This window comes from Triticum urartu, chromosome 2, assembly GCF_003073215.2.
Source record: "Triticum urartu cultivar G1812 chromosome 2, Tu2.1, whole genome shotgun sequence".
Taxonomy (NCBI): domain Eukaryota; kingdom Viridiplantae; phylum Streptophyta; class Magnoliopsida; order Poales; family Poaceae; genus Triticum; species Triticum urartu.
Window position 1 is genome coordinate 98,813,507 of NC_053023.1, and position 72,089 is coordinate 98,885,595.

The window sequence follows — 72,089 nt, forward strand, 5'->3', positions numbered from 1 at the left end:
CTCACGAGGCATCCGCCTTCGTAACAGGATCATTTAGATGCGGGCAATCTTCTGGAATATCCGTGGGTTCGGACACGCGGGGCGCCGGACCCAGTTGAAGGAGTATATGCGTAGGGAGGCAATAGGCATTGTAGCTTTGCAGGAGACGATCAAGCTTGACTTTCGCCATCACGAGATGCTAGCTATCGATCCCCTGGAACGGTTCTCTTGGCATCATTTAGCAGTGTCGGGGCATTCAGGGGGTATGGTTCTAGGTTTTGATCAAGGTGTGTTCGAGGTGTTAGCTTGGGACGCGGTACTTTCTTCCTCGCTGGGCACATTCGCCACCCTCAGACTCAGAGGGAGCCGGTGGTGATTCAGGTCTATGGCCCAGCAGATCACGCTCGCTCAGCGGAGTTTTTAGGAGAGCTGCAATCGAAGGTGCACGCGGTTAGTTTTGCGTTGATCCCTTTCGTGGTTGGGGGGGTGGGGGGGTTAACCTCATATGCTCGGGTGCGGACAAAAACAATGGCAACATAAACTAGGCTCAGGTGTCTATGTTTAACAATGACATTGCATCCATGGCTATCAGGGAGTTGGCCAGGTCCGAGGCTCGTTACACGTGGACGAACAAGCAGTTAGACCCGGTGCGATCGGTGCTTGATAGAGTGTTCATATCACCTGATTGGGAGTTACTGTTCCCTTTAAGCACGCTCATCGCAGAAACCAGGATCGAGTCTGATCACGTGCCTCTGATCCTGGCCTCAGGGGAGGATAGGATCAGACGCAACCCTCGTTTCTTCTTTGAAACGGCGTGGCTCGAAAAACCCGATTTTGACTCCATCTTCAGGGCAAGGTGGAACGATTGTGTTAGTCAGGTGGGTCACCAGCGAGGCCCAATGGCCTTCTGGATCACGGTTGGTGGCCGCCTGCGGGCTAGTTTAAAAGGCTGGGGGGCAATTTGGGTCGTCAAGATAGATCGCTAAGGGAAGGTATTGTTGCCGAGATTGCGAGCCTCGATATTCAGGTGGATGCGCGGCCTTTTTCCGAACAAGAATGGGCTCGTTGATACGCTCTGGAGAATCAGGTGCAGTCGCTTCTCCGAGCGGAGGAGGAGTACTGGAGGCGCCAGGGAGGCCTCAAGTGGGTTCTTAAAGGTGACACAAACACCAAGTATTTCCACGCCTACGCCAACGGGAGACGGCGTAGGTGCGCGATCCTATACGTTTGCAGTCAGATCAGGGGCTTCTACTAACGCATGCGGAGATCGTGCGTCATGTCTACGACTTTGACATTCAGCTCATGGGGACGAGCGAGGAGCAGCGAGCTGGGGTGCGCGCTGACCTTTGGGACCCTTCCCAGCTGGTCACCGACCAGGAAAATGAGGTGTTGGGGCTCGCTTTCTTGCCCGAGGAGATTGATGACGCTCTGCGGGGCATGAAAACAGACACAGCGCCAGGACCGGACGGTTGGCCTATAGCCATGTTGAAACACTTCTGGTCGCTCCTTCAGGGGCCGTTGTTCGAGGTGTGCAACGGCTTCATGCGAGGGACGGTCGACATATCCCGGCTCAACTTCGGGATCCTGTCGCTGATTCCTAAGGTGGTAGGTGCGGATAACATCCGTCAGTTTAGGCCTATCACACTCATTAACGTTCCCTTCAATATATTCTCCAAAGCCACTACCTCGCGCCTAGTCCCGATCGCCCAACGCACTATCAGCCTTACTCAAACCGCTTTCATTCGCGGCCGGAACATTTTGGAGGGTTCTTTAGCGTTGCAGGAGATCATCCATGAACTTAAACGCACTAAGGAGCCGACCATTCTCCTTAAGTTAGACTTCGAGAAAGCGTACGACCGTGTTAACTGGAACTTTTTTGCGTCAGGTCCTACTTAGTAGAGGTTTCTCGGCCGTGTGGGTACACCGAGTCATGCAACTGGTCACGGGTGGCCAGACTGTGATCTCGGTGAACGGGGAGATAGGGAGTTTCTTCCGGAACAAGCGGGGATTGCGTCAGGCCGATCCCATGTCACCGCTCCTGTTCAATTTTGTGGTCAACGCCCTTGCGACAATGCTTAGGAGGGCGACCATGGCTGGCCACATCAAGGGAGTGGTTGGCCACCTCATCCCAGGGGGGATCTCGCACTTGAAGTACGCAGACGATACCATGCTACTGTTTCAGTCGGATGCCCATAGTATTGCCACTGTGAAAGCGTTGCTATTAAGCTTTGAACTCATGTCCGGGCTAAAAATCAACTTCCACAAGTGTGAATTGTTGTCTATGTGGATAGACAGCGAGGAGGGGCAGCGCATCGCTGACCTCCTCAATTATAAAGTGGGAAAGTTCCCCTTTACGTACTTAGGCCTGCCTCTAGCATTGCGCAGAGTGACGATAGATGAGTGGGCTCCGTTAACAGGGAAAGCAGGGAATAAAGTGAGCCCTTGGAGGGGCAAGTTCATGTCTTCTGCGGCGAGACTTGTCCTCACCAACTCAAGCCTCTCCTCCTTGAACATGTTTGCAATGGGCTTGTTCTTGCTGGCTGAAGGGGTTTACGTCAAGCTGGACACGCCACGGGCTCGGTTCTTTTGGGAAGGAACGGGCCTAAAACGCAAATACCACTTGGTCAAGTGGGCTGCGGTATGTAGACCCAAATCCTTGGGAGGATTAGGTATCATTAACACTAGGCTATAGAATATAGCGCTTATGTGTAAATGGATCTGGAAGCTATGCAAGGGGCGACTGGCTTATGGGCTGACATCCTTCGGGCCAAGTACTTCCCAAACGGGAATTTCTTTGAAGGAGAATCAAGCGGATCCCCCTTCTGGCAAGATCTGTAGGCCATTAGACCTGCTTTCGATCTAGGGGCCAAGTTCAATATCGGCGATGGTCGTTCTGCTCGTTTCTGGTTAGACTTCTGGGTAGGCACCCGACCACTCTAGGAAGAGTTCCCAGAGCTCTATGCCCTAGTGTTTCATCCCAACCATAAGGTGGCCGAGGCTCTGGCTGCTCCTCAGGCCGCAGCTTTCTGCCGAAACCTTAATGTGCAGGAATCAACGAGGTGGGACGCATTGCTAGAACTGACGACCTCGGTGACGCTAACTGACGTGCCGGACAGGGTGTCCTGGCACCTCAACGCCTCTGGGAGGTTTACCATTAAATCTTTATACCATAAACTGTGCCAGGGGTCGGCAAGCGAGAGGTTAAAGGTCTATGGCAAGCACGCGTTCCGCTTAAGATCAAAGTCTTTTTTTGGCAAATGTTCCGGGACCGTTTACCCACATCCGTCAACATAGCTAAACGGAATGGCCCGACTACGGGTACGTGTGCGCTGTGTGGTAACCCCGAAAACACGAATCACGCTTTTTTCCTCTGCCCTCTCGCTCGGTTTGCATGGAGTGCTGTTCGGGAGGCTGCGGGGATAGCCTGGGACCCACGATCCTCAACCGAACTCGTAGACCTTCTACATTCGGTGCAGGGCCAGGCCAAACGGGTGCTCTGGACTAGTATAGGAGCGATGCTTTGGTCTCTATGGCTTACACGCAACAAGTTTATCATTGAAGGATCGTTCCCGTAGCACCCGGCTAACATAATATGCAAATGATCTATCCTCTTGCAGCAATGGAGTCCGTTGGCGAAGCGGAAGGACACTGATTTTATGAAGCTAGCGCAACTCCGGGTGCACCAAGTGTTTGTGGCGGCTAGGGAGCCGGCGATGCCTCCTTGACGGTGGGGCATCCATTTTGTTTTCGCGAGGCTGCGTGCTTCTGCTCAGGGGCTTCGGCCTTGTAATCAGCTCGTAGCCCGGCTTTTGGACCCTTTCCTGGACTTTGGCTTTCTCGTTGGGCCGTGGCGTTTGTGTTTTGTTGTTGCTGAAACTCTGTCTGTTTGCTGTGGGCTTTATTAATTTAAAGCCGGACGCTTCTAGCGTCTTCGATCTAAAAAAAGCAGAAGTAACGACCTCTTTGATTAAAAAAATCCACAGGAATTTTGAAGATTTCTAATCCCTGTTTTTTTACTTCTACATGGTTATTTGATTACAAGATTAGAATGCTTAGGAAGTTTTACTAATTTTTACTGATTTTCGTAGGAAAATTCCAATCCAACCACATACTCCATTTCTATGTTTTTCTTGTTCTAAAAATCCTGTGAAGACGCGTCTCACACGCTAGTATATATGGATTTCGAAATCTGGCGAGAGCACTTTACCCTGACCAGAGACAGAGATCATGCATCCTCGTGTTCTGCAGCACTAGCGGAGCCTAAGGCCACCTCCACCGCACGATCTCAAACGGACGTTTAATTTGACCGAATTTTGTTCCTTTGAGATGTCGATGGATTCGCCCACGTCCGTGTTTGTCCGATAAGGTATGGGCGCCTAACGCGTGGCCGCATCCTAAAACCTGTCCTGTGTGGACGTAAATAAAAAAATTAAAAAACTTAAATGAAATGACCAAAAAAGTAAATAAACGCAGTTAAAAAACATAAAACATTTATATAGGGGTTACGGCCATAAAACGGCCCAGTTTATCAGTCCACTTAAACGGCCCAGTTCATAATTAACATAAAACCAAAAAAAACGCCTCCCGCGCGCTCCTGCCGCGCTTGTCGATGCCGTGGCCGTCGCTGTCTTCACTGGCCGCTGGTGTCATCGTCGTCGCTGACGAGGTCGACGTATTCCGGCAGCGTCCACAGATGGGCCGGCGGTCCGTGGTGCACGGGGGCGGCGGGCTGCAAGGTGGCCGGTGGTGCCTGCACCACTTCCTCCCGAGGCGAGGCCTCCCGCTCCGGCGACCGCCGCGGCGTGGGGCACCAGTTCACGTCCCCCAGAGCGGCCGCCATCTGCTCAGCGGAGCACGACCAGCTCCACCCCTGACCCACCAGGTCAGGGTGGAACGCGGCCACCGGCGGCTCCTCCACCATCAGCGGCTCCTCCAGCTCGGGGATGGCGACGTCGCGGGCCGCGAAGAGGGCCATCGTCGCCTCGAGGTCCACCCATTGGCGCTCGTTGTGCGTGTGCATGGAGTCCTCCAGCACACGCGTCATGAGCCGGGCCTCCTCCTCCGTCGTCATGCGAGGAGGTGGGGGTGGCGATGGAGATGGCGACGGCGACGGCGTGGGCGTCAGGCCGCGGACCCGCGTACACCCGCGCGCCTGGGGAGCCGCTCGGGGCTCATGTGGCCGCCGCGGCCCTGTCGACGTGCCGGCGAAGAACGACGCCCGCCGCACGTCGTGCTCATCGCAGAACCACGTGTCCCACAATGTCGAGTCGGGGACATACCTCTCGTCGTGGTAGAGGTCGTCCGGAAGGAGGCGGCGGCGGCGCTCGATCTCCTGGCGGCGCGCAAGGCCGCTCTGCGGGACGGGCGGGATCGGCACGCGTTCGACCGACAGATGCGAGTTATTGGGAAGGTGAACGTCGCTCCAGGGCAGCGGCGTCCTCGTCTCTCAATAACGGCGGCAGACGGCCGCCTCGATGTAGTGCCGGTCGCGCGAGCCGGCGGCCGTGGGCGCGATGGAGAAGGCGGGCGGCGGCAGGGCCCGACGTGGTGGTGATGGCGACGCGGGCTCCTCTTTCTTCACCGAGCCGCGGCGGCATCCCGGCGAGGAACCAGCCTCGCGGTCGTGCTTGCCTTTGCGGCCGTAGTTCCAGAGGCCCATGGCCGCGGGCGGCCGGGCGGCGAGTTCTTGGCTAGGGTTTGGGTTCGGCGTTGTCGGGTTTCGAGGAGGCCGCGGGATGGTGTAGGGTAGTGTGGACGACGATCCGTCCACGCTTCCCACTTGAAAAAAGACGGCGAGCGTTCGACGTGCGGATGACAGGTGGGGCCGCCCGCTCGTGCGCATTGATGTGGGGCGAGTGGGAGGTAGGTGGCCGCCTGCCACGCGGCCCCGATGCGGACGAGGCGCGCGTCCATTTGGTGTCCGTCGCGACCCAAACCCGACGCAAGTTTGCGCTCGAAATGGGTCGGCCCGGACACAAAACGGACAAGATGGGTCCGGGCCGTCGCGCGCTGAGCCGCTTCCTTTGTCCGTTTTACTCCAAACAAACAGGGCTGGATAGGATAGAGTCGCGCGGTCGCGAGTTGGCCTAATTCACAGCGGTTCTACAATACAATGGCACTAGCTAGTACTACTGCTGACACTGATAATGTCTCATGCTTGCTACTGTAATTTGCTATAGACAATAGAATGGCATGCATGCACCGATGCACGGGCGCATTTTGGCTGTCCGTGGGCGCGCGTCCCCACGGCGGACGTGCACGTCCCATCTGCCCCGGCCCCGGACGCCGTGGGAACCCGGACCGTGCAGGCACAAAAAGGAACGTCGCCGTCCGGCCGGGTCGCCATCGCGCCGCGTACAGTCCAGCTCGTGCCGTGGGGCGCGCGCGCGAGGCCACCATCGATCCGTTGCTGTCGAGCAGCTGTGGCGTGAATGCGTCCCGGCCCCCTGGCCGGCCGGCCGGCCAGCGCGGGCGTGGCCCGGGAAGCCGTAAAGGGTGTGTGCCCCGCCGCCGGGAGGCACGTACGTACATACCGACGGTCCTTCTCGCGCGCTAGGCCTAGCCAATCTATCGGTCGATCGGCTGGGATGGGGATGCGCGCGCGGGGGCGTCGCCGTCCCGCGTGCGTTGTCTGCTTGTCCTCCGTATTCAAATGGCGGGCGGCCGGGCGGGGACGAGGAGGATCCGATACGTCGCTGGGTGGGATGACGCCGGACGTTTGACGTCGCTGGTTGGGATAACGCCGGGCTGGGACGAGGAGTTGTATCTATTTCCTTTATTCTAAATTATTCGTCACAGAAATGAATGTATTTAGAATTAAAATACATCTAGATACATTCATATCTGCGACAAGTAATTCGGAACGAAGAGAGTACGTATAAGTGTACTCCTACCTCGAGTCGAGTGATCGACGTCGCCGACCGGTTCCTGCGTATTGGGGTGCTTATACATGCATTTGCTCGTCGTTTTCTAGCCGGGGGCCGGGGGGGCGAGATGTACAAGTGCGCCAGTGAGTTAATACGGCCGACGGGGACGTGGGCGATGCTATGCACCACGGCCTATGGACGTCTAGCGACCGACACTGTAGTGAACTATTCTTGGGGATTTTTAGAATTTTGTAGATTATAGCTGAGAGAAAGATGACTTCTTTGCTTTTCCTTTTTATAGCACACTGGCCGATTGCGATTCTTCCTCTCGGCATTTTGAAAAATTGGTCATCTACTAGTCGAGTGAGAGGAATGTATTAACTCCAATTCAAATGAGAATCTATTTCCCGCAAAGGAAATAAATGGATTCCGCAAAAAAAAATCGTTTTGTACTAGTCGGTCTGCGTCCAGTTGTCTTTTCAGTATACTACCTATTGTTTCCTTGATAAATATCATATATAAGATGCTTTGAGGGTGTCTTCTAAAAAAGTATCTATTAAATCTTGATTAGCCCAAGTAAGTTGGCGGGTTGTAGTAATAATAGTAGAGAGGCACGAGTTTTGGTCGGAATTGCTCGGTCGATATTTTCATGGAGTGAAGACAAAAGCAATTCTCGTCAAGGTAGGTTTACAGTTTTTTTAAGGAACTACGATGGAAGAAGTTGACCTGAACTGATTTAATATAAAAGAGTTGTACATAAGGCGGGAAAACCATACATGAACAACGGGAGGGCCAAATATAATCCCTTAAGCTTGAAGGAGGCAAGTGTAAGAGGCATCAGAACATCATTTGAACCAAAGAATCAAGCTTGCGCAGCTGTAAAAGACAGAGGTGATAGCTAGCTTTAATCTCATTTCTAAAAGTCTTGGCATTGTGACACTTCCGTAAATGCCAAAGGGCGGGGATGAGAACCGCCGACCGGACCTTGCAAGGAGGCATACCGTTCCGAAGATCATGCTACATGCTTGGTTGTTTCCGGTAAGTTGCGGAAAGGGTAAGTATCTGAGAAAGAGAGGGCCCTTCTGTTGGGGAAGGCAGTAATTTTAAAAAAAATCTACGCACACGTAAGTTCTATCATGGTGATGCATAGCAACAAGAGAGGAAGAGTGTTGTTCACGTATCCTGGTAGACCATAAATGGAACCGTTATGACAACGCGATTGATGTAGTCGTAGTCTTCATGATCTGACCGATCCTAGTACCGAAAGTATGGCACCTCCGCGATATGCACACATTCAACTCGGTGAAGTCCCATGAACTCTCGATCCAGCTGAGTGTCAAGGAAGAGCTTTGTCAGCACGACGGCGTGATGACGATGATGATGCTACCGGAACAGGGCTTTGCCTAAGCACCGCTACGATATGACCGAGGTGGATTATGGTAGAAGGGGGCACCGCACACGGCTAAGGGATCAATGCTCAACTTGTGTGTCTATGGGATGCCCCCTGGCCACGTATATAAAGGATTGAGAGAGGAGGAGGCCGACCCTCATAGGGCGTGCCCAAAGTGTAGAGTCCTACTAGGACTCCCTAGTCCTAGTAGGATTCCACCTCCCACATGGAATAGGAAAAGGGGAAGGAAGAAGGAGAAGGAAAGAAGGAAGGGGGCGTCCCCTTTCCCTAGTCCAATTCAGACCAGTCCATGGGGAAGGGGCGCGACCACCCTTGAGACCTTTCTCTCCTTTCCCGTATGGCCCATTAAGGCCCAATACGAATTCCCATAACTCTTCGGTACTCCCAAAAATACCCGAATCACTCGGAACCTTCCCGATGTCCGAACATAGCCTTCCAATATATCGATCTTTATATCTCGACCATTTCGAGACTCCTCGTCATGTCCCCGAACTCATCCGGGACTCCAAACAAACTTCGGTCATCAAATCACATAACTCAGAATACAAATCGTCACAGAACGTTAAGCGTGCGGACCCTACGGGTTTGAGAACTATGTAGACATGACCGAGACTCATCTCCGGTCAATAACCAATAGCAGAAAATGTATGCTCATATTGGTTCCTACATATTCTACGAAGATCTTTATCGGTCAAACCACATAACAACATACGTTGTTTGCTTTGTCATCGGTATGTTACTTGCCCGAGATTCGATCATCGGTATCTCAATACCTAGTTCAATCTCGTTACCGGCAAGTCTCTTTACTCGCTCCGTAATGCATCATCCTGCAACTAACTCATTAGTCACATTGCTTGCAAGGTTTATAGTGATGTGCATTACCGAGAGGGCCCAGAGATACCTCTCCGATAGACGGAGTGACAAATCCTAATCTCGATCTATGCCAACTCAACAAACACCATTGGAGACACCCGTAGAGCATCTTTATAATCAACCAGTTACGTTGTGACATTTGATAGCACACAAGGTGTTCCTCCGGTATTCGGGAGTTGCATAATCCCATAGTCAGAGGAACATGTATAAGTCATGAAGAAAGTAGTAGCAATAAAACTGAACGACCATTATGCTAAGCTAACAGATGGGTCTTGTCGATCACATCATTCTCTAATGATGTGATCCCGTTCATCAAATGACAACACACGTCCATGGCTTGGAAACTTAACCATCTTTGATTAACGAGCTAGTCAAGTAGAGGCATACTAGGGACACTCTATTTGTCTATGTATTCACACATGTACTAAGTTTTCGGTTAATACAATTCTAGCATGAATAATAAACATTTATCATGATATAAGGAAATATAAATAATAACTTTATTATTGTCTCTAGGGCATATTTCCTTCAGTCTCCCACTTGCACTAGAGTCAATAATCTAGTTCACATCGTCATGTGATTTAACACCAATAGTTCACATCTTTATGTGATTAGTTCACATCTTTATGTGATTAGTTCACATCTCCATGTGACTAACACCTAAAGAGTGATCATGTTTTTCTTGTGAGAGAAATTTAGTCAACGGGTCTGCCACATTCAGAGCCGTATGTATTTTGTAAATTTTCTGTGTCTACAATGCTTTGCACGGAGCTACTCTAGCTAATTGCTCCCACTTTCAATATGTATCTAGAACGAGACTTAGAGTCATCCAGATCGGTGTCAAAACTTGCATCGACGTAACTCTTTACGACGAACTCTTTGTCACCTCCATAACCGAGAAACATTTTCTTATTCCACTAAGGATATTTTTGACCGTTGTCCAGTGATCCACTCCTGGATCACTATTGTACCCTCTTGCCAAACTTATGGTGAGGTACACAATAGGTCTGGTACACAACATAGCATACTTTGTAGAACCTATGACTGAGGCATAGGGAATGACTTTTCATTCTTTTTCTATTTTCTACCGTGGTCGGGTTTTGAGTCTTTACTCAACTTCACACCTTGCAACAAAGGCAAGAACTCCTTCTTTGACTGTTCCATTTTGAACTACTTCAGAATCTTATCAAGGTATGTACTCATTGAAAATATATCAAGTGTCTTGATCTATCTCTATAGATCTTGATGCTCAATATGTAAGTAGCTTCACCAAGGTCTTTCTTTGAAAAACTCCTTTCAAACATTCCTTTATGCTTTCCAGAAAATTCTATATTATTTTCGATCAACAATATGTCATTCACATATACTTATCAGAAATGTTGTAGTGCTCCCACTCACTTTCATGTAAATACAGGCTTCGCCGCAAGTCTGTATAAAACCATATGTTTGATCACTTTATCAAAGCATATATTCCAACTCCGAGATGCTTGCACCAGTCCATAGATGGATCGCTGCAGCTTACTCACTTTGTTAGCACCTTTAGGATCGACAAAACCTTCTGGTTGCATCATATACAACTCTTCTTTAAGAAATCCAATAAGGAATGCAGTTTTGACATCCATTTGCCAGATTTCATAAAATGCGGCAACTGCTAACATGATTCAGACAGACTTTTAAGCATCGATACGAGTGAGAAAATCTCATCATAGTCAACACCTTGAACTTTTCGAAAACATTTTTGCAACAATTCAATCTTTGTAGATATTAACACTACTATCAGCGTCCGTCTTCCTCTTGAAGATCCATTTATTCTCAATGACTAACCGATCATCGAGTAAGTAAATCAAAGTCCATACTTTGTTCTTGTACATGGATCCCATCTCAGATTTAATGGCCTCAAGCCATTTTGCGGAATCTGGGCTCATCATCGCTTCCTCATAGTTCGTACGTTCATCATGGTCTAGTGACATGACTTCCAGAACAGGATTACCATACCACTCTTGTGCGGACCGTACTCTGGTTGACCTACGAGGTTCGGTAGTAACTTGATCTGAAGTTTCATAATCATCATCATTAGCTTCCTCACTAATTGATGGAGTCACTGGAACTGATTTCTGTGATAAACTACTTTCCAATTTTGGAGAAGGTACAATTACCTCATCAAGTTCTACTTTCCTCCCACTCACTTCTTTCGAGAGAAACTTCTTCTCAAAAAAGGATCCATTCTTAGCAACAAAATATCTTGCCTTCGGACCTGTGATAGAAGGTGTACCCAACAGTTTCTTTTGGGTATCCTATGAAGACGCACTACTCCGATTTGGGTTCGAGCTTATCAGTTTGAAACTTTTTCACATAAGCATCGCAACCCCAAACTTTAAGAAACAACAGCTTTGGTTTCTTGCCAAACCATAGTTCATATGGTGTCATCTCAACGGATTTAGATGGTGCCCTATTTAACGTGAATGCAGTTGTCTCTAATGCATAACCCCTTAACGACAGTGGTAAATCTGAAGAGACATCATAGATCGCACCATATCCAATAAAGTATGATTACAACGTTCGGACACACCATTATGCCGTGGTGTTCCAGGTGGCGTGAGTTGCGAAACTATTCCACATTGTTTCAAATTAAGATCAAACTCGTAACTCAAATATTCGCCTCCGCGATCCGATCGTAGAAACTTTATTTTCTTTGTTACGATGATTTTCCACTTCACTCTGAAATTCTTTGAACTTTTCAAATGTTTCAGACTTATGTTTCATTAAGTAGATATACCCATATTTGCTCAAATCATCTGTGAAGATCAGAAAATAATGATACCCACTGCGAGCCTCAACACTTATCGGATTGCATACATCAGTATATATTATTTCCAATAAGTCAGTTGCTTGCTCCATTGTTCCGGAGAACGGAGTCTTAATCATCTTGCTCATGAGGCATGGTTCGCAAGCATCAAGTAATTCATAATCAAGTGATTCCAAAAGTCCATCAGCATAGAGTTTCTTCATGCGCTTCACACCAATATGACCTAAACGGCAGTCCCACATATAAGTTGCACTATCATTATTAACTTTGCATCTTTTGGCTTCAATATTATGAATATGTGTATTACTACGATCGAGATTCAATAAACCATTTATATTAAGTGTATGACCATAGAAGGTTTTATTCATGTAAATAGAACAACAATTATTCTTTGACTTAAATGAATAACCGTATTGCAATAAACATGATCCAATCATATTTATGCTCAACGCAAACACCAAATAACATTTATTTTAGGTTCAACACTAATCCCAAAGGTAAAGGGAGTGTGCGATGGTGATCTTATCAACCTTGGAATCACTTCCAACTCTCATCATCACCTCGCCCTTAACTAGTCTCTCTTTATTTTGCAACTCCCGTTTCGAGTTACTACTCTTAGCAACTAAACCAGTATAAAACACTGATGGGCTGCTATAAACACTAGTAAAGTACACATCAATAACATGTATATCAAATATACCTTTGTTCACTTTGCCACCCTTCTTATCCGCCAGGTATCTAAGGCAGTTCCACTTCCAGTGACCATTTTCTTTGTAGTAGAAGCACTCAGTTTCATGCTTGGGTCTATCTTTGGGCTTCTTCATGGGAGTGGCAACTTTCTTGCCATTCTTCTTGAAGTTCCCTTTCTTTCCCTTGCCCTTTTACCTGAAACTAGTGGTTTTGTCAACCATAAACATTTGATACTTTTCTTGATTTCTACCTTCGTCGATTTCAGCATCACGAAGAGCTCGGGAATCATTTTCGTCATCCCTTGCATATTATAGTTCATCACTAAGTTCTAGTAACTTGGTGATAGTGACTAGAGAACTTTATCAACTAGATGATACCCCGCACGTTGTCGCGGGAATATTTTGCAACATATTTCAATGTGACTCGTTGTATGAAACATGAATATTTGAAGTAATAATATAAAAAGCTAACAATAAAAATACATATAATTTATTGTGCTTGATTACTATATAGTTGTAAAATGTTTATTAAATGTATATAGCAAAATAGAATGAAAACCCTCATGTATGTTACATGTTGAGACAAGTCTTTTTTTCATGCATGTCATGATGAAGTGGCATGCTTGCATGTTGAGAGACATATGATAGTGGGGGTGGGCCTTTTCTCATGCATGTTGTGCAATGATGTGGCATGCTTGCATGTTGAGAGAAATAGTTAGTGGGAGCTAGCTATTTAGATATAGAAGATTACTATCTTATCTGGAAGATTAACTCCCACTTGATTCAAGTAATTGTAGTACCCAAACTATCTGAGCACATACTCACTGGTTGAGCTATTCTCCTCCATCTTATAGGCAACGTACTGTCAGAGGTCTCATACCTCTGGACACGGGCATGAGTATGAAATACCAATTTCAACTCTTAGAACATCTTATATGTTCCGTGGCATTCAAAACATTTTTGAAGTCCCGGTTCTAAGCCGTAAAGCATGGTGCACTAAACTATTAAGTAGTCATCATACCAAGCTTTGTCAAACGTTCATAACGTGTGCATCTGCTCCTGCAATAGGTCTGTCACCTAGCGGTGCATCAAGGACATAATTCTTTTGTGCAACAATGAGGATAATCCTTAGATCACGAACCAAGTCCGCGTCATTGCTGCTATCATCTTTCAACTTCTTTTTCTCTAGGAACATATCAAAATTAAACGGGAAGCTACATCGCAAGCTATTGATCTACAACATAGATATGAAATTACTATCAGGACTAAGTTCATGATAAATTAAAGTTTAATTAATCATATTAATTAATAACTCACACTTAGATAGAGATCTCTCTAATCATCTAAGTGATCACGTGATCCATATCAACTAAACCATGTCCGATCATCACGTGTGATGGAGTAGTTTTCAATGGTGAACATCTCTATGTTGATCATATCTTCTATATGATTCACGCTCGACCTTTCGATCTCCGGTGTTCCGAGGCCATATCTGCATATTCTAGGCTCGTCAAGTTTAACCCGAGTATTCTGCATGTGCAAAACTGGCTTGCACCCGTTGTATGTGAACGTAGAGCTTATCACACCCGATCATAACGTGGTGTCTCAGCACGAAGAACTGTCACAACGGTGCATACTCAGGGAGAACACTTATCCCTTGAAATTTAGTGATGGATCATATTATAATGCTACTGACGTACTAAGGAAAATAAGATGCATAAAAGATAAACATCACATGCAATCAAAATATGTGACATGATACGGCCATCATCATCTTGTGCCTTTGATCTCCATCTCCAAAGTACCGTCATGATCTCCATCGTCACCGGCATGACACCATGATCTCCATCATCTTGATCTTTATCAATGCGTCATCACATGGTCATCTCGCCAACTATTGCTTTTGCAACTATTGCTATCGCATAGCGATAAAGTAAAGCAATTACATGGTGCTTGCATCTGATGCAATAATGAGACAACCATAAGGCTCCTGCCAGTCACCGATAACTTCAACAAAACACGATCATCTCATACAAAAATTTATATCTCATCACGTCTTGACCATATCACATCACAACATGCCCTGCAAAAACAAGTTAGACGTCCTCTACTTTGTTGTTGCAAGTTTTACGTGGCTTCTACGGGCTGAGCAAGAACCGTTCTTACCTACGCATCAAAAACCACAACGCGGTGTAGTGATTGCTTTTTCATCTTCAGAAATGAAAGTGCAACTATCCTTGGGTGGTTTAGTAATTCCTAACAACATATAGCTCATTGAGCTAATGCTACTTGAAGATAAATATTTCAGGATAAGCTTAATGGTTGGCATGGCATGGATTAGAAAGTGGACCCCTCAAAATGCTAAGGACAAAAGATTGGCTCAAAGCTCAAAGCACAAGACTCTACATTTTACTTTTAGTGATCCAAGATCACATTGAGTCCATAGGAAAAGACAATACTATTAAAAGGGGTGAGGTGTTGCTTAATGAGTTGCTTGCTCAAAGTGCTTAGTGATATGCTCCAAATACCCTCAACTACTTTCTCATATCCACATATGTCCCAAACCAAAAGTCAAACTCCGCCCCACCGAAATCTTCTATCCGGCGCCACCGAGTTCACTTGACATAGATACTGCTAGAAACCCTGGTCACTTCAATCTCACCGATAGGGATCTCGGTCTCACCAAGATGGGATTGCAAACTCTCTGTTTTCCTTCATAATGTTTCGGTCCAACCGAGATGAGCGATTGGTCCCACCGAGATTGCAATGCAAACTCTCTGTTTCCCCTCCATAACGTTTCGGTCTAACCGAGATGAGCGAATCGGTCCCACCGAGTTTGCCTGACCAACTCTCTGTTTGCCTATTACTAAAATCGGTCCTACCGAGTTTGTGTAATCGGTCTCACCGAGACTACGTTATGCCCTAACCCTAATGGAATCGGTTGCATCGAGTTGACATATCGGTCCCACCGAAAATCCTAACGTTCACATTTTGAACTAAATCGGTCTGACCGAGTGATATGATTCGGTCCCACCGAGTTTGGTGATTTGTGTGTAACGGTTAGATTCTGTGTGGAGGCTATATATACCCCTCCACTCACTCTTCATTCATGGAGAGAGCCATCAGAATATGCCTACACTTCCAACATACATTTTCTGAGAGAGAACCACCTACACTTGTGTTGAGGTCAAGATATTCCAATCCAACCACATACATCGTGAAGATCTACCCTAGTGAGGCAAGTTCTTCGTGGGCGATGGCCATGGTGGGATAGACAAGGTTGCTTCTTCGTGGACCCTTTGTGGGTGGAGCCCTCCGTGGACTCATGCAACCGTTACCCTTCGTGGGTTGAAGTCTCCATCGACGTGGATGTACGATAGCACCACCTATCGGAACCACACCAAAAATCTCCGTGTCTACTTTGCGTTTGCTCCCTCCAAACTCCTCCTTTTAACTTCATATGCAATTGTTTTACATTCTGCTGCTATACTCTTAGAATTGCATGTGTAGGTTGATTACTTGTTTGTGCTAAGTTGCTAAAATCTGCCAAGACTTAAAATTGGGAAAATGCTAGATTTTTATTTGGTCAAGTAGTCTAATCACCCCCCTCTAGACATACTTTCGATCCTACAAAAAATAACCCTGTTCATTGAATCCGATTCAACTAAAGTTGGAGAAACTGACACCCAGCAGCCACCTGTGTGCAAAGCACGCCCGTAGAACCAGTCTCGCGTAAGCGTACGCGTAATGTCAGTCTGAGCCGCTTCATCCAACAATATCGCTGAATCAAGAATCAACTAGTGACGGCAAGAAATATGTATATACCCACCACAACTTCTTTGTGTTCTACTCGTGCATATAACATCTACGCATAGACCTGGCTCGGATGCCATTGTTGGGGAACGCGGTAATTTCAAAAAAATTCCTACGCACACGCAAGATCTATCATGGTGATGCATAGCAACGAGAGGGGAAGAGTGTTGTCCACGTACACTCGTAGACCGTAAGTGGAAGCGTTATGAGAACGCGATTGATGTAGTCGTACGTCTTCATGATCTAACCGATCCTAGTACCGAAAGTACGGCACCTCCGCGATCGGCACACGTTCTGCTCGGTGACGTCCCATGAACTCTCGATCCAGCTGAGTGTCGAGGGAGAGCTTTGTCAGCACGACAGCGTGATGGCGGTGATGATGATGCTACCAGAACAGGGCTTCGCCTAAGCACACTTACGATATGACCGAGGTGGATTATGGTGGAAGGGGGCACCACACACGGCTAAGGGATCAATGATCAACTTGTGTGTCTATGGGGTGCCCCCTCGCCGCGTATATAAAGGATTGAGGGAGGAGGAGGCCGGCCCTCATAGGGCGCACCCAAAGTGTGGAGTCCTACTAGGACTCCCTAGTCCTAGTAGGATTCCACCTCCCACATGGAATAGGAAAAAGAGAAGGGAGAAGGAGAAGGAAGGAAGGGGGCGTCCCCTTTCCCTGGTCCAATTCAGACCAGTCCATGGGGAAGGGGCGCATCCACCCTTGAGGCCTTTCTCTCCTTTCTCGTATGGCCCATTAAGGCCCAATACGAATTCCCGTAACTCTCCGGTACTCCAAAAAATATTCGAATCATTCGGAACCTTCCCGATATCCGAATATAGCCTTCCAATATATCGATCTTTATGTCTCGACCATTTCAATACTCCTCGTCATGTCCTAGATCTCATCCGGGACTCCAAACGAACCTTGGTCATCAAATCACATAACTCAGAATACAAATCATCACAGAACGTTAAGCGTGCGGACCCTACGGGTTCGAGAACTATGTAGACATGACCGAGACTCATCTCCGGTCAATAACCAATAGCGGAACCTGGATGCTCATATTGGTTCCTACATATTCTACGAAGATCTTTATCGATCAAACCGCATAACATCATACGTTGTTCTCTTTGTCATTGGTATGTTACTTGCCCGAGATTCGATCGTCGGTATCTCAATACCTAGTTCAATCTCGCTACCGGCAAGTCTCTTTACTTGTTCCGTAATGCATCATCCTGCAACTAACTCATTAGTCACATTGCTTGCAAGGCTTATAGTGATGTGCATTACCGAGAGGGCCCAGATATACCTCTCCGATAGACGGAGTGACAAATCCTAATCTCGGTATATGCCAACTCAACAAAAACCATTGAACACACCTGTAGCGCATCTTTATAATCAACCAATTACGTTGTAACGTTTGATAGCACACAAGGTGTTCCTCCGATATTTGGGAGTTGCATAATCCCATAGTCAGAAGAACATGTATAAGTCATGAAGAAAGCAGTAGCAATAAAACTGAACGATCATTATGCTAAGCTAACGGATGGGTCTTGTCCATCACATCGTTCTCTAATGATGTGATCCCGTTCATCAAATGACAACACATGTCCATGGCTAGGAAACTTAACCATCTTTGATTAATGAGCTAGTCAAGTAGAGGCATAGTAGGGACACTCTGTTTGTCTATGTATTCGCACATGTACTAAGTTTCCGGTTAATAGAATTCTAGCATGAATAATAAATATTTATCTTGATAAAAGGAAATATAAACAATAATTTTATTATTGTGATACGTCTCCAACGTATCTATAATTTTTTATTGCTCCATGTTATTATACCCTGCAAACATCCAGGAGCATCCGAAAACCCTATTTCCACTGCCGCAACCTTCTGTACCCAAGAGATCCCATCTTGGGGCCTTTTCTGGAGCTCCGCTGGAGGGGGCATTGATCACGGAGGGCCTCTACATCAACTCCATGGCCCCTCCGATGATGTGTGAGTAGTTTACTTCAGACCTTCGGGTCCATAGCTAGTAGCTAGATGGCCTCTTCTCTCTCTTTGGATCTCAATACAAAGTTCTCCTCGATTCTCTTGGATATGTATTCGATGTAATCTTCTTTTGCGGTGTGTTTGTCGAGATTCGATGAATCGTGGGTTTATGATCAAGTCTATCTATGAACAATATTTGAATCTTCTCTGAATTCTTTTATGTATGATTGGTTTATCATTGCAAGTCTCTTCGAAATATCAGTTTGGTTTTGCCTAGTAGATTGATCTTTCTTGCAATGAGAGAAGTGCTTAGCTTTGGGTTCAATCTTGAGGTGCTCGATCCCAGTGACAGAAAGGGAAACGACACGTATTGTATTGTTGCCATCGAGGATAAAAAGATGGGGTTTACATCATATTGCATGAGTTTATCCCTCTACATCATGTCATCTTGCTTAAGGCGTTACTCTGTTCTTATGAACTTAATACTCTAGATGCATGCTGGACAGCGGTCGATGTGTGGAGTAATAGTAGTAGATGCAGGCAGGAGTCGGTCTACTTGTCACGGACGTGATGCCTATATACATGATCATACCTAGATATTCTCACAATTATTCGCTTTTCTATCAATTGCTCGACAGTAATTTGTTCACCCACCGTAATATTTATGCTATCTTGAGAGAAGCCACTAGTGAAACCTATGGCCCCCGGTCTATTCTCCATCATACAAGTTTCCAATCTACTTTATTTTGCAATCTTTACTTTCAATCTATATCATAAAAATACAAAAATATTTATCTTATTATTATCATCTCTATCAGATCTCCTTTTGCAAGTGGCCGTGAAGGGATTGATGACCCCTTCATTGCGTTGGTTGCGAGGTTCTTATTTGTTTGTGTAGGTACGAGGTGACTTGCGCGTGGTCTCCTACTGGATTGATATCTTGGTTCTCAAAAACTGAGGGAAATACTTACGCTGCTTTACTGCATCACCCTTTCCTCTTCAAGGGAAAGCCAACGCAGTGCTCAAGAGGTAGCATATTGCCTCTAGGGCATATTTCCTTCACCTTCCGAAACGACGCTGGTTATAAAGAGCCTTCCACAGCCAACCAGCCTGGTGAACATGTGACAACGGTTTGTGGAGTAATTGAGTTGTGAAAGGCACATCCTACAAAAGTTCAAAGGCCGCCAAGTATACTTATTTGGTAGTTAAGGTCTTACCATCACGAAACATGATCGTCCAAACATGGCATTTTTAGTGAAATTAGAGCTAATGTAAGGTGCAAAAAAACTAGATCGGGAAATGCGGCACTTGAAAAACGAGCTTGCATGGAAAGAAAAGGTTGTAGGAAAGAACAAACTAGGCTCAGCGAAGTGGCAAAAAAAGCGGGAAAACGAGACACTAAGGTAGAATCTGCGAACTATACCTATCTAAAGTGGATTTAAGTGTGAGTCATTTTCAAGGCTAGGCCACTATCCTTGTAGGACGAAACATTGTTCGACACGAGCACACTTGCGCAAGTCTCTTATGTGGTCTAATTTTTTTCCACTACGGGCAGTTTACGTGGTTTTTGTAACTTAACTCCTGAGGGCAGAGGTGTAGGCAGGGCTGAGCCACACCCCGGTCTAACAACCAATGCTACAGTAGCTGCAATAGCTACCCAGCTACAGTCATCAAAGGATTTCAGCTACACGCCCCATGCCATGGCCCCTCTTTCCAGGGGCCTAGCTACACCACTGGCTAAGAGTACTCGTTGATACTTTACTATATTGGAGTGTCCATCATAGGTACGAATTATCAGCATGCTAAAAATGCGATTGTTAGTTGAAGAGCCTTCAGCGGTCATGCAACCAACAGAACATGCGCCAATGATAATTGAGTAATTTCTCCAAGTTGGAGTTCTAAATGTAACATCCTGTAAAAGTTCATGGACAAACGACTATGTGGATTTAGTGGTTAATATACCATCGATTCATGAAACACGAACATCCCTATATTGCATATTTGTGAAAATCTAAGGAAACAAGGCGCTAAACTAGCGCAAAAAAAGCAGTGTTTGAAATATGGGGTTGCATAGGGGACGAAAAGCTTCGAGGAAGAGCAAACTAACACAGCTCTACTATTAGACTTAGTGAAGTGAGACAAACAAGAAAGAAAAGAAGAGGGTGAGGTAGAATTTTCGAACAAAACCTACTTGAGGTAGGTTTAAGTATGAAGCATTCTTTCTTTCTGAAACAAGAAAAAATAAAGTGTATGTCGAGAGTTTGCGTTACCGCTTGGGAATGAAAAATATTTTTTACTGTTTCTATGCTAGGAAAAGGAGGTGGTTTAGCAGTCTATTGGGATGAAATTTACACCTTGGAGTTGAACAAATACGAAGAACATTTTATTGACATGTACATTTCTGATAGTGGTGGTACGAAATGGAGATGCACTTTTATCTATGGGGAACCAAAGGCGAGCCAAAGGTATGTTATGTGGGAAATGTTAAGGCGAATAAAATCACTTGGGTCTGGTTCGTGGTTTATGGTTGGAGATTTTAATGAGGCAATGTGGTAAAATGAGCATTTCTCTCGGATCAAGCATTCACCAAAGCTTATGGCAAATTTTCGTGAGATCATGTCTGAATGTAATTTGTTTTATTTGGGTTTTCATGGAGTTCCTTAGACTTATAACAACTAGTAAATGCACACATGCAATGCTCATGTAATCTTAATCCGGCTTGAAGATATACCTGAATTTTCTTTACAAAAGTAGCATAAAAATAGTTTGTGTAAGCACCACCAGCGACATGTTAATCTCTTCCTTCAAATGGGTTGAAAAATGTGCTAATCAAATGTAGTTGATGGTATATGCAAGTGACCAGGGGAGGGGGGCACATACCCTGTCCTCACGCTGCCAAAAGAGAAATCCAAAAATCTAAGCACAATCCATTGAAATCAGCAAAACTGATCCACTACCCAGCTGCTACCAAAAGTACCATATCACTGTGTAACCTAGTTATTTCATAGCGCCCATTGGTAATGAAGGTTAATAACTGCTGAATGTGTGCACACAAGGCTGCTTTTGGTTCAGTTTTACGAACCCTGATTTGGGTTCAGTTTTTAGTGCATGCAGACTGCTCCTCTGTTCAGTGAAACATGAATCAATCTTCTTTAAAAGAAATGAAGAAAGCAGGGATGAAGGACCTCTGGCCCGGCAGCTTCCTGTTTGACAGCGGCGTGTCCCCTGTTGGCGGCGCTGACGACCTAGGCCCGACAGAGAGGGACGGGCAGGCGGTCCAGGTAGTGTCCATGATGGTCCGACGGCCCGACGGCAACAGACGGCCATGCGGCATCCCTGACAGGTTCGACGGTGATGGGCGGTCCATGCGGAGCCTCTGACGCGCCCCGGCTGGTCGGCCAGGCGATCTAGGAGGTGTCCCCGATAGCCGATGTCCTTGAAGTTGCAGCGGCGTCGCTACGGTCGAGGCCACGCAAAGGCGATGGGTAGAGGCGGCACGGAGATGTGAGGGGCTGCATCCTTGAAGCTGCCGCAGGTCGAGCTGATGGGGGCGGCGTGCATCGCTGAAGCGAGGTGATGGGGCGACACTGTGGGGTGGTTCGCTGTGGCAGTTTCCTTTCATGTGAAAGGGTACGTAAGGAAGGGTATCGCACGACGGTTCGCTGTGGCAATTTCCTTTTGTGTGAAAGGGTATTTGAGGAAGGGGATCGCATGACAGTTCGTTGAGTTTCCTTTCATATGAAAGGGTACATAAGGAAGGGGATCAGGGAGAGAAAAGATTGATTAGCAGTAAACGCATTTAGCACTAAATGTGTTTAGTTGCTCACCATTAGGACAATAAGGACTGTCAGATTAACACTAATGGATGGCCGAGATCTGTTGGATCTGCCCCACTGGGTCTTTTTATATTGGTATAGATAAGCAGGAAGGTAATAGAAATGTGAAGGTGCTTCTGGACCGGGCAGTGGCGTGCCCTCAATGGTCCTCTATCTTCCCTAACTGCAAGCTATCTCATATTATCAGCTCTAGGTCAGATCATTGCCCTCTCCTTATTGAACTGATGGGTGCTCCTCATCCTAGTACATTTATTAAACATTTGAAATATGAAGCGTACTGGGAGAGGGAAGATGCGGAGTTGAAACATCAGATTGATTCGTGTTGGACTAAAAGTATTAGAGTAAATGGTCTGGGAGAAGTTGCAAATAATTTGGGAAAGTTGATGAAGTCTCTTATGGGTGGAGTAAGGTCCACATTGGATATTTGCCAAAAAATCTTGAAACTGCCCATAAAAGATTAAATGTGTTGTCGAAAAGAAATGATCATCAGGCAATAGTGAGGAAGAAAATTTTAAAGGAAATGGATGAGCTTCTGATTAAGGAAGAAATCATGTGGAAGCAGAGATCATGTTTAGATAAAATGAAATGGAGAGACAGGAACACAAAAAAAATCATAGGAAGGCCACTTGGAGAGCGAAGAAGAATAAGATTTCTGCAATCAGAAGAAATGATGGGTCTCTTTCTCATGTTATGGAAGAAATTAAAGGTATCACAAATTCTTTCTTCAAGGATCTTTATTCCTGCGACTCTGTGGTAAATCCATCTCGTATTATTTCTCTTGTGAAACCATTGGTTACTGATCAAATGAATGAGGATCTTTGTAAACCTTTTTCTAAGCAAGAAATCAGCGATACCCTCTTCCAAATAGGGCCGTTGAAGGCTCCGGGACCCGATGTGTTTCCTGCCAGGTTTTTTCAAAGAAATTGGGGTTTGCTTAAAGAAGATATTGTTCGTGCTGTCCAGCAATTCTTTATATCTAGAAGTATGCCTGATGGGATAAATGATAGAACTATTGTACTTATTCCTAAGGTGAAGAATCCTGAGTCGATAAAGGACTTTCGCCCAATCAGCCTTTGTAATGTGATTTATAAAATTATATCCAAGTGTCTTGTCAACAGACTGAGACCTCTACTGGATGGTATGATTTCTCCTACACAAAGTGCTTTTATCCCTAGAATATTAATATCTCATATATAATGCCCTCATCGCTTTTAAATGTATTGATCAATTGTAAGTACAGTACGGTTTTTACGCCCAAATCTGCGAGTGTCGTGTTCCCCACAGGGACTAGGCAACGGCGACTTTGCTCGGCTAAATCTAGGTGACACAATTTTAAGAGACGAGTGCAGGAAATAAAACCTAACACTAACAAGAACTAAGCAAAGTTGACGACAAAGAAAATGAAAATAAGCAAAAGGGAGATTCAGATTATCTTCTCTATATGTTTGGTGTTTTTTTATTACTAGAGACAACAAAAACTAACACAAAAGGGAAGTAGCATGACAAAACATGTACAGAGGGAAGTAAAAAGTTTATATGACAGAAGATAGATGTTTCACATAAAAAAACACACATATTTATATATCACAGGGCATCACACACATATATGAATATTACTATTTCACTAAGCAAGGTATGACAGATCAAGTACTTCACATCATAAACATATATATTCACATGTACATAGCTAACACAGGAACTAAGAATTAAAGAGGTTCAAACTTCTCACTTGACAGAGAACACAAACAGCACAAAAATTGTCAGGTAATCTTGGTTTATACAAACCACAAACTGACAGTCACATATAAATCTAGCGCAAAACAATTTACAATTGAACAAGTCTCAACACAAAGTGTTCACTGAACACACACACACACACCACACACACACACACATACACACACACACAAGGAGCAACATAAGGAGGAGGTTCAGAGCAGAGCTTCAACAGTTTCAAGCAGAGGAGGAGCAGTAGAGAGATGAGCAGCAGCGTGGGGTTGATAGGATGAGTAGCAGCAAGAGGAGGAGGAGCGAGGTGAAAGAGAAGAAAGAACAGGAGGTAGCAGCATCAGGTTCAGGAAAGAAGAAGGGTGGCGGGGATGCGGGAAGAAGAAGTAGAAGAGCAGCAGCAGGGTTAGGAGAAGAAGAAAGGTGAGGAGCAGCAGGGAGATGCATGGGCGGCGGCGCGAGGTGATGAGGCGGCGCTGTGGATGGTGGTCGATGGAGGCGCAGGGTGATGGTGGAGGTGTTGGTGGCGCGCTGGGGTGAGGTGGTGCTGGTGATCGATGGCGCGGAGGTGCACCACCACGCCAGCCTGGTCGTGGCGGCGGTTGGAGGTGAAGGAGGGGTGAGGGAGAGAGATGTGATGCCAGACCCGATTGCAATGGAGATGCGGCTAGGGATTTTGATCCCCTCTCGATCAGATATGTACGTTTTCACTTTGGCCCTCCTCCTTCCTTCTTTCTTCCCAAGTTGGTCCTCCCATCTTTAGTTTGGCCCCTCGGTTACTTCTTTCCTTCACACTCAATTCCTTGACTCCATCACTTGATCATTTGTAGTACAAGAGTTTTGTGCCTTGTTGCACTTTTCTGCAAAATAAACAAGTGACTAGTCAACAATCCTTTTATATGATTTTCATGCAATATTCAATAATTCTTAGCAAGGATAGATGGGCACATCTCAAGAAATGGTGAATTTGTGTGTCAAAATTATATATATGAAATGTGCTTATCAAGTTCCCGCACACTTAAATCTTTGCTTGTCCTCAAGCAAAGGAATATGACAAGAGCAAGATAGTGAATATTGAGCTGACTAAAGAATGTCCAAGTGAAGTAGATCTCTATACAGTGCATGCTTTGAACTTTGCTAGTGAAAATTAATGGTTAGGAGTGCTTCAAAGCAATATGATACTAGTAGACTTGGCCATTTTAAACTTTTACAATGATAAAAGAATATCAACTAGTTCAAATGATGATTGTGCCAAAAGGGTTCCTAAAGAGGGCATGATCCCAAAAAAAACTTATTACCTGGAACATAACATTATGGTTGAAGCACTTATTGAATTTGAAGGAAGTAATGATAATATTTTATCGGTCTCACCAAAGGAACATACCACTGATCCCGAGAACATGGTATACACCTGGCTCAACCAATTATTAGTTTTTTTGTTTGTCTCCCCAAAGGAACATACCACCGATCCAGAGAACATGGTATACACCTGGTTCGACAATTACATTTTTTATTATTAATTACTGCCCAAGCTAACCCGATTTCACATGCCACCGATCCAGGGAACATGACATGCTACTGTAGGTAGTCAGACTTATTTATTCTTTATTACTTATCTTAAATGAACAACACATAAGCACAAAAACAGGAATCATCACTTCTCCATGTCTGGTTCACATGCTACCGATCTAGGGAACATAGCATACTAGTCCATAGTGGTAAAGTGATTGCTCTCAATGGGAACACAATAGGCACAAACTCAGCATCTAACACTTAATAATCTAAGTGTATCAAGGTAAAAGCAGAAAATGATTAAGTTTACTAGTGCACTAGGGATTTGTGCACTCAAAACTAATAGCTTTCACTACTTTCAGCAAAGCAAATAGGGTGTAGATCACTAGTTTACAAGGAATTCAACAATCAGTTCACCTATTCTCATCAAGCACCATATGACAAAGGTGAAATTCAATGGGACGGCATTTAAGAAATGGCACAAGCAACCCAAATAGCAATTTAATCCAGCAAGCATCAATGAATGATGATTTCAAAATGGGTCATGAAACAGTTCACTGGGCTTTGATGATGTAGCACTCGCTCGATCATCTCACCAACGGCAGCTCTTCTCCTTTGCTTCCTCGTGCATGCTCCAGCTTCACTCTTCTTCATGTGTGATCCATGCTTCTCCTCATCACCATGCTCCGAGTCCACCAGGGTCCCAAGGAATGTCACCTCGAACCTGGTCAGCATGAAGTGAACGGTGCAGAAGCAAAAACCTGAAAGAACACTCCACAAAAGAGACAATGCAAGCGGTACGGATAATACCCTCCAAGTCATCAATTGAGTATCCAATTACATAAGGATAGCTATAAAGCACATGTTTAGGATGGTAGAAATCAGCAAGGTCTGTTGGGGAACGTAGGAGAAATTCAAAATTTTCTACGCATCACCAAGATCAATCTATGGAGTAATCTAGCAACGAGGGGAAGGAGAGTGCATCTACATACCCTTGTAGATCGCTAAGCGGAAGCGTTCAAGTGAACGGGGTTGATGGAGTCGTACTCGTCGTGATCCAAATCACCGATGATCCTAGTGCCGAACGGACGGCACCTCCGTGTTCAACACACGTACAGCCCGGTGACGTCTCCTACGCCTTGATCCAGCAAGGGGAGAAGGACAGGTTGGGGAAGACTCCATCCAGCAGCAGCACGACGGCGTGGTGGTGGTGGAGGAGCGCGGGACTCCAGCAGGGCTTCGTCAAGCACTACGAGAGACGAGGAGGGAGAGGGGTAGGGCTGCGCCAACAGGGAGAGCAAATCACATGTGTTGGGCAGCCCCAAACCTCAAGTATATATAGGGGGAGGGGAGGGGCTGCGCCCCCACCTAGGGTTCCCTCCCTAGGGGTGGCGGCCAGCCCTAGATACCATCTAGGGGGCGGCCAAGGGGGGAGAGAAGGGGGCGCACCACTAGGTGGGCCTTAGGCCCATTTGAGCCTAGGGTTTGCCCCCTTCCCCTCTTGGAGGCGCCTTGGGCCATGGTGGGAGGCGCCCCAGCCCACCTAGGGGCTGGTCCCTTCCCACTATTGGCCCATGTAGGCCTCCGGGGCTGGTGGCCCTACCTGGTGGACCTCCGGACCCCTCCGGTGGTCCCGGTACACTACCGGTGATGCCCGGAACACTTCCAGTGGCCAAAACCATACTTCCTATATATCAATCTTTACCTCCGGACCATTCCGGAACTCCTTGTGACGTTCGGGATCTCATCCGGGACTCTGAACAACATTCGGTAACCACGTATATACTTTCCCTATAACCCTAGCGTCATCGAACCTTAAGTGTGTAGACCCTACGGGTTCGGAAGTCATGCAGACATGGCCGAGACAACTCTCCGGTCAATAACCAACAGCGGGATCTGGATACCCATGTTGGCTCCCACATGATCCACGATGATCTCATTGGATGAACCAGGATGTCAAGGACTTAATCAATCCCGTATACAATTCCCTTTGTCTAGCGGTACGATACTTGCCCGAGATTCGATCGTCGGTATCCCGATACCTTGTTCAATCTTGTTACCAGCAAGTCTCTTTACTCGTTTCGTAACACATCATCCCGTGATCAACTCCTTGATCACATTATGCACATTATGATGATGTCCTACCGAGTGGGCCCAGAGATACCTCTCCGTTTACACGGAGTGACAAATCCCAGTCTCGATTCGTGCCAACCCAACAGACACTTTCGGAGATACCCGTAGTGTACCTTTATAGCCACCCAGTTACGTTGTGACGTTTGGCACACCCAAAGCACTCCTACGGTATTCGGGAGTTGCACAATCTCATGATCTAAGGAAATGATACTTGACATTAGAAAAGCTTTAGCATACGAACTACATGATCTTGTGCTAGGCTTAGGATTGGGTCTTGTCCATCACATCATTCTCCTAATGATGTGATCCCGTTATCAACGACATCCAATGTCCATGGTTAGGAAACAGTAACCATTTATTGATCAATGAGCTAGTCAACTAGAGGCTTACTAGGGACATGGTGTTGTCTATGTATCCACACATGTATCTGAGTTTCCTATCAATACAATTCTAGCATGGATAATAAACGATTATCATGAACAAGGAAATATAAAAATAACCAATTTATTATTGCCTCTAGGGCGTATTTCCAACAGTCTCCCACTTGCACTAGAGTCAGTAATCCAGTTCACATCGATATGTGATTAACACTCAAGGTCACATCCCCATGTGACTAACACCCAAAGAGTTCTGGGTTTGATCATGTTATGCTTGTGAGAGAGGTTGTAGTCAACGGGTCTGCAACATTCAGATCCGTATGTACTTCGCAAATTTCTATGTCATCTTGTAGATGCAACTACTACGCTACATTTGGTGCCATTTCAAATAACTGTTCTACTTGGAGCTATTCTAAATTGTTGCTCCATTATACGTATCCGGTATCTCTACTCAGAGCTATCTAGATAGGTGTTAAGCTTGCATCGACGTAACTCTTTACGTCGAACTCTTTATCACCTCCATAACCGAGAAACATATCCTTATTCCTCTAAGGATAATTTAGACCGATATCTGGTGATCTACTCCTAGATCACCTTTGTACCCTCTTGCCAAATATATGGCAAGGCACACATCAGGTGTGGTACTCAGCATGGCATACCGTATGGAGCCTATGACAAAAGCATAGGGGACGACCTTCGTCCTTCCTCTTTCTTCTGCCGTGGTCGTGCTTTAAGTCTTAACTTCATACCTTACAACTCAGGCAAGAACTCCTTCTTTGACTGATCCATCTTGAACACCTTCAAGACCATGTCAAGGTATGTGCTCATTTTAAAGTACCATTAAGCGTTTTGATCTTATCCTTATAGATCTTGATGCTCAATGTTCAAGTAGATTAATCCAGGCTTTCCATTGAAAAACACTTTCCAAATAACCCTATATGTTTTCCAGAAATTCTACGTCATTTCTGATCAACAGTATGTCAACAACATATATTCATCAGAAATTCTATAGTGCTCCCACTCACTTCTTTGGAAATACAAGTTTCTCATAAACTTTGCATACACCCAAAATCTTTGATCATCTCATCAAAGCATACATTCCAACTCCGAGATGCTTACTCCAGTCCTTAGAAGGAGCGCTGGAGCTTTGCATACTTGTTAGCATCTTTCAGGATTGACAAAACCTTCTTTCGTATCACATACAACTTTTCTTACAAAAACTTGGTAAGAAAACTTGTTTTGACATCCATCTGTAAGATTTCATAAATAATGCAGTAATCGCTAATATAATTCCAACAGACTCTTAGCATTGCTACGAGTGAGAAAGTCTCATCGTAGTCAACTCCTTGAACTTGTCGGAAAACATCTTAATGACAAGTCGAGCTTTCTTAATGGTGATACTTACCATCATTGTCCGTCTTCCTTTTAAAATCCATATGTACCTAACAGCCTTACGACCATCAAGTAGTTCTTCCAAAGTCTACACTTTGTTTTCATATATGGATCCTCTCTCAGATTATATGGCCTCAAGCCATTTTGGAATCCAGGCCCACCATCGCTTCTCCATAGCTCGTAGGTTCATTGTTGTCTAGCAACATGACTTCCAAGACAAGATTACGTACCACTCTAAAGTAGTACGCATCCTTGTCATCCCACGAGGTTTGGTAGTGACTTGATCTGAAGTTTCATGATCACTATCATAAGCTTCCACTTCAATTGGTGTAGGTGCCACAGGAACAGCTCCCTGTGCCCTGCCACACACTAGTTGAAGAGACGGTTCAATAACCTCATCAAGTCTCCACCATCCTCCCACTCAATTCTTTCGAGAGAAACTTTTCCTCGAGAAAGGACCCGATTCTAGAAACAATCCCTTATTGCTTTCGGATCTGAGACAGGAGGTATACACAACTATTTTGGGTGCCCTATGAAGATGCATTTATCAGCCTGAAACTTTTTCACATAAGTGTCGCAGCCCCAAACTTTTAAGAAATGACAGCTTAGGTTTCTCTAAACCATAGTTCATACGGTGTCATATCATCGGAATTACGTGGTGCCCTATTTAAAGTGAATGTGGTTGTCTCTAATGCCTAACCCATAAACTACCGTGGTAATTCGATAAGAGACATCATGGTATGCATCATACCCAATAGGGTGCAGTTATGATGTTCGGACACACCATCACACTATGGTGTTCCAGGCTGTATTAGTTGTGAAACAATTTCCACAATGTCTTAATTCTGTGCCAAACTCGTAATTCAGATATTCATCTCTATGATCATATCATAGATATTTTATCCTCTTGTCACGACGATCTTTCAACTTCACCCTGAAATTACTTGAACCTTTCAATAATTCAGACTCGTGATTCATCAAGTAAATATACTCAACATCTACTCAAATCATCTGTGAAGTAAGAACATAACGATATCCACTACACACCTCAACACTCATTGGACTGCACACATCAACATGTATTACTTTCAACAAGTTGCTTTCTAGTTCCATTTTACTGAAAACGAGGCTTTCAGTCATCTTGCCCATGTGGTATGATTTGCATGTCTCAAGTGATTCGAAATCAAGTGAGTCCAAACGGTCCATTTGCATGGAGTTTCTTCATGCATATACACCAATAGACATGGTTCGCATGTCTCAAACTTTTCAAAAACGAGTGAGCCCAAAGATCCATCAACATGGAGCTTCTTCATGTGTTTTATACCGATATGACTTACGTGGCAGTGCCACAAGTAGGTGGTACTATCATTACTATCTTATATCTTTTGGCATGAACATGTGTATCACTACGATCGAGATTCAATAAACCATTCATTTTAGGTGCAAGACCATTGAAGGTATTATTCAAATAAACAGAGTAACCATTATTCTCCTTAAGTGAATAACCGTATTGCGATAGACATAATCCAATCATGTCTATGCTCAACGCAAACACCAATCTCGATGGTAGAGGGAGCGTGCGATGCTTGATCACATCAAGCTTGGGAAAAACTTCCAACACATATCGCCAGCTCACCTTTAGCTAGTCTCCGTTTACTCCGCAGCCTTTTATTTTGAGTTTACTAACACTTAGCAACCGAACCGGTATCTAATACCATGGTGCTACTAGGAGTACTAGTAAAGTACACATTAACACAATGTATATCCAATATATTTCTATCGACCTTGCCAGCCTTCTCATCTACCAAGTATCTAGGGTAATTCTGCTCCAGTGGCAGTTCCCCTTATTACAGAAGCACTTAGTCTCGGGTTTGGGTTCAACCTTGGGTTTCTTCACTAGAGCAGCAGCTGATTTGCCGTTTCATGAAGTATCCCTTCTTACCCTTGCCCTTATTGAAACTAGTGGTTTCACCAACCATCAACAATTGATGCTCCTTCTTGATTTATACTTTTGTGGTGTCAAACATCGCGAATATCTCAAGGATCATCATATATGTCCCTGATATATTATAGTTCATCACGAAGCTCTAGCAGCTTGGTGGTAATGAGTTCGGAGAAACATCACTATCTCATCTGGAAGATCAACTCCCACTCGATTCGAATGATTGTTGTACTCAGACAATTTGAGCACAAGCTCAACAATTGAGCTTTTGTCCCTTAGTTTGCAGGCTAAGAAAATCGTCGGAGGTCTTATACCTCTTGACGTGGGCACGAGCCTGAAATCCCAATTTCAGCCCTCGAAACATCTCATATGTTTCGCGACGTTTCAAAACGTATTCGGTGCCTCAACTCTAAACCGTTTAACTGAACTATCACGTAGTTATCAAAATGTGTATGTCAGATGTTCGCAACATCCACAGACGACATTCGAGGTTCAGCACACTGAGTGGTGCATTAAGGACACAAGCCTTCTATGAAGCAATGAGGACACTCCTCAGTTTACGGACCTAGTCCGCATAATTGCTACTATCAACTTTGAACTAAATTTTCTCCAGGAACATATCTAAACAGTAGAACTGAAGCGCGAGCCACGACATAATTTGCGAAGACCTTTTGACTATGTTCAGGATAATTAAGTTCATCTTATGAACTCCCACTCAGATAGACATCCCTCTAGTCATCTAAGTGATTACATGATCCGAGTCAACTAGGCCGTGTCCGATCATCACGTGATACGGACTAGTCATCATCGGTGAACATCTTCATGTTGATCGTATCTACCATACGACTCATGCTCGACCTTTCGGTCTCTTGTGTTCCGAGGCCATGTCTGTACATGCTAGGCTCGTCAAGTCAACCTAAGTGTTTCGCATGTGTCCCGAGGCCATGTCTGTACATGCTAGGCTCGTCAACACCCATTGTATTTGAACGTTAGAATCTATCACACCCGATCATCACGTGGTGCTTCGAAACAAGGAACCTTCGCAGCGGTGCACAGTTAGGGGGAACACTTTCTTGAAATTATTATGAGGGATCATCTTATTTACTACCGTCGTTCTAAGTAAACAAGATGCAAAAACATGATAAACATCACATGCAATCAAATAATAGTGACATGATATGGCCAATATCATATAGCTCCTTTGATCTCCATCTTGGGGCTCCATGATCATCTTGTCACCGGCATGACACCATGATCTCCATCAGCGTGTCTCCATGAAGTTGCTCGCCAACTACTACTTCTACTACTATGGCTAACACGTTTAGCAATAAAGTAAAGTAATTTACATGGCGTTTCTCAATGACACGCAGGTCATACAAAAAAATAAAGACAACCCCTATGGCTCCTGCCGGTTGTCATACTCATTGACATGCAAGTCGTGATTCCTATTACAAGAACATGATCTCATACATCACATATATATCATTCATCACATCCTTTGGCCATATCACATCACAAAACACTTGCTGCAAAAACAAGTTAGACGTCCTCTAATTGTTGTTGCAAGTTTTTACGTGGCTGCTATAGGTTTCTAGCAAGAACGTTTCTTACCTACGCCAAAACCACAACGTGAATTGCCAATTTCTATTTACCCTTCATAAGGACCCTGTTCATCGAATCCGATCCGACTAAAGTGGGAGAGACAGACACCCGCCAGCCACCTTATGCAACTAGTGCATGTCAGTCGGTGGAACCGGTCTCATGTAAGCGTACGTGTAAGGTTGGTCCGGGCCGCTTCATCCCACATGCCGCCGAATCAAGATAAGACTAGTAACGGCAAGCATAATTGAACAAAATCAACGCCCACAACTACTTTGTGTTCTACTCGTGCATAGAAACTACGCATAGACCTAGCTCATGATGCCACTGTTAGGGAACGTAGCAGAAATTCAAAATTTTCTACGCATCACCAAGATCAATCTATGGAGTATCTAGCAACGAGGGAAGGAGATGCATCTACATACCCTTGTAGATCGCTAAGCGGAAGCGTTCAAGTAACGGGGTTGATGGAGTCGTACTCGTCGTGATCCAAATCACCGATGATCCTAGTGCCGAACGGACGGCACCTCCGCGTTCAACACACGTACAGCCCGGAGGTCTCCTCACCTTGATCCAGCAAGGAGAGGGAGAGGTTGAGGAAGATTCCACAGAGCACGACGCGTGGTGGATGCAGGGCGACGTCAGCAGGGCTTCGCAAGCACTACGAGAACGAGGAGGAGAGGGGTAGAGCCCCCAACACGGAGAGCAATCACATGTGTGGGCACCCCAAACCTCAAGAATATATAGAGGAGTGCTCCGCCCCCACCTAGGGTTCCCTCCCTAGGGGTGGCGGCCAGCCCTAGATCCCATCTAGGGGGCGGCCAAGGGGGGAGAGAGGGGGCGCACCACTAGGTGGGCCTTAGGCCCATCTGAGCCTAGGGTTTGCCTCTTCCCCTCTTGGAGGCACCTTGGGCCTTGGTGGGAGGCGCCCCAGCCCACCTAGGGGCTGGTCCCTTCCCACTATTGGCCCATGTAGGCCTCCGGGGCTGGTGGCCCTACCTGGTGGACCCCCGGACCCCTCCGGTGGTCCCGGTACACTACCGGTGATGCCCAGAACACTTCCGGTGGCCAAAACCATACTTCCTATATATCAATCTTTACCTCCGGACCATTCCAGAACTCCTCGTGACGTCCGGGATCTCATCCGGGACTCCGAACAACATTCGGTAACCACGTATATACTTTCCCTATAACCTTAGCGTCATCGAACCTTAAGTGTGTAGACCCTACGGGTTCGGAAGTCATGCAGACATGGCCGAGACAACTCTCCGGTCAATAACCAACAGCGGGATCTGGATACCCATGTTGGCTCCCACATGCTCCACGATGATCTCATCGGATGAACCACGATGTCAAGGACTTAATCAATCCCGTATACAATTCCCTTTGTCTAGCGGCACGATACTTGCCCGAGATTCGATCGTCGGTATCCCGATACCTTGTTCAATCTCGTTACGGGCAAGTCTCTTTACTCGTTCCATAACACATCATCCCATGATCAACTCCTTGATCACATTGTGCACATTATGATGATGTCCTACCGAGTGGGCCCAGAGATACCTCTCCGTTTACACGGAGTGACAAATCCCAGTCTCGATTCGTGCCAACCCAACAGACACTTTCGGAGATACCTGTAGTGTACCTTTATAGCCACCCAGTTACGTTGTGACGTTTGGCACACCCAAAGCACTCCTATGCTATCCGGGAGTTGCACAATCTCATGGTCTAAGGAAATGATACTTGACATTAGAAAAGCTTTAGCATACGAACTACATGATCTTGTGCTAGGCTTAGGATTGGGTCTTGTCCATCACATCATTCTCCTAATGATGTGATCCCGTTATCAACGACATCCAATGTCCATGGTCAGGAAACCGTAACCATCTATTGATCAACGAGCTAGTCAACTAGAGGCTTACTAGGGACATGGTGTTGTCTATGTATCCACACATGTATCTGAGTTTCCTATCAATACAATTCTAGCATGGATAATAAACGATTATCATGAACAAGGAAATATAATAATAACCAATTTATTATTGCCTCTAGGGCATATTTCCAACAAGGTATACACTAACATGAGGATGATACTTATCATTAAGCTCAAGACTAGCATAAGAATGATATGTTTCATTAAGCATAGGTCTAGCACGAGGAAAGTAACTGTGATCATCACTAATGTGAGTAATGCCACTAACAGGGTATATATGATCATATCCAATCAAATACTTTTTCAAATCTACTTTAATAGATGGCATCATGCAATGCATGGTAGAAGCAAAAGAATCATAAGGACGCATGTCATCGAGAGGATTAGATAAACCTGCTAGATCAAGCTCTTGTACGACGATAGGAAAATGAATTTCTAGTTCTTCAAGTTCAACTACAACAGCTTCTTGTACTTCTTCAGGAGAGATAGAGATTGTGTCTTCGACTTGATCACTTGGGTAGTCGATTTCTTGGTCATCTTGTTCCTTGTCTTCTAGTCCATCTTCAATCTGAGGTATCTCTTCCTCTGCGCTCTTGCTATCTTGCTCAGCTGGATGTGACGGTGATGGAACCTCACACACCTCAAGGGATATCCCAGAAACACTCAGCTCAAGGAGGGATGAGCTACTGCACCCGACATTGATATTCTTCTCAATTTTCCTTACTTCTTCCACTAGCTCTTTTCCACTCTTGATCTTCTTCATTTCCTCTAGTATCACCGGCCTAATTGGATCATCTTCAGCACTCCAAGTGAACTCGAGACTAAGCAATGTGATCTTGTCTATATCATCAAAGTCATCTTGTGTGGGCACTTGTGCATGAGATCGCTCAACAGGTGCTGGAGTTGTTGGTTGACCAAGTGGAGGACCATTTAACTCCATTGGCAACATCTCCTGGTGTTGAGGTATATGAGTAGGAGGTGAATAAAATTGTTGTGGTTCATAGTTGTTGTTGTCCTCTTCATACCTAAATCCCTGCATATGATTACTAGAAGCAAATGGTGAGATCTCAGGGTTGTTGCTCCTATATGACATATTCTGGTTTCAGGCCACCCATGTGAGTAATTGTTTTGGTATGAGCTATGCTCTTGAGCGAAGCTCATGCCAAAACAATCTGGAGGGTGAGAGTAACCACGCAGACATTCGGCGGGCGAATGGCCCTGAAATCCACAAATATGGCAGGTAGGAGCAACATAAGGATGACCTCTAGAATAAGGATCATAAGAGCTAGGCCTATCCTCAAAAACTACTTCTCGCTGCCGAGCTAAATCATCTAATCGATGGGAAATCTTACTTATCAGTTCTTGAATACTTTCTGTGCTGTTTGTAGTGTTGCTCGCATAAGCATGATGATCTCAGTAGTAATCCATAACCGAGAAGATAGTTCTAACCTGCAAAAAGGAAAAGAAAACGAAGAAGAAATCAACTGTAACAAGGGTTAGGAGTTAGAAATATATCGCATATATATGGCACAAACTAGAAAAAGAATAAAAACCTAGTCTATAGCCTAACACGTTCACTCGACGCTAGTCCCCAGCAACGGCGCTAAAATGATCAATTATAAGTACAGTAGGGTTTTTACGCCCAAATCTGCGAGTGTCTTGTTCCCCATAGGTACTAGGCAACGACGACTATGCTCGGCTAAATCTAGGTAACACAATTTTAAGAGACGAATGCAGGAAATAAAACCTAACACTAACAAGAACTAACCAAAGTTGACGACAAAGAAAATGAAAATAAGCAAAAGGGAGATTCAGATTATCTTCACTATATTTTTGGTGTTTTCTTATTACTAGAGACAACAGAAACTAACACAAAAGGAAGTAGCATGACAAAACATATACAGAGGGAAGTTACAAGTTTATATGACAGAAGATAGATGTTTCACATCAAAAACACACACATATTTATATATCACAGGGCACCACACACATATATGAAGATTACTATTTCACTAAGCAAGGTATGACAGATCAAGTACTTCACATCACAAACATATATATTCACATGTACATAGCTAACACGGGAACTAAGAATTAAAGAGGTTCAAACTTCTCACTTGACAGAGAACACAAACAACACAAAAATTGACAAGTAATCTTGGTTTATATAAACCACAAACTGGCAGTCACATATAAATCTAGCGCAAAACAGTTTACAATTGAACAAGTCTCAACACAAAGTGTTCACTGAACACACACACACATACACACACACACACACAAAAGGAGCAACATAAGGAGGAGGTTTAGAGCAGAGCTTCAACAGTTTCAAGCAGAGGAGGAGCAGCAGAGAGATGAGCAGCAGCGTGGGGGTGAGGGGATGAGCAACAGCAAGAGGAGGAGCAGCGAGGTGAATGGGAAGAAAGAAGAGGAGGTAGCAGCAGCAGGTTCTGGAAAGAAGAAGGGCTGCGGGGATGCGGGAAGAAGAAGTAGAAGGGCAGCAGCAGGGTTAGGAGAAGAAGGAAGGTGAGGAGCAGCAGGGAGATGCATGGGCGGTGGCATGAGGTGATGAGGCGGCGCTATGGATGATGGTGGATGGAGGCGTGGGGTTATGGTGGAGGTGTTGGCGGCGCGCTAGGGTGCAGTTGTGCTGGTGATGGATGGCGCAGAGGCGCACCACCATGCCAGCCTAGCCGTGGCGGCGGCCGGAGGTGAAGAAGGAGGGGTGAGGGAGAGAGATGTGATGCCAGGCCTGATTGCAATGGAGATGCGGCTAGGGATTTTGATCCCCTCCCAATCAGATCTGAACGTTTTCACTTTGGCCCTCCTTCTTCCTTCTTTCTTCCCAAGTTAGTCCTCCCATCTTTAGTTTGGCCCCTCGGTTACTTATTTCCTTCACACTCAGCTCCTTGACTCCATCACTTGATCATTTGTAGTAGAAGAGTTTTGTGCCTTATCGCACTTTTCTGCAAAATAAACAAGTGACTAGTCAACAATCCTTTTATATGATTTTCATGCAATATTCGATAATTCTTAGCAAGAATAGAGGGGCACACCTCAAGAAATGGTGAATTTGTGTGTCAAAATTATATATATGAAATGTGCTTATCATGTATGCACTCTTTGAATACGTTAAAAGATAGTTGTGGTGAATATTGTGCATATAAGTTGGATCTTGCAAAAGTGTATGACCGTGTCGATTGAAATTTCCTGGAAAGTAAGCTCCAAGCATATGGCTTTGCTCCAACATGGATTAACTGGATTATGACTTATGTTACCACTATGAAATTTGCTGTGCGTTTGAACAACCAACTGCTAGAGTCCTTTCAACCTTCACGTGGTCTTAGGCAAGGGGATCCACTATCACCATACTTATTCCTCTGTGTGGACGAAGCTTTGTCCTTGTTACTTAATGATGCTTTGGCAAAAGGGGTTATCCAAGATGTCCGACTAAACAGACACGCTCCAGGTATATCTCACCTTCTTTTTGCTGATGATAGTCTCCTATTTTTCAAGGGTAACTTGGATCAAGCTCTAAATATTGAAGGTATTTTGTTGGCTTATGAGGAGGGAACTGGCCAACTATTAAGTCCGGATAAATGCTCCATCTTATTTGGCAAAAAATGCTCTATGGAAGACCAAGTGTCCATCTTGGTTATCCTTAAAATCATGATCAATGGATTTGAGGATAAATATCTGGGCTTGCCTGTACCAGAAGGTTGTATGAAGGCGGGTAAGTTTCAATCCACCAAAGATAAAGCTCTCAAGCAGATTTCAGACTGGATTGAAAAATATGCTTCGGGCGGGGTGAAAGAAATGCAAATCAAGTCGGTCATTCAGGCTCTACCGGTTTATGCAATGGGTATTTTTAAATTCCCTACTTCACTATGTGAGGAGTTATCTCAGATTATCAGGAACTTTTGGTGGGGCGATGAAGAGAATAGGAAAAGAACACATTGGCTGGCTTGGGATAAGATGACAAGACCAAAAAGTGAAGGAGGTATGGGCTTTCGGGATCTTCGGCTGTTTAATCAAGCACTTTTGGCGAAACAAGCTTGGCGTCTATTGGTTTTTTCGAACTCTCTGTGCGCAAAGGTGATGAAAGCTAAATATTATCCTCATGGGCATCTTATTGACACGGTTTTCCCTCAAGCCACATCACTTTCTTGGCAAGGTATTATCCATGGCCTCAAACTGCTAAAAAAGGCATCATTTGGAGAGTGGTCGATGGGACTAGTATAAATATTTGGAGGGATAACTGGATACCTAGGGATTCTGGCCTACAAATTCCACTAAGAAGAATAGAACTAGGATCAAATGGGTGTCCGAGTTATTCTTGAGTGGGTCTAGGACATGGGATGAGTGAAGGAAATATGCCCTAGAGGCAATTATAAAGTTGTGAAGGAATGCAAGTGATAATTAATGAAGCCTTTGCAGCCATGCCAAGCTCCAAGGACCACATTCCTTGTGAAGGAATTGCTCTATGTGCCAAGGACTATATACATAATATTGATCAAAACCCTCAGTCCAATCAAGGGACACAACTCTGATGATGACGAACTTGTTGGCATAATGAAGAATCTGCTATTCAATATCATACATGGTATTCCTATCAACTACCACGATTTCTTCATGAGGACTTTGGCCAATGTAGCTCTGTCACCGTTTGAGTTGACGCCTTACGCTCCCTGGATTATGAGATTCATCCGATCAAGGTCTTCAATCAACTATAAGGCTGACTATCAAAATCATCTCAGCTACTTGCCGCCGATTGAAGTCCTCAAAAGGACTATTTCCTCAGCCGATGAGAAGGGCAAGGCTGCTGTCATTGATGAAGGCACTCGTTCATTAGATGGACAGTTTTGCAAGGCTGCATCATATTCCAACAATGACGACTCTGCCACACATGATACTGCCTCAAATGCTTCAAAGCAATATCCTCAAGCCACTGCTCCATGTGTGATGGCTGATCGTGCGCTTCTCCTTAGTCTTCATCAGAAGGTTGATTGCAACCACAAGTGGGTCAAGCGTTAGTTTGGTTCAATTCTTCAGAATATGACAATCACGCTGAACACTGTGAAGAAGAACCATTACTACCTGCATGAAGTTTTTGATCGCACTTGGGCCGTATTGCCTCACCTCTACGGTGAGGAAGATCTCAAGCAGATGGGCTTCAAACAGGACTTTGACTAGTCACAACCACCTTCGAAGAAATTCAAGAAGGTCAAAGTTCCTCATTTAGTCGCCAGCTCATATTCTTCATCACGCGAGACAGATGAAGCTGAAGATTTGAATGACACCGTCGCAGGCCCTACTCCAATGGACGACCCCAACAATGCTGGCGCTCCTCCATCGACGTCATGATGATATTCTTCAAGGGCGTTAGTCCTCATTTTTCGTCCCTTTTGGTCATTCGATGACAGGGGGAATTTGAGTTAGTCTTCAAGCGGGTCTCTATATATGGGCGTTTTTTGTTAAGTTACAACTCTCGCTCTTCTGAAGTGTTTGTTGGTCGAGTTGTAAACTTAAGTCCTATGGTGGTCTGATACTTTTGCTCTGTTTTCCGCATGCTATTTCCTCAAGTTCGTTAACGCACGCATGTTGATTTACATCAGTCACCATATTTCATCATGCATTTCAAATTCTTCATATCATATGTTAAATGCGTGTATGAATTACAAGATATAGGGGGAATCTCCATGATTCTACTCTACAATGTGCTTTTGCTATTCAAAGCAAATTCCTCACATATGCATATCTTCAGGGGGAGTTCTTCTATACCTTGCAATCAAATTCGTCAATATCAGTATTTACACTTCATATGTTTATCACCATTGAAAACTTAAACTATATTGCCATCAATCGCTAAAAGGGGGGGAGATTGTAAGTGCATCTAGTGCCCCTTAGTGATTTTGGTGTATTGAAGACTTATAGGTTAAGGGACTAATGCATCTGTGAGTGTACACGGGTCTATATGTCTATGAGGAGTTTGATATTTACGATGAAAGTCGACCCCTAAAAGTGAATGTCTTCAGCTGAAGACTTCGGTTTTCTTGAAGACTTTGAAAGTGAGAAATTGGTGCGACCTTGAAGACTTGATATTCATGCGAGGATTATGAAGCGTGAAGACTTTTATTTTCGTAGTTTTATTTTCTCTTTCTTGAGTCATAGGAAACACTGTACTGTTAAATGGGATTGAGGTAAAACTAAGGAAAAGTTTCCAAGTGATGCTCATCTAAAAATTCTACACCTACCCAATCCTTTCGAGTGAAGCCATTGGAAATCATACAGTTCAATGAATTTCTTCAGTGGCAAAGATGAGGATTTTCTGTTCTCTAAGGAATTTGTTCTGACTGAGGAGTTAGGAATTCGCCAGTGCGGATTGCCTACAAGTGAGGAACATGATAGCCCTGAGGAATTTGATACTCAAATATCCGACCGTTGTTGTGCTACGCGCCAGCTGTTCCAAAATATCTACCCACCTAACAGTCATATCATTAAAGGACATTTATGTCTTATCATGTCGGGTTGCTCCCTAGGCTATAAATAGCCACCCCCTACAACCACTAGTTGGTTGGCTGCTCTAAGAGAAACTCACACTTGTCACTGAGAGCATCCCATCCTCCGAGGACTTTGAGCGAAAATCATCAAGTGAGGAAAAACCCAAACCCAAACACCTACAAACCCAAAGTGATTGAGCATCACTGAAGAGATTGTTCCTGTGTGGAACCGGCGCTCGTTACCTTTGAGGACTGTGCATCCTCCAGACGGTTAGGCATCATGGTCTAGAGCATCCAAGAGGGAACTGTGGACCGCCGAGTGACCGAGTCTGTGAAGATTTGGAAGTCACCTGAAGACTTACCACGAGTGGTTGGGCGAGGTCTGTGTGATCTTACCTCAAGGAGAATATGGTGAGGACTGTGTGTCCAGGACTATGTGTCCTTAGGTTTAAATACCTAGCCGCTCCAACCAGACGCACGACTGTCACAGCAGTTGGAACTGGTCTACCAAATCATCGTCTTCACCAAGCTACTGGTTCTATTTCCTCAACCCTCTCATTTCCTCATTCTTGTGTTGAAGTACTTGATCGTTACTGTTTGAAGACTTTGACTGAAGGTTTTCTCAATTTCCTCAATCCTATTTCTTCAGTCACTTTGTCTTTAGCCCGCTTATCCTGTTTACACGCTACTTGTACTTTGTGCTTGTTTTCATTTTATCATGATAACTGTGCTACTACTCCGATAAACTTGCATCTCAGTACTTAATCCGCTGCTAAGTAGTTTGTTGCTTAGTTGAATTTCCTCGCCTAGAAATTCCTCAGTGATGAATTTGTAAAAATCGTCTATTCACCCCCCTCTAGTCGATATAATGCACTTTCAATCTTCCAAAAAAACTACTTGAGGCAGGTTTAAGTATGAAGCATTCTGAAGGCTAAACCTCCGGTCTTCTGGGGCGAAATATTTGTCCCAAACAACATGACACTGAATAGGTGTGTGTTTATTATGTAATCTAACTTTCTTGTTTTTGTAGCAACTCCAGTGGGTATTTTGTTGCAATTTTTACAAAACTGGGATGCTCACAGGTGCATATATATAGACTTTTTTATATTTTTCTTGCGCGGTTTTGATAGTCAAAGGTGCATATATGGGAGCAACTAGCTGCCGGTTACCCCTGGGGGGGGGGGGGTCCCAGCGGGCGCTCTGGGTGATTTGAGCTCGCGACATGTGGTGCGCCAAACCACCGCCATGTGTCACTTGCTGAGTGCACGCACGAAATAGCTTTTTAAAATTGATGCACACATTTTTGGGTCTTTAAAAAATGGATTTTGCAAAGCACGGTTGTGTTTCCAGTGAAGCGCGATTATGCTTTTAGTTTTTGGTTTTATAGACTTCCCTTTTTTGCGATTTGCGATTTTTGTTTCCAATTTGTTTGATTTAGTCTTTTTGGAAAAAAAAAGTATGTCCAAACCTATTAACATGGGATCTAGTTTTGAAGTGCTCGTCGCAGATATGCAGTTGTTAAAACGGTTCATTATTTGGACACACATTTTACGAGATAAAACATTTTGGAAAAAATGAATGAATGAAAAAACACAAAACTTTTTGGTTGCGACAAGTATCACACAATCAGCTAGCCATTTGTCAACACAAGAGAAGGTGCGAGTGATCTTTGCAAAGAATTCCCCTTATCAACTAGTGATTTTGTGCATATATTGGTGAGAGGAAAATCGAGAGAAGCATCTTTTTCAGCACATCTAGACAAAGCATTTATGGGGGTTTTTTGTGTGTGGGTGGAACAAGCATATATCGTGTGTTTTTTTAGGGGAAGCATATATAGGTTGTTTTTCTAGATCAAGGGATGCATACATAGGTTGAAAACATAAAGTAGAACACCTGCACCCAGGCCCTTCCTATCTAGTCATCCATTCTGCACATAGCCATTCGTGCAAATACATTTCTCCTTTTTGTTTCTCTCCCATAAAACATGTTTTAAATTCAAACCTTTGCAGCGTGGCAAAGTTTTCTATTTAGAATCTAAGATAAATCTTTCAGATTTTTTTTTCAAATATAAATATACAAATTATGATTTTCTAGATTAAAAAAAAATCATATTTTGTATATTTATGTTTGACAAAAATTTCTGAAAGTTTTATCCTAGATTCTAGATAAAAAGCTTTGCCACGCTGCAAAGGTTTGAATTTCAAGACATGTTCTGTGTGAGAGAAACAAAAAAGAGAAAATTTTATACTCTCTCTGTTTTTTTAGTCTGCATATAAGATTTGATCAAAGTCAAACTTTGTCAACTTTGACTAAGTTTATAGAAAAAAAATATCAAGATTCACAATGTGATATCAATATTGTTAGATGCATCATGAAATTAATTTTCATACCATATAGCTTTAGTATTGTAGATGTTGATATTTTTTCCAATAAAGTTGGTCAAACTTTACAAAGTTTGACTTTGACTAAAGCTTATATGCAGACTAAAAAGAAACGAAGGGAGTATAGAAAGTTAGTTGTGTTACACATATCTTAAAGCAATATTGAATAGCCAGAATATCAGGACCCGGGTACAGATGTTCTAAAAATCCACACTCATACATAGGTGGTTTACTAGCAGGCAGTGTCCAGCCCGTGAGTTTCTAAACTGGGCTGTCGCCCCAGTGCCACATACCACGCGAAGCACCAATAAGGGAGCATCAAGGGGCTGCCGCTCCATTCAACAGCCAGGCAATTCAGCAGGTGTTGTGGGGCGGCCGTGTGGGGCGGACACGATCAACCTCAAGGCAGGGACTGGACGGAGCTGGACGATGTGCTCACAGTTGGGCCAGTTTTTTTTTTTTTTGACAGTACACAGTTGGGCCAGTTAACCTCAAGCGGCAGAAGCAGATTTGAAATTTTTTGTAAGGTTTCACCGATTCGAGTCTAATGGGCTCTTGATTTGTAGGATTATTTTTTTGACCCACAAACCGTGGAACAATAGTTTCAAGGTATATTTTTATATAATTATAAACAGTATGTTACAAAGAAACAGGAGAAAAATAGAAGGAAAATAGAAAAGCTAGAAAAAGTATTTAACCAATGGCTGCTCTGGAAATGAAAAACATGATTTGAAATTGGATATGGCTAGATCTCAGTCGACTTAGGTTTAACCAAGTTTCGGTCAGATGAAATAGCATGCAAAGAGAAAAAGGAAGAAAAATGTGCGGATCTCAGTGAAAAATCTCACAATATAGCATCGACCAAGACATAACGAAGTTTCAGTCTACTGAGATTTACCAAGACTGTATAAATATTGTTATCTATCCACTGACGAGTAGTGGTTGAAGATTTATGAAGTGCACCGAGGAGGCCGGTGTGATGGCTTGCTTCATGTTGCTACGACGCAATGACGGACGTCTTTCTTTTAGCTTAGTTGCCTCTATTTTGAATGGAATCCTATATATGTAAGAGATTTATTTTCACTATCTTATTTATTTTGACATGTAAGTTGTCCATATCATCAAGTAGCTCCATCAAATAGTTGACTATCACTTACTCCCACTAGTAGAAAACAGGGTTTTGGTTCGGGCCTGGCCAGCCCATTAGTCCCGGTTTTTCACGAACCGGGACTCATGGGGAGCATTAGTCCCGGTTCATGAGTCCAGGGGGCCGGCCAGGGCCTCGTGGGCATTGGTCCCGGTTTGTCTGGATCCATTTGTTCCGGTTCTAGACACGAACCGGGACCAACGGGCCGCGCTCCTGGCCCACAACCATTGATATCGGTTCGTGCCTAGAACCGGTACAGAATGGGGGTCTTTAGTCTCGGTTCCTGCCACGAACCGGGACAAATAAGTTGCCTATATATACTCCCTCGCCGGCGAGCAGAGCAGTCCACACTGCTCTGTTTTTTGGCCGGCGTGGGGAGGGCATTTGAGTGCTCTAGCTCACCTTCTATGCACATGAGGTGTTCGATGAAATGCTCGAGCCACACTAGTTAAGCTTTCTCCTCTCGAAGCTCGACCTCGGAGCTCCATTTTTCCCGAGATTTGTCTAGATTTAGCAGTCCGTCAAGCCCCGTCCCCATTTTCACCGCCGTCGATCGCCCGCGCCGATCTCGTCGCCGGCACCACTGTGGTGAGCCTCTTATTCTTATCTTCTTTCTGATTTTTTTACTTTAGATACATACTTGTCTGATTTTCTTACTTTAGATTGATACTTGTCTGATTTTTTACTTTTGACACACATAATTATATATAATGCACGCAGATGAACCGGCAATGGATGTATGGTGACAGACACACCTCCGAGTACATTAAGGGTGTGCATAATTTTCTCGAAGTGGCTGAGGCAAACAAGCAGAATGGTTTTATATGTTATCAATGCCCTATATGTGGGAATACGAAGTCTTACTCTAACCGGAAAATCCTTCACATCCACCTGCTTTATAAGGGTTTCATACCATACTATAATGTTTGGACAAAGCACGGAGAAACAGGGGTTATGATGGAAGACAACGAAGAAGAAGAGGATGATGACAACTATGTGCCCCCTGAATACGGTGATGCTGCAACGGGGGGAGCTGCTGAAGATCAAGAGGAACGAGACGATGTGCCCGATGATGCTGCAACGGGGGAAGCTGCTGAAGATCAAGAGGAACCAGACGATGTGCCCGATGATGATGATCTCCGCCGGGTCATTGTCGATGCAAGGACGCAATGCGAAAGTCAAAAGGAGAAGCTGAAGTTCGATCGCATGCTAGAGGATCACAAAAAAGAGTTATACCCCAATTACGAAGATGGCAACACAAAGCTCGGTACCGTACTGGAATTGCTGCAGTGGAAGGCAGAGAATGCTGTGGCTGACAAAGGATTTGAGAAGCTACTGAAAATATTGAAGAAGAAGCTTTCAAAGGATAACGAATTGCCTGACAGTATGTACACAGCAAAGAAGGTCGTATGCCCTCTAGGATTGGAGGTGCAGAAGATACATGCATGCCCTAATGATTGCATCCTCTACCGCGGTGCGTACGAGGATTTGAATGCATGTCCGGTATGCGGTGCATTGCGGTATAAGATCAGACGGAATGACCCTAGTGATGTTGACGGCGAGCCCCGCAGGAAGAGGGTTCCTATGAAGGTGATGTGGTATGCTCCTATAATACCACAGTTGAAACAACTGTTCATAAACGAAGAGCATGCCAAGTTGATGCGATGGCACAGTGAGGACCGTAAGAAAGACGGGAAGTTGAGAGCACCCGCTGACGGGTCACAGTGGAGAAAAATCAAGAGAGAGTACTGGGCTGAGTTTGCACGTGACCTAAGGAACGTATGGTTTGGTTTAAGCGCCGATGGCATTAATCTTTTCGGGGAGCAGAGCAGCAATCACAGCACCTGGCCCGTGACTCTTTGTATGTATAACCTTCCTCCTTGGATGTGCATGAAGCGAAAGTTCATTATGATGCCAGTTCTCATCCAAGGCCCTAAGCAACCCGACAACGACATTGATGTGTACCTAAGACCATTAGTTGAAAAAAATTTACAGCTGTGGAATGGAAATGGTGTACGTGCGCGGGATGAGCACAAACAGGAGGAATTTAACCTGCATGTGTTGCTGTTTGTAACCATCAACGATTGGCCCGCTCAGTAACCTTGCAGGACAGACAAACAAGGGATACCACGCATGCATTCATTGTTTAGCTGACACCGAAAGTATATAGCTGGACAAATGCAGGAAGAATTTGTACCTGGGCCATTGTCGATTTCTTCCGACCAACCATCAATGTCGAAAGAAAGGCAAGCATTTCAAAGGCGAGGCAGATCACCGTAAGAAGGCCGCCATGCGTACCGGTGATCACGTATTTGCTATGGTAAATGATTTACACGTAATCTTTGGAAAGGGTCCCGGCGGACTAGCTGTTCCGAATGACACTGAGGGACGTGCACCCATGTGGAAGAAGAAATCTATATTTTGGGACCTACCCTACTAGAAAGACCTAGAGGTCCGCTCTTCGATCGACGTGATACACGCGACGAAGAACCTTTGCGTGAACCTACTAGGCTTCTTGGGCGTGTATGGGAAGACAAAAGATACAGCTGAGGCACGGGAGGACCTGCAACGTTTGCACGAAAAAGACGGCATGCCTCCAAAGCAGTATGAAGGTCCTGCCAGCTACACTCTTACCAAAGAAGAGAAGGAAATCTTCTTTGAATGCTTGCTTAGTATGAAGGTCCCGACTGGCTTCTCGTCGAATATAAAGGGAATAATAAATATGCCAGAGAAAAAGTTCCAGAACCTAAAGTCTCATGACTGCCACGTGATTACGACGCAACTGCTTCCGGTTGCATTGAGGGGGCTTCTACCGGAAAACGTCCGATTAGCCATTGTGAATCTATGTGCATTTCTCAATGCAATCTCTTAGAAGGTGATCGATCTAGAAATCATGCCAAGGCTAAGGAGTGATGTGGTGCAATGTCTTATCATTTCGAGCTGGTGTTCCCACCATCCTTCAATATCATGACGCACGTCCTAGTTCATCAAGTTGACGAGATTGTCATTCTGGGCCCCTATTTCTACATAATATGTACCCCTTTGAGAGGTTCATGGGAGTCCTAAAGAAATATGTCCGTAACCGCGTTAGGCCAGAAGGCAGCATCTCCATGGGCCATCAAACAGAGGATGTCATTATGTTTTGTGTTGACTTCATTCCTGGCTTTAAGAAGATAGGTCTCCTGTAACACCGCGTATGTAAGCTCTGCCATATTTGTATTCCAACTCTTGCCATTTCCGGCACTAAGTTATGTTATTTCCTCATTGTCGGGTTTTGTCTCCGTGTTGTTTTGTCTTTGTCATGCATATCATATCATGTCATCATGTGCATTGCATTTGCATATGTGCTCGTCTCATGCATCCGAGCATTTTCCCCGTTGTCCGTTTTGCATTCCGGCGCTCCTATGTCCTCCGGTGTCCCTTTCTATCTCTTTTCACGTGCGGGTGTTAAACGTTTTCGGATTGGACCGAGACTTTCCATGCAGCCTTGGTTTACTACCGGTAGACCGCCTGTCAAGTTTCGTGCCATTTGGACTTTGTTTGATACTCCAACGGTTAACCGAAGGACCGAGAAGGCCTCGTGTGTGTTGCAGCCCAACACCTCTCCAAAGTGGCCCAAAACCCACCTAAACTCCTCCATCATCTAGTCGTTCGATCACGATCGCGTGGCCGAAAACCGTGCTCAATTTGGAGCTCCTAGCTCCCTCTACTAGACACTCCATCGAAAATTCCGGATCCATTCCACCCCTAACCTAGCCCCTTCCTCTCCGCGTGCCGGACAACGTCCGGGCCGTGCCGGACAACCGCACCGCCGCCACTCCCGTCGCGCCATGTGGCAGGCGCCCACATCGCCACCGCCGGCCCGCGTGGGCCCGAGGGGAGCCCTTCCAGCCCGGCTCCCCCGTGCGCCGCCCGTGCCTCCGCCCGAGAGGCCGCGCTGTGCCTCCACTCTCCTCTCCGCCGCGTCGCCGCCCGCCCGGCTCCGCTGCCCGCGCGCCACCTCGGCCCCGGAACGCCGACCTCGCTCCCCCCCGCAGCTCCAGCCACCGCCACCAACTTCGGTGAACAGTAACTCCGGCGAGTGCCTCGAAGTTCGTGCCCGGATCCAGATCTGGAATTCGGAGGTTGACTTTTGCTCTAACCCTAGATATTTTTGGCATTCTTCTTCATGTCATAACTCTGCATCCGTGCTCCATTTTGGGCGTATAGCATATCAAATTGTTCGTCTCGACGAGTACTTCATTTCATCTAATTGCATCATGTTCATTTGAGCTCATCTTGATGTCCTAAATGCTGTTGTAAGAGTGCTAGTTTCTGTTAGTTTCAGCTTATTATCGGCAATTGGTCATTTGTCATTTTTGCCATGATTGATCTGTGCCTCCTATGAACTTGAGCCCTACATGTGTTTTGAAGTATGCCATGCTATCTTTACAGGGGTGTATGCCATGTATTTTTGTGATCCTTGTGGTGACTAGCACAAGCATGCAAAGTAGCTCTCGTAATGTTGCTGATTTCAGGGACTTAGAAATATTCTAAGTCTTTGCATGTCATTATTTTTATGCCATGTGTTCTTGTTGCTACAGAGTGATCCATGCCTCTTTTGAGCATGATCAGTAAGGATGTTTTGTAGATATTGTGGTGCTCTATCCATCCATGTCTTTGTTTGCAATTATGGAGCACCCTAACTTGAGTCAATCGAGCTCTACTTTTGCTATAAAATATTCCAGGCAGAATGTTTACATGTTAAGCATTTTTGCCGAGGTTGTTGTAGTTGATCCATGCATGCTATGATGTTTCTCTTGCCATGTTTAGATTCTATGACATGCCTACTTGCTGGGTGTATGGTTAGTTTGTCATGCAATGTCTTGTGGTGAGTGCATCGAGCTCGTAAAGATGCCTACTTAATACCTGTTTTGCCATGTTCCAGTTTTCTACTAAGTCTGAATCTGTTAACGATAATTGCTATGTTCACATGGTTGCCATTGTATTTTGTGATCCCTTTTGGCTTATGGTCAGTAAGGGACTTTTGTTGTATGCTTTGAGTAGCTTCATGCCATGCCTTGCTTTGTCATGATATGTTCCTGTAGCATGTTGTTATCTTTCTCTAAACATTGCTTCCTGATGTTAAATTCCTGGCATGTTGTTATTTCACTAAGTCTGTAACCTGATATCTTTTGCACTTTTGCCATGCTTGTTTGAACCTGCTATTGAGTGAATTAGCCGTAGCTCAGTGTTCATCTTTTGTCAAGCATCTTGAGTGGATCCCTGCCATGTATTTTGTTGCTATGTTGGAGTGATGCAGCTTGTTGTTCTTGATGCATATAGATGGCCTCGTGCTGTTAATCGCAAATCGGTGCCATATTTGTTTTGCTTGTCATTTGCAAACCGTGCATCCGATTCCGGTGATCTTTATATCCATTTTGACCGAAATCAACTCCTCTTTCCAGCGGCACTCTTGGTTTTCCAAGTTGAGGCCAGGTTCAATATTTTCTTTGCAAAACATGCATATGCATCGCATATCACATCCCGCATATCATGCCATGTTTTGCATCATGTTGCTTGTGCATTGCACGTGGTTGATTGTGTCTCCATTTGCTTGTTGTTCTTGCTTGGGTAGAGTCGGGAGACGAGTATGTGATCGAGGAGCCCGTTGAGTACGTTTATGAGGATCAAGCTAACGTCAACTCGGAGAACTTTGCAGGCAAGATGACCATACCCTCGAAATCGCTTCTATCTTTGCTTGCTAGATGCTCGCTCTTTTGCTATGCCTATGCTACGATACCTACCACTTGCTTATCATGCCTCCCATATTGCCATGTCAAACCTCTAACCCTCCTTGTCCTAGCAAACCGTTGTTTGGCTATGATGTTACCGCTTTGCTCAGCCCCTCTTATAGCGTTGCTAGTTGCAGGTGAAGATTGGAGTTTGTTCCTTGTTGGAACATGTTTATTGTTGGGATATCATTATATTACCTTGTTTACTTAAATGCACCTATATACTTGGTAAAGTGTGGAAGGCTCGGCTTTATGCCTGGTGTTTTGTTCCACTCTTGCCGCCCTAGTTTGTTGGAAATTCGCCCACAGGATTGATCACATCAAATCACAACGAACACACGCGCACAAAAACTTTTGCCAAGGGCCCTTGTCGTGCCCTCTTTTCTCTTTATTGATCTTTCTGATTTTCTCACATGGTACAATCTCATGGCCTAGCCGTGTATATATATGCAAAAACATAACCGACGCAAAATCACCTAACCTACTCGTACACGACATCCTACTACTACTCGGACTAGGACACAAACTAGTAATCAATCTTATATGCCTATTACCATGGCATGCAAGCCAATCCGACAGCTCCTTCCTTTCTAATTATACGGCCACGTCCTAGTACGAATCCTAACGGGACTAAGACTAGAACCTCTCACGTGCTTAGCACTTGACCAACTTTAGTTTGGATTACTCCAACATTCACCCCCTAATCCAAACATCCAACAATTTACACGAACGAGACACGCAGACGATCATCTGTTCATCTTGTCACGCTAGCTGTCTCCGATGACACAACTTACCGGACCACAACTTCGTTCTTCTGCAACGATGACCACCACTTCATCAACATCGCTTTCATGCCGACTTATAGACTGAAATCAACGATTACATGGACTACCAGCCACGCTGCCACATCTTAGCGTGCTACATGCAGACTAAATGCATAGCCTCATGCAGGAACTCAACTTAACCGGTGCGCGTCCTCTTCACATTGATCTTCATCTTCTCGTCGACTACTTGCACACGGGGAGACACATCTATTCACCCGCCTCATCTTCACTTCGTCTATTTGTCGTTGGTGCCATAACTTACCAAACGACACCTCCTGTCCAGCGGCAACGCAACTCGCCATATACGTGCAACTCAACTTCTCTGTATATGAACTCGCCGGAACTCCTTGATCACGAACGGAAACGCAAGGCACAATTTCATTTTTCCATCCGCTCTCATTCTCAATTCTCCTTCGCCAGTGACGCATCTCAACTGCAACAGAAGATTCACACACCTGAGCTCTTGGATGCACCTTAGAAGAACTCATGTGCACAACTTGACGACATCTCGCAACTTTGTCGCCTCTTCCTCGCTCCCCCTGAACGACGATCTTGACGAGATCTTCTAGTACCGCACCTCGGCACAACCGCTCCCGTCAACGATCTCCTTCCCCTCGTCATTGTACCACCCAATGACTATATGGCCCGCCCCGAGGCACTAGTCGGGTCGCCACCCCGGGGCAAGCGCGGCTTCAAATCGACCTAGCTCTGATACCAAATGTTGGAGTAATCCAAACTGAAGTTGGTCAAGTGCTAAGCATGTGAGAGGTTCTAGTCTTAGTCCCATTAGGATTCGTACTAGGACGTGGCCGTATAATTAGAAAGGAAGGAGCTGTCGGATTGGCTTGCATGCCATGGTAATAGGCATGTAAGATTGGTTACTAGTTTGTGTCCTAGTCCGAGTAGTAGTAGGATGTCGTGTACGAGTAGGTTAGGTGATTTTGCGTCGGTTATGTTTTTGCATATATATATATATACACGGCTAGGCCGTGAGATTGTACCATGTGAGAAAATCAGAAAGATAAATAAAGTGAAAAGAGGGCACGACAAGGGCCCTTGGTAAAAGTTTTTGTGCGCGTGTGTTCGTTGTGATTTCATGTGATCGATCCTGTGGGCGAATTTCCAACAATTGGTATCAGAGCAAGGTTGATCTTCTAGTAACGGAGGATCATGGCGGATGACGAGAAGACCAAGCAGCTGGCGGAGTACTCCGGTGCGGCAAAAGTATTTGCTGCTCCGGCGAGTTCGTCGTATCCACGGTTTGATCGCGAGAAATTCGGGGTCTGGAAGGCCCTCATGGAGTGTGGACTCCGCGCCAACGAGCTATGGGATGCGGTGGATCCCGGAGGCGACGCGTTCAAGAAGGAGGGAGCCGAGCACCGGAAGGATTGGCAGGCGGCGTCGGCGATTTACTCGGTGATGCCGATGGATGTCCTCCAGCACCTAATCGCCAAAGCAACGGCGAAGGAGGTGTGGGATACGCTGAAGCTCATGTTCGAGGGACACACCCGTGTCCAGCAAGCCAATCTCCAAACTCTCCTAAGGAACTATGAGACTTTGGTCATGGGCAACAATGAGTCCGTGGATGCGTTCGCTTCACGGGTGGCTACTCTCGTCAATCGGATCCGCGCGCTTGGAGAAAACCTCACGGAGACCTCGGTTGTCCGACGGTTCTTACGCGCGGCCCCTCCCCGGTACCTGCAAATTTTCACAGCGATCGAACAGTCCGTTGATCTCGCAACTCTCTCCATCGACGATCTTGTCGGACGGTACAAGGCTCACAATGAGCGGATGCGGTACAGTCTTGGGGACGGGAGGAACGACGAGCTTGTGATGCTCACAAGGGTGCAGTGGGTTGCTTTGACAAAGGAAAAGCAAGGCGGATCCATGGGCAGCAGCAAGAAGAAGGGGAAGCAGTGTTCGGTGAGAAAGAACTTCGCCGACTCGGATGTCGACTTAGACGATGAGGCTGCACCACCACCGAGAAGAAAGTTTGACATCAGGAAAGTGAGATGTTATAATTGTGGCCTCCTCGGCCACTTCAAGGCTGACTGCGAGGAAGCACCGAAGCAGAAGGCGCTCATTGCCCAGCAAGGAGATGATGGTGACATGATGTTAATGAGCGAACTCGTGGACGAGGAGGATCCAGACTCACAAGTGTTGACTAAAGAAATTGTCGAGCTTGCGGAAGAAAAATTTTGCCATCAAGATTATGGTTCGGAAACTCGTGTCGAAGCTACAGATGCGGAGGGTGATTCCGAAATTTATGTCGATGTTACGGGCATAAGTGCCAACTTTGCTGGAGCGGATGCAGCAATAGCTGCGTGTGCTCGACCATGGAGAAGCAGTCTTAGTGTTGGTCAACTGGAGAAGAGGTCCGTAGGTGACCGGAAGAGGGACACAAAAGTTTTGACTCCAGACAAAGTCGTGGCGTCAGAAGACCACGACACGAGCCAGACAAGTGAGGTTCCGCCAGGAGGAAACGATGTGCGGCGAGATGTGTTGCTCGGACCAGGAGAGCGTTGGGCGTACATGACGCTTGAAACGGCAAGGAGCAATGTTGCGTCCATGGTGTCAGGTAGCCTGGTGAGCACGGGCATCGCGTCAGATGCCACGACACGGGACGTGACAGCAAAGCCCGCTACATTCCACACGTCAGGAAGGAGCGTTGCCCTCTCAGCGAGCGCGCTTGGCAGCCTAGTTGCTGGAGTTGAAGACGGCAACACAGCCACAACCCAAGGTAGAAGTAGTACGTACAAGGAATGTACAGTAGCTCTACAAGGAAACTCACCACCACGTGAAAGCCTATTAGATGGGCTAGAAGGAGCAGGTGCGCTGGAAAGGACCCCGGCTGCACCAACAAAATCATCAGCAGTGCAAGAAGTTAATTTTGCACTTGCGTCACCTGCGTTGGTACAGGAGAAAAGGACACACTCATCTACAACTGATCATCTACAGCCGGTGTTACACCCATATCCGGAGACAACTCTTCGGATGCTTGACCCGGTAAAAGTGAAAGGGAGTGGACGACGGTGTCTAGCAAGCACCGAGGAACCGGCAGAATTTGTGGACGCAAATATGAAGGAGTGTTGGCATCACGCTATGAAAGAAGAGTTGGGGTCGATCCATGACAATAATTCATGGGAGCTTGTGGATCTTCCCAACAATGAAAAGGCTATGAAGCTCAAGTGGGAATTTAAGGTCAAGAAAGATGTTGAAGGATGCATGAAGCACAACGCAATGTTTGTAGCCAAAGAGTATGTGCAAGAGAAAGGTGTCGACTTCGAAGAAGTGTTCGTTCCCATTGCAAAGATGGAGTCGGTGAGATTACTCATCGCCCTCGCGGCTCAGGAATCATGGAAAGTGCATCACATGGATGTAAACTCCGTGTTTTGAACGGCAAGATAGAAGGATATGTGTATGTTAATCAACCACCGGGTTTCATCAAAGAGGGAGAAGAGCACAAGGTACTGAACTTACACAAAATCTTGTATGGGCTATGTCAAGGACCTCGGGAGTGGAACATCAAACTTGATCGAACATTGATTTCTCTTGGATTTGAGAAAGCCCCACTAGAGCATGCAATGTACAAGAGAGGTGAAGGAAGGGATCGTCTACTAGTTGGCATCTACGTCGACGACCTATTAATTACCGGAGCAGATGAAGAGGTGATTGCAAAGTTCAAGCTACAAATGAAGGAGCTTTTCAAGATGGATGATCTTGGTATTTTGAGTTACTACCTCAGGATGGAGGAACATCAAAAACCGGAGGGGATCACACTATGCCAGGAGGTATACACAAGGAAGGTACTTCAAAGCCATGGCATGAAAGATTGCAATCCAGTTGATGCTTCAATGAAACCTCGTCTTGAGCTAAGCAAGAAGAGCAAAGCACCCACAGTTGATGCAATAGAGTATATTGCGGCTGCAGCTGCGATGTGTCAAGGTGTGTGGCTAGGAAGGCTACACGGTGATCTCATGGATCAAGATCCGGAACAAGTGGTGCTCAATGTTGATGGAAAGTCTACAATTTTTCTACGCGAAGAACCAGTGTGGCGTGATAGGAGCTAGCACATTGATACGATATATCATTACATAAAGGACTGTGTGGAAGAAGCTAAATGAAGGTCAACTACGTTTGCACCGGTGATCAACTGGCAGATATGCTAACCAAGTCTTTGGACTGAGAGAAGTTCTTGGAGATACAAAGAAGGATCGGCGTCGGAGCTGTAACGTAACGACGTCGTGTTTAGGGGGGTGAATGTTGGTGTTAAACACAGACGTAAAGTTCTAGAGACATACGTTGTTACATGTATGTGTTCTTGTCCGTATAGGACTCGTGTTAGACACCGAGTAGGCTAGCTCCTGATAGTTGGCTGCTATATATATGTGTGCACGCACCCCTTGTAAACAGTACCATGGTTTGTGAATCAATACAGATCAAACAGGGATGATACGTTCCTGTGGCAATCAGCCCAGTCTTGCGTGCGTGCATTGTTCTCCGGCCGTCCGGCCGCTGTTTATGTGTGTGTATTATTGACATTGGTTACAGTATATTCACATAGATCGATCAGGAGCAGATCGATCAGGAGCAGACTAGCTAGAGGAAGCTAGCTTTGCGCACGGTGTAGCTCGGCATAAAAGTAATTCGTCGAGTTCAGCCAGCAAGTTTCTTCGTCGTTGTTCGTCGTCGGTCATCGCCGTCGCCGGAAAGTACTCGGGGACGCTATCTGGGCCAACATAGTTTCCGTCATACCGGTGTTATGTTCCTTGATTTTGCATTCCTTACACGGTTGGGTTATAATGGGAACCCCTTGACAGTTCTCTTTAAATAAAACTCCTCCAGCAAGGCCCAACCTTGGTTTTACCATTTGCCACCTAGCCATTTTTCCCTTGGGTTTCACGGACTCAAGGGTCATCTTTATTTTAACCCCCCCGGGCCAGTGTTTCTCTAAGTGTTGGTCCAAACTGGGTGATCTACGGTGCCACCAGGGGCAACTCTGGGCTGGCCTACCCGATGTCTTGCTCATCCGGTGTGCCCTGAGAACGAGATATGTGCAGCTCCTATCGGGATTTGTCGGCACATTCGGGTGGCTTTGCTGGTTTAGTTTTACCATTGTCGGGATGTCTTGTAACCGGGATTCCGAGTATGATCGGATTGTCTTGGGAGAAGGAATATCCTTCGTTGACCGTGAGAGCTTGTGATGGGCTAAGTTGGGACACCCCTGTAGGGATTTGAACTTTCGAAAGTCGTGCCCACGGTTATGGGCAGATGGGAATCTCGTTCGTGCCTTTGCCTTCTCTTCTCGCTCTCTTTTGCGTTAGCCACCATATATGCTAGTTGCTTGCTGCAGCTCCACCTCATACCTTTTACCCTTCCTATAAGCTTAAATAGTCTTGATCGCGAGGGTGTGAGATTGCTGAGTCCCCGTGACTCACAGTTTACTTCCAAAACCAGATGCAGGGACCGATGATACCATTCCAGGAGTTTCGACTAAGCTCAAGTGGGAGTTCGATGAGGACTCATGACGATACTACGTTTCCTTTCCAGACGATCAGTAGTGGAGCCCAGTTGGGGCGATCGGGGACTTTGTCGCATTTGGGGTTGTTCTTTATTTTGGTTCCATAGTCGGACCTTGCTTGTATCTGGATGAATGTAATGATATTTCTGCTATTGTGTGACGTGGCGAGTGTAAGCCAACTATGTACCTCTTTTCCTTATGCATTTACATGGGTTGTTGTGAAGATTACCTCACTTGTGACATTGCTTACAATGCGGTTATGCCTCTAAGTCGTGCTTCGACACGTGGGAGATATAGCCGCATCATGGGCGTTACAAGTTGGTATCAGAGCCTTCCCCGACCTTAGGAGACCCCTACTTGATCGAATCGTTGGCGTTGTTGAGTCTAGAAAAATGTTTTGAGTCATTTAGGATTATATATATATATCGGAGAGTAGGATTCTTTTTACTCCTCAGTCCCTTCGTCGCTTTGGTGAGGCATCCTGACATAGAGTTTTGACTCTTCTCTTCTCAAATTTCACTAAATTTTTTTTAGGATCACGCGGGTATCTTGGAATCGTTCCGATGGTTTTGTGACGAGAACATTGTTCTTGGTGCCTCCTGACATTTAGGGGTTGTGGCAGTGTCCCGGGGAGTTGAGCTCCGAGGTGTTGTCGTCACAATTTTATCGTTGCAGTTCTGGAATACCTGAGTTTCGCCGACACCGAAAATCTCTTTTATGCGGTTGTTGGTGAGATAACCTTGACGCCACCCAGTACTGGGGCGGGAGTTCGGGAGTATTGCCATAACTCGTATAACGGATCCTTTCGAAGGTTGAGGTAGATGATTTCTGAAGGTTTCTTGGTTATGTGTTGAAGGATGGATACAGCTGGATGTAGGATTTGCTAGCTTTGGGTGAGATATTATGCTTCCCTTGTATCCCCAACACCTGATTGCATAACCGGAAAGGTTCGGGAGTTTCATAGGTGGGAACTCATGTAGCTCTAGTATTTCTTCCGCAGATATTTGGTTTGTGATTGGGTAATACTCACCAAGTATTTGTTCTTGTCCGTACCTTGTTGTTTTATTTCTTCTACCTCTATCTAAGTGGCTTCTCAATTTATGGAAGTGTGACCATTTCAATTGGAATGCATTCGTTCATTTTGTTCGGATGTTAAGACTATATGTTGCAATTTCGATCCATTTGATTCAGCTTGAATATATGTCTGTCAAGATGCTAACGGATGTCACCCTCTTCAGGATGGCTCCTCCAACGCGTCAGAATCCTGAACCGCCGCCACCACCTCCACCTCCGGAGGCATGGCAAGCTGTGATGGCCACTACTAATGCAAACACGCAGCTGATCATGCAAATATTGCAAGAGCGCAACCAAGGAAATCAAGGCCATGGCAACAATCAGAATCAGTTTGCTACACTCAACCAGCTCCTCGCAAACCAGCCAAAGACCTTCAGTAACTGTGTCGAGGCAACAGACGTTGATGATTGGCTCGTGGATATCTGCAAGCATTTCGAGTGCAGCAACGTTAGGCCTAAGGACTTTGTCAAGTTTGCCTCGTTCCAACTCAAAGACCAAGCTGCAGAGTGGTATCAGTAGTACAAAGATTCTAGAGGAGGTTGTGTGATTACCTGGGATGAATTCCGTCAAGACTTCAAAGCTCACCACATTCCTCAGAGTGTTGTTGAGAGCAAGCGTGAGGAATTCCGCAACCTGAAGCAGGGCAGCTTGTCTATTTACCAGTATAACATCATGTTCCAGAAGCTCGCTCGTTTTGCTAAGCAGGACGTCCCCGACGAGAAGAGCATGATTTATCAGTTCAGAGGTGGCCTCAGAGAAGATCTCCAACTATCTCTTGTGCTTTTTGAGCCGCAGAAGTATTGATGAGTTTTACAACATGGCACTGAAACAAGAGACTGCTCAACTCAAGTGCAATGCTTCCAAGAAGTGAGTCAGAGATGCAACTCCTTCTTCCTCAACTCAAGTGGCAACTAAGCAGCAAAAGTATTGGTTGCCTCCTCCTCCGTTCCGTCAGCCTTATCAGCAGAAGAGCAAAGGTGGCAATGGATCTTCCCACCCACCCAACCCAGGCTATCAGAAAAAGACTTTGTCTCATGCTCCAAGATCAAGTGCTCCGTATCACCGGCCGCTCTCGGAAGTCACATGCAACAAGTGTCAGCAGAAGGGCCACTATGCCAACAAATGCTTTAATCAGAGGCGTCTTCCTCCTCCTCCTGTGAGATCTGCTAGCACCGCAGTGGTCAAGCATAATCCCAAGTCTGCTAAGGTCAACATGATGAACGCATCTTAGGCAGAGGACTCGTCAGATGTGATTATGGGTAACCTTCCTGTCAAAGATATCCCTGCAAGAGTTCTTTTTTATACTGGTGCATCTTTGTCATTCATATCGAAGCCTTTTGCATCCATGCACGATTTGCATACTGTCGATTGCCTAAGATGATAGCGGTTTCCTCTCCGGGTTTGTTCATGAACACCAAAATGATGGCTCCGGATGTTACTATCACGTTGGGCGACTATAAGTTTCTTTCTTCTCCATGGTTCTTGATAATTCGGGTATTGATCTTATTCTCGGAATGGATTGGCTTTCTAAGCACAACGCTCAGCTTGATTGTGCTGCCAACCAGATTCAATTGACACATTCGTCTGAGGATGTAATCGTCTTTGCCACTCGTGATGATACCATTAGACTGTTTTCTCTCAACGAGAAGGGCGAGCTGGATGCCATCTCTCAAATTCCAGTTGTTTGTGAGTATCAAGACGTATTTCCAGAAGAGCTTACAGGAATGCCTCCTCACCGGCCAGTTGAATTCGTCATCAATCTTGAGCCTGGCATGGAACCTGTTTACAAACGTCCTTACAAGCTTGGAGCTGAAGAGTTGAAGGAGCTGAAGAAGCAACTCGATATTCAAGAGCGTATGGGTCTTATCCGACCAAGTTCTTCTCCATGGGGCTGTGGTGTTCTTTTCGTCAAGAAGAAGGATGGAACGGGCCGACTTTGTGTCGACTACCATCCATTGAACAAGAAGACCATAAAGAACAAGTACCCACTTCCCAACATCAACGAGCTTTTTGAACAACTCAAAGGTGCTCAAGTATTCTCCAAGCTTGATCTCCGTATGGGCTATCATCAGATTCGCATTCGTGAAGAAGATATCCCCAAGACAGTGTTCAGAACAAGCTATGGTTCATATGAATACACTATCATGTCTTTCGGCCTCATCAATGCTCCTCCAACATTCTCTCGCATGATGAACTTCATCTTCAATGCCTACACAAATGACTTCATCTTGGTCTACCTCGATAACATTTTGGTCTTTTCCAAGAACAAGGAGGATCATGCCAAACACTTGAGATTGGTGCTGGATAAACTCAGAGAACATCAGTTCTATGCGAAGTTTTCAAAATGCGAGTTTTGGCTCGATGAGTTTCTCTAGCTTGGGCATATCATCTCCGCCAAGGGCATAGCTGTTAATCCTGAGAAGGTGTCTGCAATTATGAATTGGGAACCACCTCAGAACAAGAAGCAACTCCGCAGTTTCCTTGGGCTCGCAAGTTATTGTCGAAGGTTCATTGAGAACTTCTCAAAGATCGCGAAGCCTCTTTCCAACCTTCTCCAGAAGCATGTGAAGTATGTCTGGTCGCCTGAATGTGACATCGCTTTCAACACCCTGAAAGAGAAGTTAGTCACTGCTCCAGTTTTGACTCCTCCTGATGAATCCAAACCGTTCGAGGTCTTTTGTGATGCTTCCCTTCAAGGTCTTGGTGCAGTTTTGATGCAAGAGAAGAAAGTTGTGGCCTATACCTCTCGCCAGTTGAATCCCAATGAAAAGAACTACCCCACTCATGACCTCGAGTTGGCGTCAGTTGTCCATGCTCTTTTAACTTGGAGACATCTCTTATTGGGAAGAAAAGTGGACATCTTCACTGATCATAAAAGTCTCAAGTACATCTTCACTCGGCCAAACCTCAACCTCAGGCAGATTCGTTGGGTCGAAATGATTCAAGAGTATAATCCGAGTATTGAATATACTCCAGGCAAGGCCAATGTTATTGCTGACGCATTGAGCAAGAAGTCTTACTGCAACAGTCTGATTCTCAAGCCTTACCAGCCAGAGCTTTGTGAAGCTTTCCGCAAACTCAATCTTCAAGTTGTTCCTCAAGGATTTCTTGCCAACATCCAAGTCTCTCCTACTTTGCAAGGTCAGATTCGTGAGGCTCAACTTCTTGATGCTATGGTGAAGAAGGTGAAGATTGGGATTGCCAAGAGTCAACCCAAGTACAAGTGCTATCGCCTTGATGACAAGGATACTCTATTCTTCGAGGATCGCATTGTTGTGCCTAAAGGTGACCTTCATAAAGTCATTATGAACGAGGCTCACAATTCGCTCCTCTCTATTCACCCTGGAAGTACAAAGATGTACCAGGACCTCAAGCAGTCGTATTGGTGGACTCGAATGAAGCGCGAGATTGCTCAGTTCGTAAATGAATGTGATGTCTGCAGAAGAGTGAAAGCAGAACACCAACGACCAGCTGGTCTCCTCCAACCTCTTGCCATTCTAGAATAGAAGTTTGACCATATTGAGATGGACTTCATGACAGGATTTCCAAAGTCCAAGAATGGCAATGGTGCTATCTTCGTGGTCATCGACAAACTCACTAAAGTGGCACATTTTCTTCCTATCAAAGAATCTATCACATCAGCTCAGTTGGCAAAGCTATATACCTCCAGAATTGTCTCCCTGCATGGCATCCCGCAGTTGATATCTTCAGATCGTGGCGGCATCTTCACCTCTAAGTTCTGGGTTTCTTTTCAGAAGGCCATGGGCACAAACATTTGCTTCAGCACAACTTTTCATCCTCAAACCAGTGGCCAAGTCGAGCGTGTCAATCAAATTCTTGAAGATATGCTCAGGGCATGTGTCATCTCTTTTGGTATGAAGTGGGAAGATTGTCTTCCATATGCCGAGTTCTCCTACAACAACAACTTCCAAGCGAGTTCGGGTAAGGCCCCATTCAAGATTCTCTATGGCAGGAAGTGTCGTACTCCTCTTAACTGGTCAAAGATTGGTGAACGTCAACTTCTTGGCAATGACTTGATCACAGAGGCAGAAAAAATGTGCAAAGTCATTCATGAAAATCTCAAAGCCGTGCAATCGCGCCAGAAGAGTTACTATGATAGCAAGCATCATGACTTGGCTTTCGAGATCGGAGACCATGTCTACCTCCGCGTCTCTCCAATGAAAGGTACTCGTCGCTTCGGTATCAAAGGGAAGCTTGCCCCTAGATACGTGGGTCCTTTCAAGATCATTGACAAAAGAGGCGATCTCGCCTATCAACTTGAGCTTCCATCCAACTTTGCAGACGTGCACGACATGTTTCACGTGTCTCAACTCCGCAAGTGTTTCAAGACTCCTGACCGCACCATCAACTTTGAAGAGATTGATCTCCAGTAAGACCTGTCTTATCATGAGCACCCCGTTGCTATTCTTGAAGTAACTGAGCGCAAGACTCGCAACAAGTCTATCAAATTCCTGAAAGTCAAGTGGTCACATCATTCCAACCGTGAAGCCACCTGGGAACGCGAGGACCACCTCCGTTCTTAGTACCTGAAGTTTTTCCAGTCCTAGATCTCGGTACGAGATCCTTTCGTAGCGGTGGAGTGTTGTAACACCGCGTATGTAAGCTGCCATATTTGTATTCCAACTCTTGCCATTTCCGGCACTAAGTTATGTTATTTCCTCATTGTCGGGTTTTGTCTCCGTGTTGTTTTGTCTTTGTCATGCATATCATATCATGTCATCATGTGCATTGCATTTGCATATGTGCTCGTCTCATGCATCCGAGCATTTTCCCCGTTGTCCGTTTTGCATTCCGGCGCTCCTATGTCCTCCGGTGTCCCTTTCTATCTCTTTTCACGTGCGGGTGTTAAACGTTTTCGGATTGGACCGAGACTTTCCATGCAGCCTTGGTTTACTACCGGTAGACCGCCTGTCAAGTTTCGTGCCATTTGGACTTTGTTTGATACTCCAACGGTTAACCGAAGGACCGAGAAGGCCTCGTGTGTGTTGCAGCCCAACACCTCTCCAAAGTGGCCCAAAACCCACCTAAACCTCCTCCATCATCTAGATCGTTCGATCACGATCGCGTGGCCGAAAACCGTGCTCAATTTGGAGTCTCCTAGCTCCCTCTACTAGACACTCCATCGAAAATTCCGGATCCATTCCACCCCTAACCTAGCCCCTTCCTCTCCGCGTGCCGGACAACGTCCGGGCCGTGCCGGACAACCGCACCGCCGCCACTCCCGTCGCGCCATGTGGCAGGCGCCCACATCGCCACCGCCGGCCCGCGTGGGCCCGAGGGGAGCCCTTCCAGCCCGGCTCCCCCGTGCGCCGCCCGTGCCTCCGCCCGAGAGGCCGCGCTGTGCCTCCACTCTCCTCTCCGCCGCGTCGCCGCCCGCCCGGCTCCGCTGCCCGCGCGCCACCTCGGCCCCGGAACGCCGACCTCGCTCCCCCCCGCAGCTCCAGCCACCGCCACCAACTTCGGTGAACAGTAACTCCGGCGAGTGCCTCGAAGTTCGTGCCCGGATCCAGATCTGGAATTCGGAGGTTGACTTTTGCTCTAACCCTAGATATTTTTGGCATTCTTCTTCATGTCATAACTCTGCATCCGTGCTCCATTTTGGGCGTATAGCATATCAAATTGTTCGTCTCGACGAGTACTTCATTTCATCTAATTGCATCATGTTCATTTGAGCTCATCTTGATGTCCTAAATGCTGTTGTAAGAGTGCTAGTTTCTGTTAGTTTCAGCTTATTATCGGCAATTGGTCATTTGTCATTTTTGCCATGATTGATCTGTGCCTCCTATGAACTTGAGCCCTACATGTGTTTTGAAGTATGCCATGCTATCTTTACAGGGGTGTATGCCATGTATTTTTGTGATCCTTGTGGTGACTAGCACAAGCATGCAAAGTAGCTCTCGTAATGTTGCTGATTTCAGGGACTTAGAAATATTCTAAGTCTTTGCATGTCATTATTTTTATGCCATGTGTTCTTGTTGCTACAGAGTGATCCATGCCTCTTTTGAGCATGATCAGTAAGGATGTTTTGTAGATATTGTGGTGCTCTATCCATCCATGTCTTTGTTTGCAATTATGGAGCACCCTAACTTGAGTCAATCGAGCTCTACTTTTGCTATAAAATATTCCAGGCAGAATGTTTACATGTTAAGCATTTTTGCCGAGGTTGTTGTAGTTGATCCATGCATGCTATGATGTTTCTCTTGCCATGTTTAGATTCTATGACATGCCTACTTGCTGGGTGTATGGTTAGTTTGTCATGCAATGTCTTGTGGTGAGTGCATCGAGCTCGTAAAGATGCCTACTTAATACCTGTTTTGCCATGTTCCAGTTTTCTACTAAGTCTGAATCTGTTAACGATAATTGCTATGTTCACATGGTTGCCATTGTATTTTGTGATCCCTTTTGGCTTATGGTCAGTAAGGGACTTTTGTTGTATGCTTTGAGTAGCTTCATGCCATGCCTTGCTTTGTCATGATATGTTCCTGTAGCATGTTGTTATCTTTCTCTAAACATTGCTTCCTGATGTTAAATTCCTGGCATGTTGTTATTTCACTAAGTCTGTAACCTGATATCTTTTGCACTTTTGCCATGCTTGTTTGAACCTGCTATTGAGTGAATTAGCCGTAGCTCAGTGTTCATCTTTTGTCAAGCATCTTGAGTGGATCCCTGCCATGTATTTTGTTGCTATGTTGGAGTGATGCAGCTTGTTGTTCTTGATGCATATAGATGGCCTCGTGCTGTTAATCGCAAATCGGTGCCATATTTGTTTTGCTTGTCATTTGCAAACCGTGCATCCGATTCCGGTGATCTTTATATCCATTTTGACCGAAATCAACTCCTCTTTCCAGCGGCACTCTTGGTTTTCCAAGTTGAGGCCAGGTTCAATATTTTCTTTGCAAAACATGCATATGCATCGCATATCACATCCCGCATATCATGCCATGTTTTGCATCATGTTGCTTGTGCATTGCACGTGGTTGATTGTGTCTCCATTTGCTTGTTGTTCTTGCTTGGGTAGAGTCGGGAGACGAGTATGTGATCGAGGAGCCCGTTGAGTACGTTTATGAGGATCAAGCTAACGTCAACTCGGAGAACTTTGCAGGCAAGATGACCATACCCTCGAAATCGCTTCTATCTTTGCTTGCTAGATGCTCGCTCTTTTGCTATGCCTATGCTACGATACCTACCACTTGCTTATCATGCCTCCCATATTGCCATGTCAAACCTCTAACCCTCCTTGTCCTAGCAAACCGTTGTTTGGCTATGTTACCGCTTTGCTCAGCCCCTCTTATAGCGTTGCTAGTTGCAGGTGAAGATTGGAGTTTGTTCCTTGTTGGAACATGTTTATTGTTGGGATACCATTATATTACCTTGTTTACTTAAATGCACCTATATACTTGGTAAAGGGTGGAAGGCTCGGCCTTATGCCTGGTGTTTTGTTCCACTTGCCGCCCTAGTTTCCGTCATACCGGTGTTATGTTCCTTGATTTTGCGTTCCTTACACGGTTGGGTTATAATGGGAACCCCTTGACAGTTCGCCTTGAATAAAACTCCTCCAGGAAGGCCCAACCTTGGTTTTACCTTTTGCCACCTAGCCATTTTTCCCTTGGGTTTCGCACTCAAGGGTCATCTTTATTTTAAACCCCCCCGGGGTCAGAGCTTCTCTAAATGTTGGTCCAAACTAGGCGACGTCCGGTGCCACCAGGGGCAACTCTGGGCTGGCCTACCCGATGTCTTGCTCATCCGGTGTGCCCTGAGAACGAGATATGTGCAGCTCCTATCGGGATTTGTCGGCACATTCGGGTGGCTTTGTTGGTTTAGTTTTACCATTGTCGAGATGTCTTGTAACCGGGATTCCGAGTCTGATCGGATTGTCTTGGGAGAAGGAATATCCTTCGTTGACCGTGAGAGCTTGTGATGGGCTAAGTTGGGACACCCCTGTAGGGATTTGAACTTTCAAAAGTCGTGCCCGCGGATATGGGCAGATGGGAATTTGTTAATGTCCGGTTGTAGAAAAGCTTAAACTTAACTTAATTAAAATGAATCAACAGTGTGTGGCCGTAATGGTCTCTTTTCAGCGGAGTCCGGGAAGAGAACACGGTCTCGAGTTATGCTTGAACGTAGGTTGTTCTAGGATCACTTCTTGATCATAGTTTCTCGTTCGTGCCTTTGCCTTCTCTTCTCGCTCTCTTTTGCGTATGTTAGCCACCATATATGCTAGTTGCTTGCTGCAGCTCCACCTCATACCTTTTACCCTTCCTATAAGCTTAAATAGTCTTGATCGCGAGGGTGTGAGATTGCTGAGTCCCCGTGACTCACAGTTTACTTCCAAAACCAGATGCAGGGACCGATGATACCATTCCAGGAGTTTCGACTAAGCTCAAGTGGGAGTTCGATGAGGACTCATGATGATACTACGTTTCCTTTCCAGACGATCAGTAGTGGAGCCCAGTTGGGGCGATCTGGAACTTTGTCGCATTTGGGGTTGTTCTTTATTTTGGTTCCGTAGTCGGACCTTGCTTGTATCTGGATGAATGTAATGACATTTATGCTATTGTGTGACGTGGCGAGTGTAAGCCAACTATGTACCTCTTTTCCTTATGCATTTACATGGGTTGTTGTGAAGATTACCTCACTTGCGACATTGCTTACAATGCGGTTATGCCTCTAAGTCGTGCTTCGACACATGGGAGATATAGACGCATCGTGGGCGTTACATCTCCCTAAATCACGGTATGAGGGGAGACTGACTGGAAAATGCACGCTTGGAGGGGACTCAATAGTATGCAGGGACGGATATTCTTGGTCTCAAGCACACTACACAGTTCTACAGAACTCTACCTTGATGACCCTGTATGTCGATGAACACAAGAACAGTCTGCGCTCCAAACACCCAGAGCAGTGCGACGACTGGATTACATGTGAACACATCAGAACTTTTAGCAATTGGTTGGAAACACATCTCAGAGGTGAAAACACTATTTGTGATAAGCTATACTCGTTGTCTAGGGGACCATCTTCGACTGTATTGACTTACAAAGGATACAAGATAAATGGGAATACATTTTACATGATCGCCCAAGATCATAAGAGCACCAACCAAAACAGCGGTGTCTGCTTTGATGCAGCAACCGAGAGGGGAAAGGACACATATTATGGTTACATAGTGGACATATGGGAACTTGACTATGGACATGATTTTCCCTTTGTTTAAGTGCAAATGAGTCCATCTGTCAGGAGGTGGGGTACAGGTAGACCCACAGTACGGAATGACAACAGTGGATCTGAACAATCTTGGGTACACTAACGAACCGTTCGTCCTAGCCAATGATGCGGCACATGTTATCTATGTGAAGGACATGTCTACCAAACCGAGAAAAAGAAAAGATAAGGAAGCGAATTCATCATATGATGAGCCAAAGCGCCACATAGTTCTTTCAGGAAAAAGGGACATCGTGGGAGTGGAGGGCAAGACAGACATGTCTGAAGATTATGAAAAGTTTCCTGAAATTCCTCCCTTCAAAGTCAAGGCTAACCCAAGCATCCTAATAAACGATGAAGATTATCCATGGTTACGGCGCAATAAGCAAACGTCACAAGCGAATAAAAAGTGAAGACTTTCTCTCTACAACTATTATGATGATGCATTTGATCTAGAATATCACTGCAGTTACATGTGAAGAAATGAAATGAATGTTGTAACAGACGAGTTTCTGTGTGAAATGATGATACCATGCCAATTTGCAACCTTATCGGAGTTCATTTGAAATGCTTTTCAATTTCCGGGTCTTATAGCTCAAAAAAGCAGTTAATGCATGAAAAATAATAAAATGCATAAAACTATAGTATTTGTTATGATCAACTAAAAAACTAAAATCAATTAAAATATTCTGTTATGATGAACTAAAATAAAACTATAATATTCTTCAATAGCAAAAAGAATCAACTAAAAAGCTTTTATAAAACTATAATACCAAAAGAAATCAACTAAAAAGCTTTTATAAACCTCTAGTATTTTTGAAACTAAAATTATATAAAATTTATGCAAATTATATTAACAAATTAGTTTTTGTTCAACACATTAATAGCACAAAGAATTTATAAAACATAGTAATATTAAATAGCAGGAAAAAGAATCACTCAAAAATCTATTTTTATAGTAAATTTATTCATAAAACTAGTGATTCACATACATTTAAAAAAATTCAAATTTTAAAACTAATGGCACTAACAGAAAGTTTATAATTTTTGTGAGCTAAAAGCAAAAAGAAATCACTAAAAAACTATAAATATTTAGTTTTAAGTAGAAATAAAAAATAAAAAGAGAAAATGAAAAAATGCCACCTACTGGACCTCCACGGCTTGAATACGACTAAAAACCCTACAATGGGCCAGGATTCAGGCCCGCAGAAGGCCCAATAGGCCCAACAGGCATGGCAAAGTAGAGATTAGGCCCGTAAGCCTGTAATAGAGAGGAGCTTGAGAGGGTGACGGCAGCAAAGCTTATAAACCACCCCGAGCCCATCTCAACTAGCGAGGTGGGACTAAACTTCCCACCGCACCGTGCCAGCACAAGGCCTATGGTTCCAATTCGTGCCACAAACCGGGACCATAGGCGGGCATTCGTACCGGTTCGTGCCACCAACCGGTACCAATGCCCACCTATGGTCCCGGTTCGAGCCACCAACCGGGACCATATATAGGCCTTTGTTTCCCGCTCTTTGGGCTACCGAAAAGAGACCTTTGGACCTGGTTGGTGGCACGAACCGGGACCATTGGTGGGCAATGGTACCGGTTGGTGCCATGAACCGGTACCATTGGTTTTGCTATATAAGGTAGCACTTGTGAAAATTTCGCCAACTGCGGCCATTCCCCCCGACGCCGCCAGGCTGTTCCTCCTCGTCGCCGTCGCCGCCCCAAGCCCCTGCCCCGACACCATCGCCGCGCCCCTGACCCGCCGTCGACGTCGTCCTCGCCATCGCCGTCGCCGTCACCGCCCCCCGAGCCGCTCCTCCCCGAGCCCTCGCCGCGTGCGTAACCCCTCCCCCACGAGCCCTCCGTCCTCGTCGCCGTCATCGTCGTCGTCCTGCCTCGAGCCCCCAGTGAGGCCCTTCCCATCCCGATCCGTGTGCTGCCGCGACTGTCGCCGCCCCTGTGCTCTGCCGCCGCCCCCTGCGCCGCGCCTGTTTTTTGTTTGTATGTATATGGATGTATGTATGTATGAATGGATATGCATATATATGGATGGATGTATGTGTATGTGTTCATAGTTTTTTTTGTTCATAGTTTTTTATTCATAGCATTTTTACGCTGTATAGTTTTATTTTTGTTCGATGTTTATGGTTAGAAGAGAAGAGGAAAAAATTATGTTGCAAAAGTTACATTTAAGGTTAGTTGATTTAGTGCATTTTAGGTTATTAGTTCTACTGTTAGTGCATTTAAGGTTAGTTTAATTTTAGTTGAACTAGTTGATTTAATAAAAACTACTTTATTTTACTATATATAGAAGTAGTTTATTTTTAGTAAGTACTACTTTATTTTATTTATAGTAAGTGCTTAGTAGTTGAACTAGTTGATTTAATAAAACTACTTTATTTTACTATATATAGAAGTAGTTTATTTTTAGTAAGTACTACTTTATTTTATTTATAGTAAGTGCTTAATTAGTAGTTGAACTAGTTGATTTAATAAAACTAGTTTATTTTACTATAGACGTAGTTTGTTTTTAGCAACAAAATTAATAGAACTAGTTTTTTTAGTTAAAGCAATTATTCCCGCATAGACGTCTACGATGCCTATCCCGCATCCTCGTCGTCGACTCGACGGAGGAGGCCGGCTTGATCAGTGGGGCCATGTCCGGGACTGGGCTCCGCCGGGCTGGTATTGGGAGGTGCTACCTTCCGGGGGGCGTAGGTTTGTGAGGAGCCAGCCCGTCGTTGACCCGATCCTTGTTTGGTGATGGTCGTGTGGCCAGTGACGGTGCCGAGGCTTCCGGACACCGCGGACGTGGTACGCCACCGTGTTAGCGAGGAGGGCGAGCACATCCGTCGCTACATGGTTGCGTTCGAGGGCAGGTTCGACAATACCTGGCAGGTTCTTCAGGGATCTTGCTGGAGCTATGATCCTGTGATGGCTCCTTCTCTCTAGGTGTCCACCGCCCGTGCCGATACCCGTCGGGCGCTACGGTTCTAGCTGTACCAGCAGTGTTATATGTATGATAGTATTCGAGGTGTATATGTGATAATATTCGACGATGTACAGACGCAAAAGATTATGTAGTTTTGCTTATAATTGAATGCATCCTAATTTGAATACTACTTTATTTTGCGATTTGATTTTGCTTATTGAATGCTCAAATTGGAAAACTACTCCTACTTTGAATGCTAAAATTGGAGAGCACTATGCAAGGCGTATGCATATGATTAGTTGATAGCTTATAGGGTTTTTGTTTTCGCAAAAATCTAGGAGCCCCCCTCCATCATCCCCGCCATCGTCCCCGTTACCGACCCCCTCCGACCTCGAGGTGAGACCAGCCAAATCCTTTTTTAGAAAGATAATTAAACGATATTTCGGGTTGACTTTAAGTCTATCGAGTCTCCACCTTATATGAGAGGACGAAGAATCCCGACTGTTGTCCTGGGGGTAGCTTCTCCTTTGTTCCCGTGTGCTAGACAATTTGGTGTAATGCACTCGGGAACGAAAGGAGCTACCATCACCGACGGTCGCAAATGTCAGAGAGGAATCCGTGAGGGAGAGTTCCACCATATATATATATATATACATATATATATATATATATATGAGAGGACGAAGAATCCCGACTGTTGTCGTGGGGGTCGCTTCTCCTTTGTTCCCGTGTGCTAGACATTTTGGTGTAATGCACTCGGAGACGAAGGGAGGAGCGACCATCACCGAGAGTCGAATATATACACCACGTGAGCTGAGAATTTTCAAGAAAAGACTTGACAGACCGATAGTCAACCCGTGATGAATAATAATGATATAATTTAGTTTGTGTAGTACATATATTTAATTGTACAAGTTTAATCTTTGAATTATGAACATAGGAAATGTCATCGTCAGACGACGAAAGTCTCCCGGGGGAGTGCAGCTGGTGCCACGACGATCGAGGTTTGTGCGACAGGCCTCACCTGGACGATGATCGGCGCTTCAGCATTAAGCTCGAGAAGACCTTCGATGTTGAAACGGTACGCAACGACGACAAGTGTTTTTTCGTAATTAAGCATGACTTCAGCTATTTCAACGTGTAATTTTCATCTTTTACAGTTCGACTAGCTTATCACATGCCATCCAAGACGCTATGTATTGGAGATGATGGATTTTCAAGACCATGAAAATTATGAAACAAAGAAAATTCACCTAAGGACTTATCATGATGTGGATTTTGAAGTAAATCTGTATAATTTTGAGAGCGTAACCCATTTTGGTTACAAAAATTGGGAAGCACTTTGAAAGATGTATGGTTTTCATGAGGGTATGCTTATCACCATGGATCTTGGTGATCCTGACATCGACCAAGACAATATGGACATTTGGGTCCTTGTTGATACGCTTCCAGTTCTACCGCGATGTGAGTTTCTCAAACATAGTTATTAACTAATTTATATTGTTTATTAAAAAATAGTTGACAGCTTATTTCCATTAACAGCTTATTTTCATTGTTCAAAGAATGTGCGGAAGATGCTAGACAAAACCCACTACACCGATGCCTCCGAATTAACTTATCAGGAGAAAAATCATCTGGTTGGATTTTGTACAGATATTGAGAATTACAATATCTACAATCAAACTCCTCAACATTATGGTCAATACGTGCCACTAGTGCACGTGTTGAACTACGGTAACTACCATGGAGATACCCTGGTAAGATTTTTTACTATTACGACATCCGTGCATCTTTTGCATACTTCTAAAACTAGTACATCATTGCTAACTATGAAGTTATTA